The sequence below is a fragment of the Gopherus flavomarginatus genome, chromosome 23, assembly GCF_025201925.1.
Source record: "Gopherus flavomarginatus isolate rGopFla2 chromosome 23, rGopFla2.mat.asm, whole genome shotgun sequence".
NCBI lineage: Eukaryota > Metazoa > Chordata > Testudines > Testudinidae > Gopherus > Gopherus flavomarginatus.
In genome coordinates, this window is record NC_066639.1 from 14813436 (window position 1) to 14873420 (window position 59985).

The following is a 59985-nucleotide window of genomic DNA, read 5'->3' on the forward strand; positions in this document are numbered from 1 at the left end:
CTTGGTTGCCCGATTGTCTACGTCGGCCATTTCTACTTCATCGTCTGGCGAAGTCTTGCCTCTGCTGGGGTTGGGGGTAGGGCCAGCGTTGTTGTTGAGGCCGGAAGGGTCTGCGCTGGGTGACGGCTGTATGCATCCCCAGTGAGCGTGTAATGACCCTATTGTCTTTGAGGCTTTGTAGCCTGGGGTCAGTCTTGTCCGAGAACAGGCCCTGGCCTTCAAACGGGAGATCCTGGATGGTATACTGGAGCTCCGGAGGGAGGCCAGAGACCTGTAGCCAGGAAATGCGGCGCATGGTAACGCCAGAAGCTAGAGTCCTGGCGGCCGAATCTGCGGCGTCCAGAGATGCTTGTAGGGAAGTTCTCGCTACCTTCTTGCCCTCGTCAAGGATCACAGCGAATTCCTGACGCGCATTTGCGGAAGCAGCTCCTTAAATTTGTCCGCTGCCGCCCAGGTGTTATAAGTGTAGCGGCTAAGGAGAGCCCGTTGATTGGACACCCGAAGCTGGAGGGCGCCCGCAGAATAGACCTGTCGGCCGGGCAGGTCCATGCGCCTCGCTTCCTTAGACTTTGGTGCCGGGGCCTGTTGGCCATGGCGCTCCCTCTCGTTCACTGATTGTATGACGAGGGAGCACGGGGGCGGCTGAACATATAGATACTCATATCCCTTCGAGGGCACCATGTATTTGAGCTCCACTCCGCGTGCAGCGGGGGGAACGGACGCCGGTGATTGCCAGATGGTATATTGGCATTGGCCTGAATGGTCCGGATGAAAGGAAGGGCGACTCGAGTGGGTGTATCGGCAGATAATATGCTCACCACCGGATCCTCAATTTCTGAGACCTCCTCGGCCTGTAAGTTCATGTTCTGCACCACACGCCTGGGGAGGTCCTGATGCGCCCTGAGGTCCAGCGGAGGAGGGCTGGTGGATGTCATTCCAGCCACTGCTTCATCCGGGGAGGATGATGAGGAGACACCCGGCAGGAGTGGATCTGCAGGAGGCTCTGCCTGGAGCACTGCATCTGACTCTGGAGGGAGATGAGGGTCCTGATGGTGAGACAACCTCTCCTCTGCAGGGGAAGGGGAAGGACGAGACAATGTGGCCTCCGGAGCCCTGTGTTCAGATGCCGTCGAACGCGGGGGAACCTGCTGAGGGCCTTGGGCTTGATGATACGCCCAGGGAGTCCAGAAGCCCCACTGTTGTGGTTCCTGAGGGGGGGATCATGGAAAAGAGCAGCAGGCCTGTCAGTGTCCATGGCGTACGCGCTGTCTGTTTGAGAGGAGACAGACGGCTGTCGGGACGGCCAGGGAGGAGCCGAACGGGACTGATATGGGTCCCTCGCTCTAGACGGCGGAGACCTCCTTGGTGCCGGGCGTCATAGCGGTGCCGGGATCAAGACCGGGCCCTGCCACCAGCGCGGTGCCGGGAGGTCGACCGGCATCTAGAACGCCAACGTTGGGAACAGCTTCTCGAATCTCAGCGCCGGTAGCGATGGCTCGAGCCAGAGCGGTGCCGGGAGTATCGGGACCATCGTGAAGAGGACCGGCGCCGCGAGTACGACCGGTACCGCCGCGGAGAGTGGTGCCGGGACTGCGAGCGGCACCTTGATCGAGACCGCCCACAGTGCCGGGACCGTGATGGGGATTGGTGCCAGCTCGGTGAATCCAGAGACGGTGCTCGCATAGCCACAGGCTTGCCTTTAGATTGTAGAACCCGCACCGGAGGCACCGGGGGTTGAGGCAGCGTAAACCCAGTTAGTGCTATCAGGTCCCTAGCCGAGGAAAATGTCTCAGGCGTCCAGGGGACCATTAGCTCAACCCTGGATCTTATGGGGGAGCTGTGAGGGACCGGACTTGACGGAATCCCTGGTAATGGTGCTGCGGCAGTAGTTGGTGCCGGGCGCTCCGTTTGAGTCTGCTTGGCCGGAGTGGTGGACGTCAAAGGTCTTGCGTTGGGGCCCGGTGCAGGGGAAGGTCGGTTCCGAGGCGTTTTCCCGGGCCCGGTGTGGTCCGGTGGCGGAGCAGAGCCAGCACTCGGTGTCGAGGATGGAGGGTTAAGCGCTGCTTCCATGAGGAGAGTCTTTAAGCGCTGATCTCTCTCCTTCTTGGTCCTTGGCTTAAATGCCTTACAAATGCGGCACTTCTCGGAAATATGCGATTCCCCAAGGCACTTCAAGCAGGAGTCATGGGGATCGCTCATGGGCATCGGCTTCTTGCAGGCTGAGCACTGTTTGAACCCTGGCAAACCGGGCATGAGCCTGGCGCCGGGCACTGGGGAGGGCTAGAGCTCAAGCCCGCTAACTATATACAATAAGTAAATACAACTATCAACTAATATTCTGTTCTCTAACTACAACTACAACTAAATACAACTAGTAGAACAACGATACAATGGAGAGCTAGGGACGTGGAGGACAGCTATGCCGCGCTCCACAGTTCCAACGACCGACACGGCGGTAAGAAAGAACTGAGGAGCGGACGGGCCGGCAGGGGTATATAGCAGGCGCCATGGCGGTGCCACTCTGGGGGGGGGGGAAACCTGCCAGCCCGCCGGAGTTGCTAGGGCAAAAATCTTCCGACAAACGTGCACGCGCAGCGCGCACACCTAACTGGAATGGATATGAGCAATCACTCGAAGAAGAACTGGGATTGTTTAGTCTGCAGAAGAGAAGAGCGAGGGGGGATTTGATAGCTGCTTTCAACTACCTGAAGGGGGATCCAAAGAGGATGGATCTAGACTGTTCTCGGTGGTAGCAGATGACAGAACAAGGAGCAATGGTCTCACGTTGCACTGGGGGAGGTCTAGGTTGGATATTAGGAAACACTATTTCATTAGGAGGGTGAGTTCCCTAGGGAGGTGGTGGAATCTCCTTCCTTAGAGGTTTTTAAGGCCCAGCTTGACAAAGCCCTGGCTGGGATGATTTAGTTGGGGACTGGTCCTGCTTTGAGCTGGGGGTTGGACTAGATACCTCCTGAGGTCCCTTCCAACCCTGATATTCTGTGATTCAGTTATATGACAATGCAGGTGGGTGCTGACTGCCGTCAGGGGGTCAGTTGTGTGTACTGCATGTGCATGAGATTTTTGTGTGTTTTTTTAACCTGTGAAACACCAGGTGGGCAAAGAAAGGTCCAGTTGGGGCTGGGACCACATCCCCCAGGAGAGCCGTTCTGCCATGATCCCCCTACTTTCCTCTTGGGCACTGTTTGCATGTTGCATGAGGAGACAATCCTGGGTGGGTCCGATGGGCACGTCCTGGAGCAAGGTCTGTGGTTTTAACCCCCTGCCGGGGGAGGAGCGCTGCCCAGGTCCACTCTGGTGACCGAAACTCAATCCACAAGGAGACGGTAGAATTCAGTGTTAATGGATGGATCCAGCCCTGGCTCCAGACAGATTCACTCCCAGCCCACTTGTCTCAATCACCTTCTCCTACCCTGAGCCAGCCAGTCCCCGCCCTGGGGCCGGAGGGGAGCCGGCGCCCCCTAGAGGGGACAGGCCCCTGCCCCCCTGAGCCAGCCAGTCCCCGCCCTGAGGCCAAGTGGGAGCCGGCGCCCCCCAGAGGGGACAGGCCCCTGCCCTCCTGAGCCAGCCAGGACCTCCAGCCCCGCCAAAATATCTGTTAGCGGGGAGGGAGCTCCCCTCACTGCTCCTAGAGGGAGCTAATCCCCCAGCACTCTGCCAGCAAACTGCGGTAACCCCACGGGGGCATCGCTCCATTCCCCCCTCTTGTCTGGCCGGGGTTCTCTGCAGAAAGCAATTAGGGTATGAACAAATCACTACCCATCCCCATCTCTTCACAATGGTACAGTCTGAATCCCTGAAGAAAGGGGGGAGAACGGCAGGTCCCAGGGGATGCTGCCCATTACCGAATGAACATGAATTCCCAGGTTGACTGAAGTCCCATGATGCACCTGGGGTCCCTGGTTGGAGATGAACGGCAGATCCCAGGTTGGCCAAAGTCCCATAATGCACCTGGATTTGTAGTAGGAGGTGCATGGAAATTCCAGGTGGGCCGAAGTCCCATAATGCGCCTGGATCTTGAGCTACAAAGCCAACAGTCCCACGATGCACCTGGGGAGGTGGGACCAGCGCACGAAAAGATGAGTCCATTTCTGGTGACCGGCACGAGTTGCCCACCCGGCCCGACCCATCGTCCTTCCACAGGGCGTGGCGGGGGAGCAATTTGAGTCTGCCCCACAGGGACTGGCCGGGAAGTGTTAGGTGGTGTTGCCCACAGATCTGGATGCGGGGGGAAGGGAAGGAAGAATCAGTCACATCAGAGCCACTTGGTTTCCCGCAGCTCCCCCCAACCCGATCCTACTTTTATTGGGGAGGCACTCTAGGCCACATCTCTATGGCGAGGGAGAGCTGGAGGACTCTCAGTGCAATAGAACCCTAGAGTAACCATTGGGCCCGCCCGCAGCCATAGAGGTTGGGCCAGAGCAATGGGCAGTAGGGTGGGCAGAGCAGCTCGAGGCAGGTGGCTGCTCTGGGCCCCCTCTTTATGGTTAGGGAGAGGTGGAGGACCCTAAGTGGAATAGAGCATTGGGGTGACCTCGGTGTGGGCAACCCGTAGGCCACCCACAACCATAGAGCTTGGGCCAGGGCAATGGGCAGTAGGGTGGGCAGAGTAGCTCGAGGCAGGTGGCTGCTCTGGGCCCCCTCTCTATGGTTAAGGAGAGTTGGAGGACTCTAACTGGAATAGAGCATTGGGGTGACCTCGGTGGGGGAACCCATAGGCCACCCACAACCATAGAGCAGAGCAGCTCATGGACAGAGTTGTGCTACCGTCTTGGGCATTCTAACCCCGTCTCTATGGTCCTTGGGAGAGGGGCTCTGTGATCAGGGCAGGATGGGGGGTTGATGGAGGGGAACTTCGGAGGGAGGGTGAAGGGGAACAATATGGTGGAGTTATATAAACGATCCGGTGCATATTGATCAAATATGTAAATGAGAGCAGTGTTTATTTGCATAGACCTGTGGTTTCCAGACCTGGCTGAGGTGTGGGTCAGGGGTTAGGGATTTGCTCCTGGGGAAAGAGGAGACGGGGAAAGGGAGAGGAGCCCAGCGTAGCCCCACCTTTCCGGAGGTGGGGTCAGGAGGGGCATGGCAGATGCCTCTGGCTCCCAGCATGGCTTGGCCTTGCCGAGGTGCTTCTGGGGATGACTTTATCCATGGGCAGGGGCAGTTCAGAGTCTTATCGCAGCTCCCCTGTCCCCCAGCACTGGCCTTACCTCCGCCTAGCCCGGCCTCCCGCTCGCTGGCCTCCCTCGCTACTTGTTCTGCCGGGCTTTCTCCAGCTTCTTCCGTCGGTCTGCGGGGATCTCATCCATGCTGATGCCGTGGTTACTCGCCCTGAAGGAGGGGGGCAGAGTGAGTCCTGGCTCCCAGCCCCCCCTGCTCTAACCACTAGCCCCCACTCCTCTCCCAGAGCTGAGGAGAGAACCCAGGAGTCCTGGCTCCCAGCCCTCCCTCTTCTAACCCACCAGCCCCCACTCCCCTCCCAGAGCCGGAGAAAGAACCCAGGAGTCCTGGCTCCCAGCCCTCTCTGCTCTAACCCATCAGCCCCTACTGCCCTCCCAGAGCTGGGGAGAGAACCCAGGAGTCCTAGCTCCCAGCCCCCTCTCCATTTCTTTCCAGGAGTCCCCTCCCATCTCCCTCAAGGCCCTGGCTGCCCCACCCCTCTACCCTCAGGTCCCCTCTCAGGGTGGCCTCAGGGCCCAGGCATGGATGGTGGTCACCCACCCTATCCCATCCTTCCCCTCCCATCCCCCCATGGAGATCAGAGGGGGCTCCAGACCCATGAAGTTCTTACCCCGGCTGCAGGTCGGGGGGCGTGGGGATGGGTTTGTTGAATCCGTCTCGTCCCACCAGCCAGTATGTGTCTTCCACGCCTTTGCCCTACGGCAAAGCAGAGAGAGAGAGACTGTGAGCCCAGAGCTGGAGTGGAGGGGTCTGCGGGTCGGGAGTGAGGGGCATTGGCAGGCAGCAGAGCTTGGGGGGTCAGGGCTGGGCTAGCAGGGGCTGTGGGTTGAGAGTGAGAAGCACCAGCAGAGCTGGGGGTGGGGAGCCCAGGGCTGGGCTAGCAGGGGCTGTGGGTCTGGAGTGAGGGGCACCGGCAGAGCTGGGGGACAGGACTGGGCTAGCAGGGGCTGTGGGTCAGGAGTGAGGGGCACTGGCAGAGCTGTGGGGGGGCAGGGCTGGGCTAGCAGGGGCTGTGGGTCGGGAGTGAGAGGCACCATTACCTTGAGCTCTGTCTTGCCCCGAATGTCCAGTTTGAATCCCTCCTTCAGCGAATGCAGGATGGTGACCGTGCGGATGTTCACATGGATCCGGTAAGCTGCGGGGAGCACCGGGGACATGAGGGGTGAGCATCCCTAATCCCCAAACAAAATCCCCACCCTCTGCTCTGTCCACACATCCCCTGCCCCCCTCATCCAAACACCCCTGGGTGCCACCCCAGCAGATTCTCTCCCGCTCTCTCTAGCACTGCCCCGGGCCCTGCCGGGGGACAACGGGGGGGACTCACGCAAGCCGGTGGACTCCATGCGGGAGGCGGTGTTGACAGTGTCCCCGAAGAGGCAGTACCGGGGCATAGTGAGCCCTACCACACCAGCCACGCAGGGCCCTGTGGGGAGACAGGCCGGGAGATGGGTTACGGTGGGATGGATGGCTGAACAGGGCTACAGGGTGCTGGCCTGGGCGTGACTGAGCCAGCAACGCTGCCTGAGATTGCAGAGAGCCTGAACCCATTGCTCTGACAAGGGGAGGTGCCCCCTGCATCTCAGTGGGCAGTTATCTCCAAACCCCATTGCTCTAGGGGGGCCCAGCCAGTCCCAATCCAACTGGGAGGTTGTATGGGGCACCGCAGCTCCTCAGCCTTGATTCCCCACCACCACTCAGTCAAGTAAACTCTGGGGGAAGTCCTGGGATCCCACTACTCACACCAAAACCTCTCCACAGGTGGGGGTAGGGAAGGGTTCCTTGCGGGGGGGAATGAAGGACCCCATTATGCTACGACTCCAGACGGGGGCAAGCCGGGGCACGGGGGGGGCAGAGGAATAAGTGGCACAGCCATCATGAAGGGGCGGAGGCACACAGAGGTGGCATGGCCATGGCTGTGGGAGGAGGCATGGAGGAGGGGCGAGGCCATGGCTCAGGAGGTATGCAGAGGGGGTGTGGCCATGGAGGAGGGGGCGTGGCCAAGGCTCGGGGGCATGGGAGGGGGCGTGGCCAGGGCACTGTGCCCCCCCCCCCGCCCACGCCGTACCGGAGTGCAGCCCAATGCGGATGCGGACGGGCACTTCGGGCATGTGGCGCATACGGAAGGACCCGACGGCGCTCAGGATGTCCAGCGACATGTTGGCAATTTCGCCCGCGTGCCGGTTCCCGTTCCGATGGGGCAGCCCTGAGGCCACCATGTAGGCATCTCCGATGGTCTCCACCTGCCGGGGGGGCGGGGTCAGAGAGGGAGCCCTGTCCTCACCCTGTGGGGCACCCCACCCGGGAGCACCCAAACTCCCCAGTCCCTGCCCCCCAAATCTCCCAGTGTTGGGCTCCCCAAAACCCGCCCCTGACCTCCACCTGCCCCTGGCTGGGCCCCCCATCCTGGCCCCTTTGATCCTGCTCCCCTGTGCTGCCAGCCACTGCCCCCCATCTCAGGGGCCCCCAATCCTTGGTATCCCCAATTACAAACTCCATTCTGGGGCCCCCTGATCCCCCCTTCTATGACTAGACCCTAGATCCCTGCTCCCCCACAACCTCCACCTCCCTCAGGCTGCCTCCCCCTATCTTGGCCACCCCCAAGTCAGGGCCCCTGCCCCCCCCAACCACTGCCTGCCATCTCGGGAACCCGCAATTCCCCTGTGTCAAGATCTTCCCCATTGACAATTCTCCAGCTCCCCCCCAGGCCGGGCCTCGCCCCGCAGGCCAGGGGAAAGGGGGGGCACCTTGTAGACGTCGTGGGAGCCGATGATGGCATCGAAGAGGGTGTAGAGGTCATTGAGCAGGTCCACCACCTCGATGGGCTCGCTCATGGCCGAGATGGTGGTGAAGCCCACGATGTCGCTGAAGTAGAGTGTCACCTCCTCGAAGTACTCAGGTTCCACCGGCGTCCCCATCTTCAACGCCTGCGCCACCGACCTGCGTCACCAGGGGGCGTCAGCGGGGCTGGGATGGACCCCGACCCCCCCACTGGTCCCCCATCACCTCCCCAGAGCCTGCGCCACTGACCTGCATCACCAGGGGGTGTCAGTGGGGCTGGGACGGACCCCAACACGCCCCATCAGTCCCCCACCACCTCCCCAGAGCCTGCACCACCGACCTGCGTCACCAGGGGGTGTCAGCGGGGCTGGGATGAACCCCGACCCCCCCACTGGTACCCCATCACCTCCCCAGAGCCTGCGCCACCGACCTGCGTCACCAGGGGGTGTCAGCAGGGCTGGGACGGATCCCGACACCCCCCCCACCGGTCCCCCATCACCTCCCCCAGAGCCTGCAACACCAACCTGCATCACCAGGGGGCGTCAGCGGGGCTGGGACGGACCCCGACCCCCCCACCAGTCCCCCTCACCTCCCCCAGAGCCTGCACCACCGACCTGCGTCACCAGGGGGCGTCAGCGGGGCTGGGACGGACCCTGACCCCCCCCACCGGTCCCCCATCACCTCCCCAGAGCCTGCGCCACCGACCTGCATCACCAGGGGGCATCAGCGGGGCTGGGACATATCCCGACACCCCCAGAGCCTGCACCACCGACCTGCGTCACCAGGGGGCGTCAGCGGGGCTGGGATGGATCCCAACACCCCCCCACCGGTCCCCCATCACCTCCCCCAGAGCCTGCACCACCGACCTGCGTCACCAGGGGGCGTCAGCGGGGCTGGGATGGACCCCGACCCCCCCACCGGTCCCCCATCGCCTCCCCAGTGCCTGCACCACCAACCTGCGTCACCAGGGGGTGTCAGTGGGGCTGAGATGGACCCCGACCGCCCCACTGGTACCCCACCACCTCCCCAGAGCCTGCGCCACCAACCTGCATCACCAGGGGGTGTCAGTGGGGCTGTGATGGACCCCGACCGCCCCACTGGTACCCCACCACTTCTCCAGAGCCTGCGCCACCAACCTGCATCACCAGGGGGTGTCAGCAGGGCTGGGACGGATCCCGACACCCCCCCCACCGGTCCCCCATCACCTCCCCCAGAGCCTGCAACACCGACCTGCATCACCAGGGGGCGTCAGCGGGGCTGGGACGGACCCCGACCCCCCCACCACCTCCCCCAGAGCCTGCACCACCGACCTGCGTCACCAGGGGGCGTCAGCGGGGCTGGGACGGATCCCGACACCCCCCCACCGGTCCCCCACCACCTCCCCAGAGCCTGCGCCACCAACCTGCATCACCAGGGGGCGTCAGCAGGGCTAGGACAGACCCCGACCCCCCCACTGGTCCCCCACTGCCTCCCAAGAACCTGCGCCACTGACCTGCATCACCAGGGGGTGTCAGCGGGGCTGGGACGGACCCCGACACCCCCCATCGGTCCCCCATCACCTCTCCAGAGCCTACACCACCAACCTGCATCACCAGGGGGCATCAGCGGGGCTGGGATGGATCCCGACCCCCCCACCGGTCCCCCATCACCTCCCCCAGAGCCTGCACCACCAACCTGCATCACCAGGGGGCGTCAGCGGGGCTGGGACGGATCCCGACACCTCCACCGGTCCCCCATCACCTCCCCCAGAGCCTGCACCACCGACCTGCGTCACCAGGGGGCGTCAGCGGGGCTGGGACATATCCCGACACCCCCAGAGCCTGCACCACCGACCTGCATCACCAGGGGGCATCAGCGGGGCTGGGATGGACCCCCGACCCCCCCACCGGTCCCCCATCACCTCCCCCAGAGCCTGCACCGCCGACCTGCGTCACCAGGGGGCGTCAGCGGGGCTGGGATGGATCCCGACCCCCCCACCGGTCCCCCATCACCTCCCCCAGAGCCTGCACCGCCGACCTGCATCACCAGGGGGCATCAGCGGGGCTGGGATGGACCCCGACCCCCAGCTGGGACTCACGGTGGCAGCATCTGGGTGAGCAGTTTGTCCGTCTTCTGCTTCTCGATCTCCAGCTCCTCCGTCCGCTCCCGGATCAGGTCCTCCAGGTTGCTGGAGTACTGCTCCAGCATGCGCAGCATGGAGTCGATGATGTTGGTCTTCCGGCCTTTGTTGATGTTCTTGAACTGCGGGCGGGGGAGGCATGAGAGGGACGGCTCCCACCCGGCACTGGCACCCCTGCTCCCCATCACTGCTGGCTCCGGCACCCCCCCCATTGGCTCCGGCATCTCTGCTCCCTCTCCGGGCACCTGCTCCAGCATCCCCACTCCCTATTGACTCTGGCTCCAACATCCCTGCTCCCCATGGGCACTGGCTCCAACATCCCCACCCACTCTGGCACCCAAATGTCACCTGTTTCCAGCTCCCTGTTTGCTCATGTATCTATGCTTCCCCCCCCCGCCCCAATCAGCTCTGCCCCTGGTGGGCAGGGCCAGCTCCCGTACCCTCCTTTCTGCCCCTAACCTACTGGACTGGCTCATGCCCTGTGCCCCATCCTCCCCGGGGCCAGGCCGCCCACCCCGCTACCTGGTCAAAGATCTGGTTGATGGTCGGCCGCCGCTCGGGCTGCTCACTCCAGCACTGCTTCATCAGCTGGATGCATTCCAGCGGGGCCTGGTCCACTGAGACCGAGGGACGGCACAGCGGGGGCGGCTTCGCCACCTTCCGGATGATCTCTGCCCATGAGAGGAAACCCACAGTCACCGGCGCCCTGCTCTGCCTCCACCAATTGCCCTGCCAGAGCTCGGGGGCAGCCCGAAGCTTGGCTAGCAGGGGCTGCAGGTCAGGAGTGGGGGGCACCAGCAGAACTGGAGAGCAGGGCTGGGCTGGCAGGGGCTCTGGGTTGGGAGTTAGGGGCACTGGCAGGGCTGGGGGTGGGCAGGGCTGGGCTAGCAGGAGCTGTGGGTCGGGAGTTAGGGGTACTGGTAGAGCTGGGGGGACAGGGCTGGGCTAGCAGGGGCTGTGGGTCGGGAGTGAGGGGCACTGGCAGAGCTGGGGGAGCAGGGCTGGGATGGCAGGGGCTCTGGGTCGGGAGTGGAGGGGCACCGGCAGAGCTGGGGGGAGCACAGGGCTGGGCTAGCAGGGGCTGCTGGTCAGGAGTGAGGGGCACCGGCAGGGCTGGGGGGAGCGCAGGGCTGGGCTAGCAGGGGCTGGAGGTTGGGAGTGAGGGGCCCCAGCAGAGTGGGGAGGCAGGAGCCGGAGGAGATGGGGGCACAGTCCCTCCCCCCCCATACCATCGGCCGGCATGTCCAGCATGCAGTAGGGGGCACTGCGGCAGATCACCTCCTGCATGATGATGGAGATGCTGTAGATGTCCCCGCGGAAGGTGCCCTTGCGCTCCAGTGTCGGGTCCCGCAGCAGCTCTGGCGCCGTCCAGAACCGCTCTGGGGACAACAACAAGAAGGGCTGGCTCAGTCGCCTATAGCCCCTCCCCGACACGACAACCCCTCCAGCCTGCCCCCTCTCTGCCCACATGGGCCCCAGCTGTGCCCCCTTCCCCTGCCCAGACTCTCTCCTGGGGCGTCACCTTCAGGCCTGGGTGGCTCATGTGGGATCTTCTGGGCCTCCAGGAGCTCGTTGAAGCCGTGGTCTGTCACCTTCAGCACAAAGCGCCCATCGACCACGCAGTTCCGTGATTTCAGTCGCCCGTGGACCACATCCCGGTGATGGAGGTACTTCATCCCCTGCAGGGGGGTAGAGGGAGAGAGACTGGGGTGAGTACAACTTTCCCCACCCCTGGCTGGTCCCCGGGGCCGCCGACAGCACCAGGATCTGCTCTGATTGTGTGACAGCCCCAATTGGCCATGTGGGAAATCCAGTGGAACCCTCCAACGAAGCCAGGGAGTTTGCTTCTTGGTTTATTTGGATTGGTAGATCCCAGGGGATCTCTGGTCCTGATGCCAGGTTGAGCGAGTGGATCCCTCTGGCTGACCCAGGATTGAATGGCTCTTACGTTCTTTGTGGGTGATTGGCTCTGGTGCCTAAGTGATCCAGTGGATCCACCAGCTCGATCGATTAATTACTCCAGTGGGTTTCCTCTCTGATCAATTAATTGAATCAGTAGGTCCAACTGGATGCCAAATCTGCCTCCAGATTGGTCCGATAAATCCATCTGCCCCAGCCAGCTGATCTATCCAGTGGATCCCCTGACCAGTTTTTTTTTGGCCAGTGTATCCTAGTGGGTCCTTGACCAGCACCTGGCTGAACCAGTAGATTCTTGTCATCACTAGATCTAGTGACTGGGTTCCCTGAGTGTGTCTAACCAATCGATCCCAATGGATTCCCTAATCAGCTGTGTGAATGATTCAGTGAGTCACTCTGGCCATGCCAACTGATCTATCAAGTTGACCTCTTTCCCAGTGTGTTGTGCCAGTGGATCACAGATTAACTCTGTTTTGATCCAGTGGATTCCTCCACTCCAATCAGTTCAACTATCCATTGGAATCCCTAACCAGTGTGTTGTACCAGTGGATCCCGAGTCAGGAGATCAATCAACTGGATCCCTTTGATCCTCTCACTGAGTAGACCTCTCTGGCCAGTGATTGGTTTGCCCAGTGGATCCCCCAGCCATACCAATGAACATGGTCTGGGAGTGGATCCTATCCAGCCTCCCAGCCCCTGGAGTAGATCCCCTTTCCCTGCTGTGAATGGATTCCCATGGACCTCCTAGAAGATCTCCTCCACCTGGTGCTTTGGGCATCAGGATCCCTTCCTGAAGACGGGGCTGCATGTGAAAGGATCCCCTCTTCCAGGATCCTGCAAGATCCCAGAAGATCCCCTCTGCTTAGCACTCTGTGTGAGAGGGATCCCTTCCTGAAGCAGCAGCAGGCTCACTCTTCAAATGGATCTCCCTGCAACCTTCCCACCAGCATCACCTGAAAATAGATCCCCTCCAAACACAGCTGGACCCCGCCCTACCAGCAGACCTTCCCTGTGTGACGGGATCCACTTTGGCAGCTGATCTCCGGCAGTGGAACCCTGATATCACAGCAGATACTTGGCATCACAGGATCCCCATTGGCTAGCCATCTTGCAAGTGGATCCCCTCCCATGCCCAATGAACAGCAGATCCTGGCCAGCAATTCAAGCAGCTGGATTCCCCTGCCCCTCCACCAGGCTTGATTCCCGCCCCAGGCCCCAGGCCCCAGGCCCCAAAGCAGGATACCAGCCCTGTCCCGCCCCCTTCCTCCTGGCTGTACCTTGATGAGGTCGATGAGCAGGGAGGATTTGAACATCCAGTCGAGCTTCATGTCTTCGTTGCGGATGAGGTCCTCCAGGCTGCCGCGGGAGCAGTGCTCCGAGACAATGGCGAACACCCCGCAGTCGTAGAAGAATCCCAGGAACAGGTTCACGTTCTCGTGCCGCAGGTCCCGGAGCTGGAGGCGGGGGAGACAGAGGAAAGCCAATGGCCAGGGAGGGGAATTCACAGGGTGTATCCCAGCCCCCCCGGAGCAGCAGTGGCATCCAGTGGCCAGGCAGGGAATGGTCCCTGTGTCTCAGAGCAGCCATTGCAGTGATACGCCTATTGTGGTTCCCACTCACCTTGCAGAAGCTGGTTTTGGTGGCCGGCTTGATCTCCGTGTGCTTGTCCCCTGGGAACTTCTTCAGCCAAACCCAGTCACCCTAGGGGATGAGACAGAAGGGCAATCTGGTAACCCAGAGCTGGGCAAGCGGCGGATTCCCGCAGCCGGGCAGGGATCAGACCCAGCCAGATTTGCAACAAACAAATAGCAAGTTTAGAAGCCAGCGACACCCCGCCCCATCTCATGCCACCCAGCTGGCACCAGCATGCCCTCCAGGGGCACCCAGCGGGGAGGGCAGGGAAATCTGATCTTCCCAGTGGTGGAGAGAGGGCAGCAGAGAAGCTGCAAGCATGGGGGTGGGAAGGGGATCTGCCCCCTGCATTTTCAGCACCAGGTCCTTTGGTTCTTTATCCCTCACTGCATCAGGCTCTGGGGTCAGTCCCTGATGTCCAGCCCTCCCTGCTCTAACCACCAGCCCCCAATCCCCTCCCACAGCTGGAGAGAACCCAGGAGTCCTGGCTCGCAGTCTCCTCCGCTCTAACCCACCAGACCCCACTACCCTCCCAGAGCTGGGAAGAGAATCCAGGAGTCCTGGCTCCCAGCCCCCCCTGCTTTAACCACCAGGCACAAGGCTACTCAGTGTTTAGTGCCAAAGCTTTAAAAAAATGCATCCTCCTTTTTCACCCCCACCCCCTCCATCCCTGAGCAGAGATGGCACCTGGCCCGGGAGCCCTTGGGATGGAGATGGGGATGGCAGAAGGAGGTTGAGTTGCTAGTTGCCCCTCCCAGCTGGCTAAGACCCACCATCAAAATCTCTGTAGCCTGCATCTGTGGCCTCGTACCTTTGTCCTTGGCTGGGGAAAGCCAGGCCCACGATCGCCCACCCCAGCCAGAAAGAGAACAAACCTGGTGTGAGCAGGCAGCCACTCAGCCAGCTATGGCACCATCCCACCGGTCACTACAGGGGCTATGATTCATAAGGTGGCCAAGGTTTGCACCAGGCTAAAGTTTCCCTCTCACGTCCCCTCATTTCACAGGCCTTTGCTGATCTCCCCCCGGTAGAGGTGGTAGGAAAATTCTCAGCAAAAAAGTTTCTCATTGGAAGACACCGTTTGGGCCATGCCAAAATTTTTGGCATCAATTCTGACAAAATTTTTGTTTAAAAATTTGGGGAAGTGGTGAGGGGGAAAGGGGAGTTTCAAAAGGGTGAAAAATGTCCTATCTGGGAGTGCAATGTTTGGGTGGGTTCTTTTTCATTGTGAAATGACTTTTCATTACTCGATAGCCAAATAGAATTCAAACCAACCATGGAAAAATTCAGATTGAGCTGAACAAAATGTTGGCATTCCTCGAGATAAGAGACGTCTAGCCAAAGCAAAATCTATTTCAGAATTGGGTTTCGCACAAAAAAGACCCTGAAATTCTGAAATTGTGAAGGTTTAAAATGTCCCCTCTCCCCCCAAAAAAAATTTTGTTGGATTTTTTCCCCAAAAAAAAGTCTAAAAAAAAAATAAAATTGCAAGACAGAAAATCAATTTCTGACCAGCTTGATTCAAAACTCCCCAATTCACCAGAGCACTTTGGCACGGGCTCAACTCTGAAAGTCCCATTTGGATGGATGCATGGCCAGAATCGGAGCAGAAAACACCAATCCTACGTGGGACAGATCCATTGATAGGATTGGGGCCTCGGGACCTGAAAGATCAGTGCTGCTTTCGGGGTGGGGGGGGAGGGTGGACAGTAGTATATAACTCAATAGCATTCATCACCATGTATTTTTGACACGTTTCCACATCCCATTTAGGGCTTATAGCCCGCCCTCCGTCCCCGTTTCAGTTAGCATCAAAGTTAGGCACCGTCAGCCATTTTGGGGGGGAAATTGGTTCTTTTTTTAATCTTTAAGCTCTCTCATTCTATTCTTTCAACCTTTTTCTCTAAACAAACAATCAAATGTATCAAAGCACAAGCACGTAACATACCCCCTATTCAAACAAAAAATAATAATAAAAAAAAGTGTTCAAAATGGCCAATGATGCCAAACTTTGACACCAATGGTAAGAAAGCCCAAAATGTTAGAGCCAGGGTTCAAGAATCATGGGCCCTGATGGGGGCGGGTTACTAAACCCTCTCTTTCTTTATGGCTAAGTAACGGGTCATCGGGCTCAGCACAGGAAGAAATTGTGTTACATGCAGGAGGTCAAACACATCTAGCCTCCAACCCTCTGAAAGTGGGATGAGGTGTCCTCTTCCCGCAGAGTTTTTCTGCCAAGGATACCACATGGGGTTGATTTTAGGCCTTCAGTCGATACAAAACTCCAGCACTGTGCTGCTTGGTGTGGAAAGAGCAGGGCAATTTGGACAGTGGCAGTCAGAAATTCACCCATTGCCATACCCGGACTGGCCACTAGTGAGAAGCAAGGAGTCACCCCCAGTGTTTGGAGAGTCTCCTGTGGGGAATTGCAGCTGGGAATCCTGCTATTCCCATCTCGGTGCCGGGAAATCTCTGAGACATTTGCCAGAGGCTAAAAGTTCAGCTCCTGGAGGTGCGGGGAGGGGGGAGAAACTCCACATTGTCACTCCCCTGCCTGAACACCGCCACTTGGCGAAAGGAAATTGAGTCAGCATTGAGGAGACCCCATTGGCCGATGGGTCAGTAGCTGCTGAATGTGGGCTCACAAGGGTTACAATGTTGGTGGCGTGCAGCTCTTAGAGCTGGAAATCATTACGGGAGGATCACAGCCCAGATCTCAGATGGGATATGGGCAGCGCCTGGCATGATGGGCCCAGATCTCGGCTGGGATCCAGGCAGCGCCTGGAATGACAGGGCTTGGATCTGGGTCTGGGTCCGGGCAGCGGCTGGCATGACAGGGCCAGGTCCTCAATTGGGGTCTGGGCAGCGCCCAGCACAACAGGACCCCGGGGAGCAGTAGCTGGCTCCATAACACCAATAGTAAGAACCACTCCTCCTTCCCCATGGTGTCATCTACTGCGTGCCATGTGCATTGCAGGGAGAAATTCTCGCTTTTCGTGCCATTAAAAAAAATCAAAACACACTGCCCTGGCAAGGGGGACTCCCCCACGCTGTGACGGGTGGATCCAACAGGCAGGCAATGTGGCCAATGAGGGAATTGGACCCAGGCCCGGTGGTGGCATTACCAACTCGACGCCAGGTGGCGGGGAATGGAGGGCGGCTAATGGGTGCCATAGCTGCTGTTTTCCCTCCTGTCCTTGGGAAAGGAGTGAAACCCGGGCAGGAGGAAGGGAAGAAGCCGAGGGGGAGGACATGGGAGCCCAAAGGCAGCTCCTGGAGCCTTTGGTCGCTTACCTGCACGGCTGCCACTAGCCCTTGGTTGTTAAACAAAAGAAGGAGGAAGGGGATGTGGCTGTTGCATTTTTGCTTCTCATCTCCCTAGGGATGGCAGGAAGCAGCTGTCAATCACATGGCCTGGCAGGGCAGGGGGAGGGAGAGAGAAGCGGGAGCAGGGGGGCACCCCGAATGCCGGTGGGGCAGGGGAAGGGGTTGGAGCTAGGGGAGCAAGGGGGGATCCCACTGGGCACGATAAAGGAGGGGGTGACTAGCACTGGGGGTGTGTGACGTTATTGATATAAACTGGGACCATATAGAACATGGGTTGCAACCAAGGTCCTGTAGTGGCACCAGATCTTATGTAAAGGGGGTCATGTAAGGTGTTTAAGACCAGGGTATGGGTCACTGATTATGATTATGCTGTCTGTATCATTTTGTAGTTGAAGTTATGAATATTGGCTGTATACTGTCTATATTTCAAACTTGTGCTGTGTTACTGGGAGAGATCCCAGACAAGTGGGTGTTAGCTCTGCTTAGCCTGCTTGATGGCCCATTAAGGACCATCAGCTACACAATTGACCCATTGAGAGGAGGCAGATACGCCTTGTGACTCAGCAGGGTGTGCAGAAACTGGCCCATGTGACTGCAAACTCCATTTTGCTGTAATTTTCCACAGTAAGAACAAAGAAGTGCTCTTACATCTGGAAGTGCCTATATAAGGCCGGTGCCTCATCTCCATCTGGTCTTCAATCCTGCTTCCTACCTCTGGAGGGACTTTGCTACAAACTGAAGCTCTGCACAAAGGACTGAATGACCCATCCCAGCGGGGGATGTTCTCCAGAGACTTGATTTGAACCTGCAGTTTACTCCATCACTGCTACAAGCCTGAACTAAGAACTTTGCCATTACTGGATGTAATTGATTCCATTTAACCAATTCTAGCTCTCATCTCTATCTTTTTCCTTTTATGAATAAACCTTTAGATTTTAGATTCTAAAGGATTGACAACAGCGTGATTTGTGGGTAAGATCTGATGTGTATATTGACCTGGGTCTGGGGCTTGGTCCTTTGGGATCGAGAGAACCTTTTTCTTTTACTGGGGTGTTGGTTTTCATAACCATTCATCCCCAGGACGGGTGGCACAGGTGGTGATACTGGGAGACTGGAGTGTCTAAGGAAATTGCTTGTGTGACTTGTGGTTAGCTAGTGGAGTGAAACCGAAATCATTTTTGTCGGGCTGGTTTGGTTTGCCTCAGAGGTGGAAAAAACCCAGCCTAGGGCTGTAACTGCCCTGTTTAAGCAATTGGTCCTGAATTGGCACTCTCAGTTGGGTCCCGCCAGAACCGCATCGTCATGGGGGGGGAAGGGTTTGCATGCCAGCAGGGCACCGGGAGGCAGTGGAGATGTGCTGGGAGGATGGCAGCTGGGGGGTGGGAAGCACAGGTGTCCCAGAGGGGCTTGCATGGCCAGAGTCAGTGAGCAGAGCCATCCCCAGGAGGCCTGGAGGGAGTGAAGCCCAGTCGGATACTTACCCAGGGGACATTTACCCAGCAATGGGTATTTACCCAGGAAGGGGTATTTACCTGGGTACTGGGGTATTTACCCAGTGGGGTGTGCCCCCACCAGGGGATATTTACCTGGTGGGGGTTCTGTGCCCTGGGGGCAGTGCCCAGGGGGTATTTACCCAGTGGAGGGGTCTGTGCCCTGGGGGCAGTGCCCAGGGGGTATTTACCCAGTGGAGGGGTCTGTGCCCCGGGGGCAGTGCCCAGGGGGTATTTATCTGGGGGGGTCTATGCTCTAGAGCCAGCGCAGAGGGAGGGGGCACTGGGGGTCTGGGGGAAGGTTACCTCAGCGACAGCCACGTTGGTGTTGTCGGGGGCGGCTGCCAGGCTTCTGAAGCTCCTCATGTCGGAGACGCTCTTCCCCGCCAGGCTCGTGCGGCTATCGTCCATCTTCTGAAGGGACAAGGGCTAGTCTGGCTCCAGGGCTGGAGGAGGGCTCTGACCCCAGATCCCATCCGCCCACTGAACTCCCATTGGCATCTCTGACCTCTAGGGTGTGCCCCAGTGACCCCCTCCCGGGAGGGTCTCTAACCCCAGTCCTGAGGATGTCTCTCCCTCTGACACTGGGGGCCCCACTATCCAATGTCCCTGGTCCCCGAGGCATGTGTGTGACCCCAGGAAGCAAGTCTGATCCCCCCCGGCCCCTCTACCCCACCAAGGCCATCCAACCTGACATCCAACCCTCCTCGTCAGCCTCCTTTCGCTTCACTCCACCATCCTGAACCCCTTCCTAAGACCCACTTCCCCCACACATCACCCTGGATGGCCCCTGCCCCCTTGGCCCCAGTGGGGTTCCCCCCTGACTGTCCTTTGCCCCCCTGATCTGCCTCTTACTTTGTTGCTGCTCTGGGTGTGGATGAACGTCAAGTCGTCCATGGTCAGAATGATCTTGTTGGGCCCCTTCATCAGCTGGGCATGCAGGATCCGGCGCCTGCGAAGCGTAGAAGCACAGAGACATGGGGCACGATGCCCCAAAGTGTAGGGGGGACACTGCACCTTCCCACCCGACTGCTGCGAAAGGATGGGGGGAGCCCACCTTGGGAAATAGGGGGGTCGCTTGGGCTACCTCCTGTGCTGGGCACTGGGGTACAGATACACCATGGGGGAGGGATAGTTCAGTGGTTTGAGCATTGGCCTACTAAACCCAGGGTTGTGAGTTCAATCCTTGAGGGGGCCACTTAGGGATCGGAGGCCTCCCCCCAGCCACTCTGCCTGTCAGTTCCAAGAAAAGCCAGGAGACTGCATGGTTGTCAATACGGTTGTTAGCCCACAGTTAGTGATGAGCAACGAGAAGCCAATGCAGCTACCAATTAAGTCATCAGACCATGGCAGGATGGGCCAGGGTCCAACATGGCCATCAATGATGCTATTAGTCCATAGCAAGAAGTTGCCCGCTCCGGGTGAGCCTTTCCCAGGGTAGGGGGTCCCCGGCACTCACCTGATGTAGTAAGCAAGAACCGTTCCCGCAAGGATCAAACTGGAAACCAGGATGAACAGGAGCAGGATGAAGCTGGGGTCCACCCCTACAGGGGAGCGAGAATAGGGTGGGGTTAGTGATGGAGGGTGGGGGAGACTCCAGCTCCCCCAGCCCCACTCAGGATCAGCCCTCCCTCTCCCCCTGAAACCCACACAGGTTTCCCCTGCCAATCCCCTACAAGGGGTTTCCTGTGTCCCAGCCCTCTTTTTCTCCTAGTTCCAATACCCCCAAAAGGATTCCCCTTGTCTCCCTCAATCTCACCCATGTGGATCCCTCCCCTTTCCCCTCAGCAGAACTCCTCCTCTGTCCCAAAAGGACACCTCCCCACCACCCCCACAAATGGAAGGAGGGAAGGGGATTCTCTGACTATCGGCCACAGGCTCACGTGGTCATGGGATAATTAACTGAGCAAGGACGTGCCAGGGCAACCATCAAGCATCAAACTGGACAAATCCATGGCCAGCTGAGGAATTCCCTGCTGGTGCAGAGCCATGAGTCACCTGCTCCAAAAACACAGGCTCCAGCCAAAGGAAACTCTCCAGGAATAGGAGCAGTATAGGGTCTATGACACACAGAGGAGGGGGAATCTGTGCCCAGCCCATAAAGGTCAGCTCAAAGGAAAAGAGCCAGTCCATTGCATTCTTAGTGGGAAGTGCCAGGATCCAAGATGGCGCCAATAAACTCCTTCATCACGAACAGGAATTGGACAGACAGTTCGACGCGTGTATGGAAATGGATGGATGTGTGTAGGGATGCGTGATTGGACGGAGAGGTGGGTGGATGGACGAACAGATGGGTGGATGTGGGGAGGGCAGGACAGACCAATGGATTGATGAACAGATGGATGGGTGGGTGTGTGAATGGATGGACAGATAGGTGGGTGCATGTGGGGATGGGTGGATGGATGAACAGATGGGTTGACGTGCATGGGACAGACGGATGGATGGATGCGTAGGTGGACAGACAGATGGGAGTGTGTGCATGTGGATGGATGGATGAGTAGTTGTGAGGGGATGGATGGGTGGACAGACAGATGGGGGAGTGTGCATGGGGATGGATGGATGGATGGACAGATGGATGGATGGGTGTGTATGCAGAGGGATGGATGGATGGACAGACAGACAGATGGGAGGGTGCATGTGGGGAGGGAGGTGGATGGACAGGTGGGTGCATGGGAGATGTATGGAAGGCTGTCGGGAGGATGCACATGGGGATAGATGGATAGACGAGTGGCTGGACAGACAGACGGGTGAGTGGCTATATGTGAGGATGGATGGGTGGCTGTGTGTGGGGATGGGTGGATGGACAGTTGGATGTGTGTGAAGAGAGCCGGGTGGATGAGTGTGCATGCAGAGGGATGGATGGACAGACAGATGGGTGGATGCACTTGAGAATGGATGGATAAAAGGACAGGTGGGTGCAAAGGTGATTGGGAAGGCGCACATGGGGACAGATGGCTGGACAGATGGGGGATGGGTGCACGTGGGGACAGATGGCTGGATGGACGGACAGATGGGTGCATGTGGGTACAGACAGGTGGCTGGACAGATGAATGGGTGGGTGGGTGGCGCATGGGGACAAATGGCCGGACGGACAGGCTCAGGGGGGGAAAGGGGGAATAGATGGACGGGCATATGAGTGCATGTGAGGACATACTGTTGGATGAATAGGCAGAAGGGGCAGTGAGACATTATTGACATAGCCTGTGACCGGGTAGATCATTGTTGCAACCACTTATGTATTTTCAGCAAATATTGTACAAAGTTTGTCGTGTAAGGTGTCTATGGAAAGGTTATAATTTGCTGATTATGATTATGCTGTCTGCATGTGTGTATCATTTTTGTAGTTAAAGTTATGAATATTGGCTCTGTACTTGTATCTCAATGTGTTTGATTCTAAGTACCCTCAGTGAAGCATTTGGTCAGCTTCTTGAGATGGGACTGTTCTCAGTAAGTGCCCAGTGAAGAAACACTTAATGGACAATGGACTTTGGAAGACGTCAGTCCACGTCTGAGCCTTCCTAGGAACATTCAAACTAACATGTAAACAATGTCAGCCTGCAAATGGAGTCATGCATGGACAGTTGACGTGCCCATGTGACTCCAGGTGCCATCTTGCAGCTGTGATTGTCCACAGGGCAGAGGATATAAAAGGCAGCTGCATCTCCTCCATCTTGTCTTCAACCTTACTGATAGCTGGATGGATGGGTGCGTGTGTGGACAGATGGCTGGACAGATGGCCATACAGGTGTGCGTGGGGACAGACAGCTGGACAGATGGGCATACGGGTGTGAGTGGGGATGGATGGCAGGGCAGATGGGCAGACAGGTGTGTAGGGGGGACAGATGGAAAGATGAATAGGTGGATGGGTGGGTAGGGATGGATGGTTGGATTGGTGACCAGAGGGGTGCTTGTGGTGATGGATGGCTGGATAGATGGGCTGATGAGTGTGAGTGGGAATGGATGGCTGGACAGATGGGTGGATGGGTGCTCATGCGGACAGATGGATAAATGGATGGGTGCACATGGGGATGGAGGGATGGATGGGCAGATGGGTGCACATGGGGATGGATGGGTGCACATAGGGACGGATGACTGGACAGATGAGTGGATAGGTGCACATGGGGATGGACGGCTGGACGAATGGGTGCAAGCAGAGACGGATGGCTGGATGGACAGGCAGATGGGTGTTCATCGGGATGGATGGATAGATGGACAGGCGGATGTGTGAGTATGGGGACAGACGGCTGGGTGGAGGGGTGGATAGGTGCATATGGGGATGGATGGATGGATGGACGGCTGGGCGGATGGGTGCACATGGGGATGGATAGATAAACTGACAGGTGGATGGGTCACTGTGGGTACGGATGACCGGATGGACAGGTGGACGGGTGTACGTGGGGATAGATGGCTGAATGGACGAGAGGGTGATGCGCATAGGAACAGATAGACGGGTGGGTGGGGGCTCGTGGGGGCAGATGAATAGATGGACAGGTGGATGGGTGCACGTGGGGATGGATGGACAGATGGGTGGATAGGTGCACATGGGGACTGATGAATGGACAGATGGGTGGGTGAGTGTGTGAGGGGACAGATGAATAAATGGACAAAGTGATGGATACACATGGGAATGGATGTGTGGACGGATGGATGGACAGGTGCGCGTGTGGACAGATGGATGGATGGACGAGTGGAATGGTGCATGTAGGGAAGATTGGCTGGATGGACGGTGGGTTGACACGCATGGGAACAGATGGCTGCATGTACAGGAGGACGGGTGCATAGGGGGATGGATGGATGGATGGACAGACAGATGGATAGGTGCATGTGGTGATGGATGGATGGATGGGCAGATGGGTGCACATGGGGATAGATGGATGGGTGGATGCATGCATGTGGGGATGGATGGCTGGATGAGGGGGCGGATGTGTATGCATGGGGACAGATAGATGGGCAGACGGAAGGTTGGGTATGCATGGGGACGGATGAATAGATGGGCAGGTAGGTGGATACACATTGGGACAGATGGCTGGACAGACAGATGGATGGGTGCATGTGGGGACAGAGAGCTGGACGGAAGGGCAGATGGGTACACATGAGGACGGATCGCTAGTTGGACGAACAGAGGGGTGCTTGCGAGAAAAGATGACTGGACATACAGGCAGGTAGGTGATCAAAGGAATGGACAGCACCACAGACAGACGGGTGGTTGCTTATAAATGGCTGAATGGATAGGTAGATGGGTGCATGTGGGGATGGATGGCTGGACGGATGAGCGTATGGATGCACGTGGGGATGGATGGCTGGATGGACGGGCGGATGGGTGCATGTGGGGATGATGGCTGGACGGATGGGTGCATGTGGGGATGGATGGCTGGGCGGATGGGTGCACATGGGGACAGATGGATAGACGGACAGGAGGACGGGTGCACGTTGGGATGGATAAACAGATGGGTGGATGGGTGCACGTGGGGATGGATGCCTGGATGGACTGGCAGATGCTTGTGGGTGGGGACAGATGGCTGGATGGACAGACAGATGTGTGTTCGTGGGGACAGATGGCTGGATGGATGGATGGATGGGTGCTCATGTGGACGGATGGCTGGATGGATGCACGGATGGGTGCTCATGGGGACGGATGGCTGGATGGATGCACGGATGTGTGCTCATGGGGATGGATGGCTGGACAGAAGGATGGATGGGTGTACGTAGGGAAGGATTGCTGGATGGACAGATGGATGGTTGCACATGAGGATGGACAGACGGGTGGATGGATGCGTGTGGGGATGAATAGATGGATGGATGGGTGCACATGGGGACAGATGGCTGGATGGAAGGATGGATAGGTGCGCATGGGGATGGACGGATGGGCAGATGGGTGCGCACGGGGATGGGCAGATGGGTGTGCGGGGATGGATGGAGAAACAGACAGGTGGATGGGTGCACATGGCGATGGATGGAAGGGCAGATGGGTGCACATGGGGATGGACAGATGGATGGATGGGTGCGCATGGGGACAGATGGCTGGATGGAAGGATGGATGGGTGCATGTAGGGAAAGATGGCTGGATGGACAGGGGGATAGGTGCGCATGGGGATGGACGGATAAACGGACGGGTGGATGGCTGTGCGTGGGAATGGACGGATAAACGGATGGGTGGATGGCTGTGCATGGGAATGGACAGATAAACGGATGCGTGGATGGGTGCACATGGGGATGGACGGATAGGCGCGCACGGGGACGGACAGACGGGTGGATGGGTGCACGTGTGGACAGATGGCTAGACAGACAGACAGATGGGTGGGGGTGCACGGGGGCAGATGTCTCGCTAAACAGAAAGACAGACCAGATGCGTACAGGAAGAGACACATGGGGAGGCTGGAGGACAGACGGCCAGACAGCAAGCACTCACCCCCGGAACAGACGGACATTGGGTCGAACCAGCATCTCGAGTCAGTGGTGGGGCTGGCGCTGTGGGGCCAGTGGATGGCGTGCCCCACGTAGCGCAGCCCCTCGGGCCCCATGGCCACGCTGTAGGTGGGCCAGAGACGGTTCCCTTTGCCATCTGTGTCGAGGATAATGTAAGTTACCAGGGGGTCGCCGTCCTCGGCAGCCGTTAGCGGCTGGCAGAAGCCATCCAGTTGGAAGTCCCGGGCATGCTCAGCAACGCTGGAGCCCATCACCCAGCGGCCGGCCTGCCGAGTGCGCTCCACCGCCTTGGCCAGGTAGTAGATGGAGTTGTAGATGGTGCCAAAGAGTGGGTGCACCTGCGGGTAGAGGGGGAGCGGGGTCAAGAGGAGGGAGGGAGGGTTGCGGGTCTTGGCACACACCCTCCAGCATCCCAACAGTGCGGTATCCTCATTGGCCAGAGCTGGGCGTCAGTTGAGTCCACTCCTTTCTACCTCCCTATTGGCCATGGCTGCACATCAGCCAACTTTCCTGCTTTCATTTTCCTGCTGTCTCTCCATTGGCCACATGTGCGCACCACCATCCCACCTCCCCACTGGCCACCCCTGCGCACCTCCATCCCACCTCCCCAATGGCCACCCCTGCGCACCTCCATCCCACCTCCCCATTGCCCACCCCGTGCACCTCCATCCCACCTCCCCAATGGCCACCCCTGAGCACCTCCATCCCACCTCCCCAATGGCCACCCCTGCGCACCTCCATCCCACCTCCCCATTGCCCACCCCGTGCACCACCATCCCACCTCCCCACTGGCCACCCCTGCGCACCTCCATCCCACCTCCCCAATGGCCACCCCTGCGCACCTCCATCCCACCTCCCCATTGCCCACCCCTGGGCTCCTCCATCCCACCTCCCCATTGCCCACCCCTGCGCACCTCCATCCCACCTCCCCATTGCCCACCCCTGCGCACCTCCATCCCACCTCCCCAATGGCCACCCCGTGCACCTCCATCCCACCTCCCCATTGCCCACCCCTGGGCTCCTCCATCCCACCTCCCCATTGCCCACCCCTGCGCACCTCCATCCCACCTCCCCATTGCCCACCCCTGCGCACCTCCATCCCACCTCCCCATTGCCCACCCCTGTGCACCTCCATCCCACCTCCCCATTTCCCACCCCTGTGCACCTCCATCCCACTTCCCCAATGGCCGCCCGTGTGCACTTTCCAACTCTGCACTAGCCACAGCCATCTCTTTCTGTCTTGCCATTGGCCACAGCTGTATCCCAATCCTCCCCTTTTCTCATTGGCTCAAGGCCATATCCATCTCATGTCTCCGTTGGCTCAACCCTCCTGCCGACCCATTGGCCATGGTCCCAACACCTCTCCGCCCATCCCAGGGTCGTGCCCAGCACCCTACGGCCTGTGCCCTCTGTGTCCGGTGCCCACCTGCATGGGGTCCAGGTGAGCCGGCAGCTCGTGCGCCTGCTGGGCGTCCTGGAAAGCCTCGCGGAAGCCACGCTCAGGGGCGTCGATGGTAACGGTGAGCACGGCATCATAGGCCAGCCGCAGCTTGGTGTTGTTACCCAGCACGGGGTAGGGAGTCCGACGGTAGGGCAGGCTGTACGTTAGCGCGTCATAAGGGATGAAGACGAAGGTGCCGTCTGTCATGCGCAGGTCCTCGGCCTTCTCCAGCAGGAGGCGCTGCTCCTCCCCGCCCAGCAGCACCGAATGCATACACATCACCACCACTGGGGGGGCAGAGGGCATGGGGGGCAAGAGGACATCGGGGGAGGGGAGGAAGACACAACGGAAGGCTGAAAAGCACCCAACAAGTGAGAGTGATGGGCGAGGCTGGTCCCTCTCTGCCCCCCAGCCCTCCTCAGCTTGGGATTCGGCTTCCCCCTTGCACCAGGACATTGGGGTTCCATCCATCACCCCACAGGGTCCTCTGACCACTCATCTCCGCACACCCCTCAATTCCCCTCATGCCTCTGTCTCTCCATCCCCGCACACGTCTTCATGTGTCCATCCATGCCCCACCAGTCCCATGCATCCATCCACCCCACACACCTCTCCATCTCCCTAACCCTAACCCTATCCATCTACCCCTCACACACACCGCTCCATGTGTTCATCCATCCCCCACAGGCCCCATCCATCCATGCACCCCACACACCTCTCCATCTATCCATCCATCCATCTACCCTAAATACCTCTCTGTCTATCCATCCATCCATCTACCCCACACACACACCTCTCTGTGTGTCCATCCATGCCCCACAGGCCCCATCCATCCATCCACCCACACATCTCTCCATCTCCCTAACCCTAACCCTATCCATCTACCCCTCACACACACCGCTCCATGTATCCATCCATCCCCCACAGGCCCCATCCATCCATCCATCCACCCACACACCTCTCTGTCTGTCCATCCATCCATCTACCCCACACACCTCACCTCTCCATGTGTCCATCCATGCCCCACAGGCCTTATGCTTCCTCCACCCCACACATCTCTTTGTCTGTCCATCCATTCATCCATCTACCCCACACACACACCTCTCCATGTGTCCATCCATGCCCCACCGGTCCCATGCATCCATCCACCCACACACCTCTCCGTCTATCCATCCATCCATCTACCCTACACACACCTCTCTGTCTGTCCATCCATCCATCCCCCCACACCTGTCAGTCCCTCCATCCATCCATCCCTGCCACACCTCTCCATGTGTCCATCCATCCATTCCCACATGCCTCTCCGTCTGTCTATCCATCCATCCCCCGCACACCTTTTCGTCTGTCCATCCATACATTCCCCACGCACCTCTCCATGTGTCCATCTGTCCCCCACAGGTCCCATCCATCCATCCACCCCACACACCTCTCCATCTGTCCGTCCATCCATTCCCACATATGCTTCTCCATCTGTCCGTTCATCCATCCATCCATCCATCCTCCACACATACCTCTCTGTCTGTCTGTACATCCATTCCCACGCACATCTCTCCGTCTGTCCATCCATCCACCCCACACGCCTCTCCATCTGTCCATCCATCCATCCCCCCCACATCTTTTTGTCTGTCCATGCATCCATCCCCACACACTCCACTCTCCATCCATCCCTCCCCATGCCTCTCTATCCACCCATCCCCATACAAACGTTCTTATGAATGTATCTATCCATCGCCCCTGCATCTCTCTGTCCGTCCATCCGCCTACACTCACATCCATCTTCTCTCTCTATCTAGGCACCCAGCCCCTGGTAAATTCACACATCCCCAGGCCAGCAGGGCCAGCAGGACTGGCCAGAGCCCAGGGGACCTCACCAAGCCCTCCTGTTGAACTCGCAGCTTTCAGCTCAGCCAGTGTGTCCCCTCGGCCTTGAAAATCTCCCAGCAATGGGGCATGTTCCCTCTTTGCGGGCCCATTCCCAACAGCTGATCCCCCTTCCAGAGCAACGCGGTCCCCTTAGTTCTTGTCTGAATTCCTCCAGTTTCAGCTCCCAGCCATCCTGGCTCCTCTGCTCTAAACACTAGACCCCCCAGGCCCCTCCCAGAGCCAGGTAGAGAACCCAGGAGTCCTGCCCCTCCCTTGCCAATGTACCTCTGATGTTGTCGGCCCTCTGCACCTTCCGCAAGGCATTCTGGGCCCCATCGGCCCCGGGCTCCATGGTGGTCACCACGCCCACGGGCAAGCCGAACTCACGCAGGGAGCTGGCCAGGCCCTGCCCCATCTCCACCCACAGGTCCTGCCGGGAGGTGACCACAGCCACGTGGGCCCAGCGGAAGAATTTGAAGACAGCGTAGAGGACGGACGAGGCCCGGGGCAGGGGCCGGGCAAAGGTGCCCCACCGCTCCACCTCGGCGTCCCCGTTCAGGCAGGCCCAGGAGAAGATAGGCTTGTTCCAGGCCCGGCCCAGGGGCCCAGCGGCCCCGCAGACCCCCGGGTTGAGCGGCCCCACGAAGCCGGAGGCGTAACGCTCGGCGTTGACCAAGGCCACCAGCGCCTGGCTGGTCTGGCACTCCTCGTTCAGCAGCACATAGTCGAACCAGTAGCCCTGGTTCATGGTGGGGTCTCTGTTGAGCCGCCCAACGGCCAGCTGGGCAGCCACCTCGGGCAAGGCCTGGGCGAACATGGGGTCGCAGGTCCAGGGCCCCATCACCCCCACCTTGAAGGTGGCTGGCTGGACCCAGGCAGGCCAGCCCAGGAGCAGGAGCCAGAGCAGGGGAGCCTGGGGCAACCGCCGTCCCCACCTGGGATGGTTGGAGAGGTGCAGCAGGGACCTGTGGAAGCCAATCCAGGTGGGAGCCATGGCTCCAGGGAGCCGGGGGATGGCCAGTGTGAGGAAAGGGCACCGGGCTATTTAGCCCCTTGGGGGCCAGGCCCTGGAGACCTGGCTGGAAAAGGGTCCGGCCGCTGCACCCGACATCATGGGAGGAGAAGTCGCTGTCACCGGAGCTACAGGGAACAGTGCACCTGGAAGAGAGAAAAGACAGGTGTTAGAATGAGAAATAGAAAGTGGGGGAGCTAGGACTCCTGGGTTCTGTCCCCGGCTGTATTGTCAACAATGGCAGCCATGTTATTAATGACGGTGGTCACCAGCCATATTGCTAACAATGGTGGCCATATTCTTAACTTCGGCAGCCAATTGCCAATGGGCCGTGCATAAACGACACAACATTTAGTGGTGGGGGTCCTGACTTTTGCAGGTTTGTTTCAGCATTGCAAAGCGTTACAAGGGGTGGGCGGCTCTTGAAAATCACCAGAAAAGCATGTTGCAGCATTCATGGCCAGCCCTGCCCCCCCGACCCCCAGTGATGGCCAAGATTGTGACCATGCCAGCAATATGGTCATTAATGACGACCCTGTTGCCAACAATGGCCCTCATATTGCAAACGATGGCGGCCATATTGCGAATGACAATGGCCATATTGCGAATGACAATGGCCATATTGCAAACAGCAGTGGCCATATTGTTAAGAACTGCGGCCAGATTGTGAACAGTAGACATATTGTTAACAACGGCCATACTGCCAATATGCTAGCCATATTGTCACTAACGGCGGCTAACAATGCCGGCCATATTGTAACTGTAGAGATACTGTTAACAACGGCGGCCATATTTGGGACTAGCAGCAACTATATTCCAGACCTGCCAGCAATATGGCACCATAATGCCAACAACGGCAACCGTCTTTCCAGCGCGCAGGTCCCACAGCCCATACCAACCCGCCATGACCTTCAAAGAGGTGCCCCTTGCCCTGACAGCAGGCAGCCCCGTCCCCCCTATCCCTCCTGCCCCATATGCATGGGGCCTTGCATGGCACATTTCCATGACAGGCCAAGGCAAAAGGTCACAGCAGGCGAGGACAGCTGTTCTGGCCTAAATCCACCTGATCTCATCAGCCTCGGCTGGTATTAGCCAAATGATGGCAACACGTGCCCACCCAGCGCTTCCATAAATCTGTCCGCTCCCCTCCCCCGCCCCCAATCCTAATCCCCCAGATGAACTAAACTGGGATTAACCCTTTGGCCCCAGCTGCCCGGTCGCATTAGGTGTGAAGCAGCCCAGTGGCCTAGGCAGCCACGTGTGAGCTCATCTCCAGCAGCCCCAGCCTGAATGTCGCCTGCCCCACGTGGATGGGCTGGGGCGGGAGAAGCCACGGGCAAGGTGAGGAAGGATGGAGGGAATGGATGGGTCACCAGGGGAGGTCAGTGGTGACCTTGGTCCTCAGTCAGCTCTTGGGCAAAGCAGGGAAGAGAGCCAGGGAATGGGGTGGGGGGCTCAGAAGGGGGCGGTCTCCCCTGGCAGGCAGGGCTGGCCCCAAGGCAGCCCTTCTAGGGGGTGCTGTGGGGCAGGGAGCGGGGCAGGGGGCTCAGCAGGGGGTTCTGGGTTGCAGGGAGCGGGGCAGGGGGCTCAACAGGGGGTGCTGGGTTGCAGGGCGGGGGCAGCAGTGGGTGCTGGGTTGCAGGGAGCGGGGCAGGGGGCTCAACAGGGGGTGCTGGGTTGCAGGGCGGGGGCAGCAGGGGGTGCTGGGTTGCAGGGAGCTCAGCAGGGGGTGCTGGGTTGCAGGGAGCGGGGCAGGGGGCTCAGCAGGGGGTGCTGGGTTGCAGGGAGCAAGGTGCGGGCAGAAGGGGGTGCTGGGCTGCAGGAATCAGGGTGGAGGACTCAGCAGGGGGGCCGCGCCCCTGGCATTGAGAGTTTGAGGCTGGAGGAAACCATATGATCGTCTAGGGTGACCTCCTGCATAGCACTAACGAACTAACACACCCCACCTCCGACATTAAACCGCGGTATCCCAGCCCTCCGGTGTCTCAACTGGCTGAGAACAGGCGAGCCCAAGGTGCCCTCTGTGCCTGAGACCCTGTCACAGCAGGGAACTGACTATGTGAGACGTGCCCAGATGAGCCCCACGAGAGATCACTGTCCTATGCTACAGGGGAAGGTGTAACCACACACCCACAAGGTCCCTGCCACTCTCACCCGGGAGGGGAAATTCCTTCCCGGCCCAAATCAGGTGATTGGCTGGATCCTGAACCCGTGAGCAAGACCCAGCAGCCAGGCTGCTGGCGTGAGGGTTTTCCGAAACCTTTCCCATGTCCCATCTGCCTCAGAGGAAGCAAGCACGCAGATGCATGAACAGCGCCAGGCAGGGCCGGCTTTATGAACTGCGGGACCCAGTTCTAATACCTGGCAGCGGTCCGGGGCTTCGGCTGCAGTGGGGGAGATCCACTATGGGTCTTTGGTGGCACTTCGGGGGCGGGGGGCCACTCCAGGTCTTCCGCAGCACCAAAAGGACCCGCTGCCATCAAAATGCAGCCGAAGACCCGGAGTGGACCACCCCGCCTCGCTGCCAAAATGCTGCCGAAGACCCAGACACCCCCACACACATGGGTGCCGGGTGAGTAAAATAATTTTAAAAAATTAAAAAGGAGCCTAAGGAGTGGGGCCCTCTTAGGAGTGGGGCCTGATTCCCGGGAATCAGGGAAATCAGCCCAAAGCCGGCCCTGGCGTCAGGAGACACCAGGGTAAGTACCCTTCTTGACCCTTGCAGGTGCCCGGCTGAGGCCCTGAAGCATGAGCATTACGAACACGAGACCTAAACCAGGAGGAGAACGGGGGTCCCAGAGGCTGGCGAGCGCTGCTTCTGATCTTCATCAACAACCCCCTCACCCAACCCCCCCTCAGATATTTCTCCAGCTCTTTCACAAAATGAATTAAGTCATTTGGCCCCCACAGCACCTCGTGGGAGGCTGGTCCAGGCTCTCCCATTTCCAGTGGATAGAAACTCTCTGCTCTCTGGCCTCCACTAATCCCTAGCCCATTTAGCTCCATTCATTCTGGTGCCAACATTACCCTAGGAAAGGCCCCCCCGTGCTGCCCACGTGTCACCTCTGTCTTTGGGGACAGGGGTTCAAATCTCCCTCAAGGCTCCGTGTTTCCCAGCATCCACCATTCAAGACAGATGTTGACAAATCACCAAGGATCCAGCGTGCTTCTGTTCCTGGTGCCACCACTGCTGGAATCCTGTGCCCAGTTCTGGTACTCATGGTTCCAGGAGGAGGCAGGTCAATTGGAGATGGTGTGATGGGTTGGGTCACAGAGACTCCCCCTTGGGGACTGCCACCTGATGTGATAAGACTACCTCTGAGACTGTTTTCCCTGCCAGCCTGGGACTTCAGTACCCTGCCTTCATGAACCAGACACGCCAGCCTGCTGCAACCCAGACCCAGGTCTGAACCACATCCCCCAAAAGCTGCAGACTTAACTGAAAACAGCTTAGAAAGTGCTCCTGTCTCCAGCACCCAGCTCCCAATGGGATCCAAACCCCAAATAAATCCGCTTTACTCTGTATAAAGCTTATGCAGGGGAAACTCATGAGTTGTCCACTCTCTATGAGAGAGATGCACAGCTGTTTGCTTCCCCCAGGAATTAATTACTTACCCTGAGTTAGTTAATAAACAAAAGTGATTTTATTAAGTATAAAAAGTAGGATTTAAGTGGTTCCAAGTAATAACAGCCAGAACAAAGCAAGTTACCAAACAAAATAAAACAAAACACGCAAGTCTAAGCCTAATACAGTAGGAAACTAAATGCAGGTAGAAGCTCATTGGAAGATCTCTGAGGGTGAGATTTGTCATAGACTAGACTCCTTCCTAGTCTGGGCCCAATCCTGTCCCCTGGCACAGTCCTTGTTCCAGCTCAGGTGGTAGCTCGGGGATTTCTCATGACTGGCAACCACCTTTGTTCTCTTCCACCCCTTTTTATGGCTTTGGCCCAAGCTGGGAATCCTTTGTCTCTCTGGGTCTCCACCCCTCCTTCTCAATGGAAAAGCACCAGGTTTAAGATGGATTCCAGTCACAGGTGACATGCTCACATGTCCTGGGATACCGCCCCCCTCAAGCCTCCATTCTTCCCGGCCTGACTCACAGGAAGGCTTGCAAGTAGACAGAGCCAATTGTCCTGGTCAATGGGAGGCATCAAGATTCCAAGCCACCATTAATGGTCCACCACTTCGCATAATTACAAAAGGCCCTCAGAGTTACATTTTATAGTCCTTACATTCATACAGCTAGGATGAACACACTCAGTAGATTATAAGCTTTGTAATGATACCTTACAAGAGACCTTTTGCATGAAGCATATTCCAGTTACATTATATTCACGCTTCTTAGCATATTTTCATAAAATCACACGGAGTGCAACGTCACAGATGGGTCCTGGGAAGAGCCACAAGAACAATTAAAGAATGGGAAAACTCCCCCCGAGGGCGAGAGACTCCAGGAGAGCCAACGAGTTAGTTCAGGAAACACTTGGTCATGAGATGGGCCCCTGGGAAGGGATGGAGAAGGAGGGCGGTTGGGAGGGACGGGGGTGAAATGGATGGAATGACTGAGAGATTATGACCTGCAAAACCTACTTGGTGGATGAGGCTGGAATTGGAAGAGGTAACGTCCAAAGGCTTTGAGAGTACAGCAGCAGGTTCAGACTCCCAACCATGCCATCAGCACTGGCACGGAGGGGATGCAAACAGCTGGGACGAAGCAGCCGTGGCACTAAGCCAGCTGCTGCTTGGCATCCCTTGGTCGGAGGCTCAGGTGGGTCCATGGAAAGTAGCCGAGTGAGGTGGGTGAGGTCTTTGCCTGTGAATCCTTTGGCTCATGACGGGAATCGTCCGTAGCGTCTGAAGATCATTTGTGATCTCTACCGGAGACTTCAGCGAAGCCAGAGATCCGGAGTGAAGATACTCGTTCCATTACAATCATGGTGAAATTGGACCAGGCTGGAGTTACAGCAGCATCTAAAGAGCCCTGTGAAGATGTCTTTGCCAAGAATTGACCTTCACCCAGGATGGCCTTAAAATTGGGCCCAGTGCTTCGGTGGCAAATGGTCAGTAAAGATGTGAAATTCATTGAGTCGCATTTTGACACACGTGCCTGCCGATTCGCTCTCCTAGACGATAATGTCGCAGAGGAGTAGCTTTGGTGACCAACAGGATCAAGACACTTCTGATCCTTGGTATAGGGAGTAACCTTGGCATTGTGCCACCTCCCATGGTCATTAATGCCATCCACAACCAAGGAATTGGGAGTTGGGTGTGAGAATAAACATTCCAAATCCTTTTTGGGGGATCTAAGTATTTTTTGTTGGCTCATCAATAAATGCAAAGTAATGCACATCGGAAACGAGAATCACAACTGTGCATGCCAAGCGATGGGGTCTATATTAGCAGTTGTGACGAAGCAGGGTTTTTTGTTGTTGTTTTCAATGGTTTGCAAGCAGAGGGAGTGGGACTCATTTTCCCTGGTTTAACGAGATAGTGGGAGAGGGAGCTTGTGGTTACAGAGGGCCAGCAAACGGCCTGGAGAATGGATACCCCCGCGACTGGTGCCCTGGAAACCCAGCTTGGAAGTCACAGCCAGTTCTGGCCAGTGGGAGGATAATGGACTGCGGAGAAAGGACCCCGGTGACCTGACCTGCCGGTTCCAGCAAGAGGGGGACAAAGGACAGCTGAGAGGAGAGGAGGCCCAGGTGACCTGTTTACCTGGAGAGAAGACAAAGGACAGAGGCAGGGCTTGGGGGAGGGGATATCGAATGCCCATCTGTAAGGAGGAGATCTCTGGACTGGAGAGAGGGAGCAGCCAGAGACCACCTGGATGCAGGAGAGACCGGGATGTGCCGTGCTGAAGGAGGCCAGGCCTGAGGGCCCTGAGGGTTTCCTACGCTGTGTTCAACACTCAATAAACCCTTCTGTTTTACTCTGGCTGAGAGTCGCTCCGGACTAGGGAACAGGGAGGCATTATTCCTTCTGGGCATGGGGGCCCCGGAGGTCCAGAGCGAGTGGACACCCTAAGGGGGCCCATGACAGAGACAGGCGTGCTAAGGCTCAGAGAGGTGCGAGGGGATTAACCCTGGAGAGAGAGAGAGAGAGAGGACCCCTGAGAAGGGCTGTTGCACTGAAGGGGGTTCCCCCCTCCAGGGACAACACAGGGCCAAGAGTGGGCACAATCTGAGTCCATGACAACATAGTAGCAGAGGATGGTTGGTGGATGCACCCTGTAGATAGTTGGCTGCGAGCGCAGGAGCATTGCAGCGCCTGGCTGCCAGGAGAGCCGGGGAGTAGCCATGGGGGCAGTCCGCTCCCCAGTCAGCACAGGGGGACCCCAGTCAGGTTCCTCCCTGGAGGAGCTGTGGAGACTGGAGCTGGAGCTGGAGCGAGGAGCGGAGGAGGTGGACCGTGCAGAACAGCAGAAGCTGAGTTGGAGATGGAGGAGCAGCGGGCCAAGAAGGCCTGCCGGGAGGTAAGTGGGGAAGGGCCCCAAGTCGCCAGTGGTGTGGGGAATCTAGACACCAAACTGATGCCCCCGTTTAAGGATGGGGGGGGGATATTGATGCTTACCTCACAGCCTTTGAGAAGGCTTGTGATCTGAAAAAAGATTGACACTCCTTTGCTGTCGGACTCCCGTGCTGGGTCCCAAGGCCATAGAGGCGTTCAGCCAAATGGATGGTATTGAGATGGGGCACGATGACCTGTTCAAACAGGCTTTGCTGATGAAGTTTGAACTGATCCCCAGGGCGTATAGGAAACAATTCCGGGGTGTACACTAGACCACAAGTGTCACTTACAAGGAGGTTGCCAACTTGCTGGGGGAATATCTCCGCAACTGGGGGAAGGGTGCAGGGGCCACCACCACAGAGGACGTGTATAACCTGGTGGGGTTGGAGCATCTGCATGATATCTGCCCTCCAGAGCTTAAGATGTGGTTAGTGGACCAGAAGTCTAAAGATCTGGCCAGTGGCGGATGAGTTTGCGGACATCAGATCGGGGGGAGGAGGGAGACCCACATCGGGGACTCAGAAGGGGAGTCACCCAGAGACCTCTCCAAGGTGGGACTCCAGGAAGCTCAGCTCAGGGGTGCCCATGAAGGCCATGGGACCTGAAGGACCTGAAATGTCAGCACATCAGCTTTGATGTACCCTTGGGAAGTGACTGTTTCTTTAAGACAGGATCCAGACCCGGTGCCAGTAACGGCCAAAGAGCTGAACCCAGAGATTGTGAGGCGGAGAAGGCAGAAGCCAGCATGCATGTGAATGGCCCATAAATAGCCCGGCCTGCAGGACCGGGGGGTACATTCCCCTTTGGCTAGTAGGAGCTGAGTGGGACAACAGCCCTGCCCAGGAGAGAGGTGGCTCCCACTGGCTCTGATGCAGCCACCAAAGCAGTGGGTTTGCTCCCTACCCTCACTGGGACACGGGCGCTGGGGGTGGTCGGACCCCCAGTTAAGGTCCTGTAGTGAGGTGCCCCAAAGAGGCTGGGGTGCAGGATCAGCTCCCTGCAGAGGTGCTGATGGGGGTTGGACTGAAGAACTGGCCAGACGGTGCCCAGGTCGTTGCCTGTGGCTGAGATCAGGGAGGGCCCATGGCCTGGCACTGGCAATCCACCCAGCATGGGGGCATGGACCTCCAATGGGGGGAAGTGAGTTGCCTGAGACAGGGCTTAATAGGACTGAGACTGAGATCTTGTCCTGAGATGGAGAAACTGAGACACACCCATGCAGGCTGGTCCCCGAACCCAGCAGCTGAATTCGAGACCCAACCATAGAAGAATCCCTCCTGGAAGAAGCAGTGGGCCCTGCGAGGTGTTGCAAGATCCTGGGGAAGGATCCAGGTGAAAGGAGTGACCCGGTACCAGGAAAGGGCTTCCTGAATGAAAACTGAACTTGGGGGATCAGAAGGTGTCTGGTGGTCCCCCAGAAGTACCACCAGGGCATGTCCCTTCTGCTAAACATGGGGGGGTTCGGTGCAACCGAGAGCTACTGCAGAACGTTTACTGCCCCAGAAATTCACAGGGGTCCACCCTTTTGAGTTGGTGCGTGGAAGGAGAAGGAGGGGAACAGTAAAAGGGCTGGTACGACGACGGGCCGGATCGGGGGCCAGCAGAAGGGTCTCAGCTCAGCGTGACGAGCATCTGGGAAGAGCCCTGTGGCACCACCAACCAGCTGATGGAGATGAGTCAGGTGCTGGAGCTGCCCGGTTGTACTTCGACAGGGAGCGTGGTGGTGCGGCCGTATGTGTCAGCAGGGGAAGGAGTAGGGGAAAGGAAATCTCTCTCCTGAACCGGGAGCCGACCTCCTGCTGGAATAACTTCCCCTCTGTGACCAGCTAACCCGTCCGCTGGCTGAGATCCCAGGGGCTGCATTCGTCCCCACAGCCCCGTGCCAGCTGACCCGGGTTCGCCAATCGAGCCGTGCATGGAGGGGAGGGGAGGTGGTCCCCATTCACAGTCGCCGGGGACCAGGAAAGAAAGGGCAGTGATGTACTGGTGTTAGGGGTGATCCAGCCATCCCCCAGGCCCTGGGACTCGCCCATGGGGGCCAGACCCCAAGTAAGATGAGTCAATCAGACCCAGTGGGCGTGATGGACAAGTGGGGTGGAGGGAGTGAATCTCACATGGGGCTACTGGCACATGCCTTTGGACCCAGTTGCAGGGTTGAAATCTGCTCCCAAGGGCCTGAGTTCCTGGTTCTACCTTTTGGTCTCAAAGGGGTGCCTGCCACCACCACCCCCAGTGCCGGAGGATCAGTGACTGAGGGTGGTGGAGGACTGTGCCTGGTTACCTTCATGATAGCTGTGTCTTCAGCCCGGCCTGGGAGAACCGTGTGTCCCAATGAAGAGGGACTGGGAAGCCTCCAGGATGGGATGATAGAGGCATCCTGCATCCTGGTGAGACGAGTGTGGCAGAGGTGTCGAACCCAGGCCACATGGTGGAAAGCGGCTGCCTAAAGCCAGAGGCAGCCAAGGTGAAGGCAACCAGAGATCGGCCCATTCCTCAACCCAAGACACAGGTCTCTAATGGGACGGCTGGGTACCACTGAAGGTTTGTTCTCCACTTTCGCTCCCATTACCAAGATTGGGAAGTTGGTGGGGCACACCAGACGAGGTGGCCTGGCCCGAGCTGAGCCAGCGGGATGCTCTGTACCCTGAAGACGACTTTCACCCGGCAAACCCAGACTTGGACAAACCCCTGGGTGAGGTGCTGACACAGGCCAAGAAGCTGCTCCTCCGGGAGCAGAACGACACGGCCACAGAGAAGGAATGTCTGGCCCTGGGATGGGCTCTTAAAAAGCTGTAGCCGGATCTGTCTGGGCGGCGCTTTGTGGTGTACACTCACCCCTGACCACTCGCCCTTCCGTGGCTGCACCAGATGAAAGAGGCCAATGCCAAACTCCTACGGTGGAGTCTGATCTGCCAGGTTGATCACATGGGAGTGGTCCGTGTTAAGGAGTGCAGATGTTATAGCTGATGCGTTGTCCCGGAGATGCGGGGGCCTGAATGTCCCCGGGTCACTAGCTGGAGTGACTCCGCTCAGTTCAGTCTCGAAAGGGGGAGAGATGTGAGGAAGTGGGGGATTTGTGTAGCGTTTTACATGAATAGTGTGTGCATGCCTCAGTTTCCCCGTGTGCTGCATGTTTAACAAGGTGGTGGGAGAGGGTTTGTTGGTGCAGAGGACCAGGTGTGACCTCGCCTAGCAGCCGGGATCCCCGGACAATGGCCTGGAGATGGGGAACCCTGGTGACTAAGAGGCCCTCCCCAGTTTGGCAGTCAGCCGGTTCTGGCCAGCGGGAGGACAAAGGGCTGAGGAGAGAGGACCCCGGTGACCTGATGATCTGGTTCCAGCCAAAGGGGAACAAAGGATGGAAAAGAGAGGGCCCAGTGACCTGTTTCCCTGGAGAGAAGACAATGGACAGAGGGGGCTTGGGGCTGGTGATATCAGATGCCCAGCTGGGAAGCAGGGGGCTCTGAGCTGGAGAGGGGGAGCAGGCAGAGCCCACCTGGGTGGATGGGGACTGGGATGGGCTGGGTTGAGGGAGGCCAGGCCTGAGGCCCAGAGAGTTTCCTATGCTGTGTTCAAATGCTCAATAAACCCTCCTGTTTTACACTGGCTGAGAGTCGCTCCAAGCTAGAGAACAGGGCAGGGGATGGGGGGGCATTATTCTCTCTGGGTGTGAAGGCCCCGGGGGTCCAGAGTGAGGGGACTCCCTTAGGGGGCCCACGGCAAGAGACAGACGTGCTAAGGCTCAGAGAGGTGCGGCTCCAGGAGGTGGAGGGGCCTGACCCCAAGAGAGAGCGGACCCCCGAGAAGGGCTGTCGCACTGAAGGGGGTTCCCCCCATGGACCACAGGGGGCCAAGAGTGGGCACAACCTGTGTGAGTCCATGACAGGGGGACGGATGGACAGAGAAATAGGAGTGAGGGGCATGGATAGACCGAGAAGGGGGAGGGAGGGGGACGGATGGACAGACGGAGAAAGGAGAGTGATGGGGATAGATGGACGGACAGAGAAAGGTGAGTGAGGAGGATGGATGGATGGACAGAGAAACGGGAGTGGAGGGGATGGACAGACAGATAGAGAAAAGGGAGGGGGAATGAACAGATGGATGGAGAAAGGAGAGAGAAGGGGATGAACAGACAGAGAGGGGGATGGATGAATGGAGAGAGGAGAGTTACAGGGAGGAGGGTACAGGGAAGGCCTCCTGATTCATCCTGAGAAAGCAGGGCAATCAGCTAGTTATCTTAGGCGCCTGTACACGAACGCAAGAGGCCTGGGAAACAGGCAGGAAGAATTGGACGTCCCGGCACAGTCAAGGAACTCTGATGTGACTGGAATAACAGACTTGGTGGGGTAACTCACATGACTGGAGCACTGTCATGGATGGGTATGAACTGTTCAGGAAGGACGGGCGAGGGAGAAAAGGTGGAGGAGTTGCACTGTATGATTACTCAGAGCTCCAGTGTGAAACTGGAGAAAAACCTGTTGAGAGTCTTTGGGTTCAGTTTGGAGGCGAGCGCAACAAGGGTGATGTCCTGGCGGGCGTCTGCTATAGACCACCTGACCAGGAGGAGGAGGAGGACCAGGCTTTCTTCAGACAACCAACTGAAGTTTCCAGATCACAGGCCCTGGTTTTCACGGGGGACTTCAATCCCCCTGACATCTGCTGGGAGAACAATACAGCGGTGCACAGACAATCCAGGAAGTTTTTGGAGAGTCCTGCTGCAGCTACTCTATTTCTCTCACTCCCCCTGCCCCCCCCACTTCCCTGCCAGGGAGGGTTTCAAAAGGACCCCAGCAACTGGGGCCAGCTGAAGCTAATTAGTTCCCTGGTAACCCCTGTTCCAGCTGAACCTTATTTCTCCATGGCTATCTCCCCTCTATGGATAGGGAGAGGCCTTTTAACCCTTCTGGGACTAATTACTACTCATCTCCTGGTAGCTAATTGTCCCGAGTTTGCCACAGGGGGTAATGGATCACCTCCTATTCGACCTGCTTCTCGATAATGATTTTTTCCGTGTAACTCAGGTTAAAATATTTGCCTGCAGCAGAAGGGTGTATTATGCCTGGACCCCTGAGGGAAAGGGTCAGGTCTCAGGAACTACTGAGAGAATGGGAGAGAGTCTCCTTGATTCTTCTGCAGCAGGGCGAAGCCACGTGCTTCCAGATGGGAGGGTGGTTGAGACCAGCTCCTGCACGGCAGCTGGAGACACCACCACATCAGGAAGGAATGGGGGTGGGATGCCTGCCAGGGAGACAACTGTCCAGGTTATTAGCTGCCAGCAGGTCACAGCTGAACCAGAGGCAAAATCGACTCTAGGGAGCAGAGAGAAACGTGTCCCAGTGGAGAGTCCAGAGAAAGGTGATGGGATCTCAGAAACCACTGAGGTGGGTGAGGATTCCTGTGACTCTAACACAGGGAAGCAGGGTGCTTCCACTTATCGGAGGGGCTGAGACTGCCTCCTTTGCAGCAGAAGGCAACATGCCCTCAGGCACGGGGGCAGGAGTGATTAAGGAAACTTTCCCAGTTAGCTGGCAGAGCGTTGCAGATAAACAAGGGATAGAGCCCTTTCTAGGGAGCTCAGAGAAACGTGTCTTTGGAGAGGGCCCAGAGGAGGAAACTGGGGAAGGAATAGCGGGGATATAGGGATGTCTCCTCGCTGGGTATTTGGGAGAGGATGCCCAGGACAGAACGGCTGAGTCAGCATCTGTGCACTCAGCCTGTGACTCAGGTTTTGAGAGGGAACTGGGTGGCCGATCTCCTGGAGGGGAGCAGTCACACAGCTGACTTCTCGGGGACAGAGAAATGGGTGGCGGAGGGTGCCCCGATCCAGATCGCGGTTTTCCAGGATGCTATGTCTGAAAAGTTTTTGGAAAGTAACTGTGTCTCTTTTTCACCAAGATGCAGCTCCAACGCCTGGGATAGCAGAGGAGTTGAGACCAAGAAATTGCCAAGTGTTAGCTTGTGAGAACAGAAATGGCCCAACTGACAGAGAAGGAGGTGAGACCCAGGGAGCAGTTATGGGAGAGCTGCTGGGAAAAGGTGCATCTGATCGAAGGCTAAAGACACCCGGCCCACAGAGCACAGATCATAGTCCGCTAGGAAAAGGGGGCAAGGAAGGACTCAGTGCTGGGAGGGGGAAACAACGGGTAACCCCAAAAAAGGAGCTGGATTTTCTGCACATGTACAGTCCTGGGGTTGGGAGACCGCTCCCCCAAGGACCAGCCAATGTGCAGAATCCCCCTGAACCCCTATCTTGCCAGACCGAGGCATCAAAATGCCAGAAACACGATTAAATTAAGAGCCCACACAGACGGGAACACTGGAGGGAAGGAAAAGCCAGTGATTGATTACACAGGAGAGAGTCAAAGGACACCACAGGTAATGAACAAACTAACCTCCAACTACCCTATCTGAACAGAGGGCGTGGTATCATAGAGATACTTACAAACATTGGTATCACAGATGGGTGTTTACATTAATGTTAAGTTGTGGGGATAAGAATTTTGACAGGGATGTTAAACCTTATGATAATGCTACTCTTCAATTAATACCTGTAAACAGACTTGAAGCTTACCACAGCGGAGAAACCATAACAAACCTGGTTTGCTGGGCGAGGGGGAAACTGAGGCACGCTGTCTCATGGCCTTAATGGCTGGATGCCAAGAGAACTATAACACAAACTGTCTTCGAGCTAGTCAGTGACTAACCCTCTTGCAGTCAACTAAGGGGGCAGGTGTGACACTCTGTACCTCACTGGAACACTGTACCCCTGTGTACATTGATTGTGTGGTATCCAGTGCAAAGTCTGTCACGTCACGTGTCTCCGGAAGGCTCATGATGCACTCAGCACTGTTGTTATAGTGATGTTATAAGTTGCAATTTCATATATATAGTTACGAGGCTGAAAATGTGTCCTCGTGGCTTAAAACAGGCCCAGGCAAAACTCTCCCAGAACAGAGGAGCAGTTCACACCTCACCAAGGCAGGTATGGGACAAACCCAGCCCAGCCTCACAGGAACAAAGGACGCTGGCCTAGTCAGTAACAACGGATCTGTTGGACTCCGAGTGAATCACCCCCCTTCCCTGCGTCAGTTTGGCACTACAATGAGGTGATGCTCACCTGATCCTGAAGCAGGGGACAAAGCCATGAGAGGGAAGAAAAGAACATGATAAAAGGGAGAGACATTTACCATGCTCTTCCTCTCTCTTCCACCTACATCTACAGACACCACCATGACGCAACCGAAGTGCCGATCAAAGGGGACAGCCTGGCTGAAGGGCAGCCAGCCAGCCTGCGGTGAGAAGCATCTACGTTTGTAAGGGCACTGAAAGTGTTAAGATCAGCTTAGAATGCATTTTGCTCGTATTTCATTTGACCAAATCTGACTTCTTGTGCTTTGACTTATAATCACTTAAAATCTGTCTTTGCAGTTAATAAATCTGTTTGTTTATTCTACCTGAAGCAGTGTGTTTCGTTTAAAGCATGTCAGAGACTCCCCTCGGGATAACAAGCCTGGTACCTATCAATTTCTTTGTTAAACTGATGAACTCATATAAACTTGCGGCGTCCAACGGGCATAACTGGCCACTGCAAGAGAGAGGTTCCCAGGGTTGTGTCTGTGACCGGAGATATTGGCTAGTGTCAGTCGGTTACACAATCCAAGGAGCAGCTTACATGCCAGATGCTGTGCGTGAACAGCCCAGGAGTGGGGGTTCTCACAGCAAAGCAGGGTGAGCCTGGCTCCCAGAGTCGAGGATTGCAGAGGCCTAGCAGATCAGCAGTCCCGATAACACAGAAGGGAACATCACAGGGGGGACGGATGGACGGAGAAAGGGGAGTGAAAGGGACGGACAGAGAAAGAGGAGTGAGGGGGATTGTTACCTAGCAGCTCTGCGTTCTTGAGGAACCAGGGTGCAGTACCCAGCCGGTCTGACTCATCAAAGACCTTTCCCAACCCCACCCCAGCCTCGGTTTGAACCAAAACCGATCAGAAGAAAGATTTACAAAAAACAACGAAAAGGTGGCGGGAGACACACCCAACTCCCTCCGGAAAAGGGTGACAGGAGTAAGGCCACTCCCCTGGCTTCATTTCCATCGAAGATAGGACAAGGAGGCATCTCCATTAGCCAGAGATTCCAAGGCAAGAACTGGACTGAAGTCTGGGACCAGAAAAGCAGGGAAGCACTGCATGATGGGAGATCTCTGCTCCAGATATTAATGAACCCGCCGGCACACACCCAGCTCAGACCAATTCCAGTAATGAATCCTTGATTGGTATCCAAAATACTGAAGCTGCCTAACTGCATTGTGTGCTCCCTCGAAGGAACATCGTCCACAGCCAGGAATGATCGGCTCTTTGGTATACTCCCTTGAGCCAACAGTTTATCCATAAACAAAGCTAGCGTTCTCCCTTGAACCGTTGTTGTTTCTCTACAAAAACCCCAATCCACGCTCAAGTAAGAGTTCTGATGCCTGAATCCAAAAACTGCATCAGTTCTGTTGGGACTTCCATCGTCTCCTGACTGATCGTGCTGGGGGCTCTGTCTGTCTCCAGCACCCCAGACCCTCAGCTACCACCACCACCTGGGGCCCCCGATCGATTCAAGCTTCATGGAGTGGTGAAAACCCAGCTCTTGCTCTCTCTCGGTAAAGCCTCCTGACCCTGACTTGTGTGATTCTCATAGACTCATAGATTCTAGGGTCAGAAGGGACCAATGTGATCATCTAGTCCGACCCCCTGCACAATGCAGGCCACAGAACCCTACCCATCCACTTCTATAACAAACCCCTAACCTATGTCTGAGTTATTGAAGTCTTCAAATTGTGGTTTGAAGACCTCAAGCTGCAGAGAATCCACCAGCAAGTGACCCATGTCCCACGCTGCAGAGGAAGGCGAAAAACCTCCAGGGCCTCTGCCAATCTGCCCCAGAGGAAAATTCCTTCCTGACCTCAAATATGGCGATCAGCTAAACCCTGAGCATGTGGGCAAGACTCACCAGCCAGCACTCAGGAAAGAATTCTCTGCAGTAACTCAGATCCCATCCCATCCAACATCCCATCACCGACCACGGCATACGTATCTGCTGATAATCAAAGATCAATTGCCAAAATTAGATTATCCCATCATACCATCCCTTCCATAAACTTATCAAGCTTAATCTTAAATCCAGATATGTCTTTTGCCCCCACTACTCCCCTTGGATCACTGGTAGTTTTCTAACCTTGACTTTTATAATCAAGTTTAAGTTAGATTTAATATTATAACCCTCTGGTTGTTACCCAGCAATAAATAAATTTCATGATTAAGCTGGTTGCGTCTCTCGCTTTTTTCCCCGCGAGGGTGTTTTTTGGTTTCCTCATTCGCTCTGCAGCAACGCTCCTCCTACCTAAGCAGCGCTCAAAAATCCGGTGGGGTTTGCTCATTGAGTGGGTCACTACCATAGCGTGAAAGTGGAGATAGGGACGTGCTGAACCGGGGACACATGAGGGTGGCAGTTTGGAAGTGCTGCTCAACCCAGCCTGCTCAAACATGCACTATTGCAGTGCGGTGCCCATGGCATAGGAAGGTGAGAGCTTGGAGGTGCTGTTCGACCCAACCTACAGAGTCCAGGAACATATAAGGGATCAGCTTGGAAGCGCTGATTAACCCGGTCCTTTCTGTTAATGCGTGTGGGTGTCCGTCTGGTTCTGGGGCTCGAAGAACCCAGCCCTGGGGAACCTCGGTTCTGCAGGATAGCTCCATTGGGAGGGGGCATGCAGAAGGGAAAAGTAGAAATCCTTATGAAAACACACGTGACACAAGCAGCCCATTGATAGGCTTACAGAACCATCCTCCCCCCCAGCATCAAAGGCTCGTTCACCTGCACATCTACCAATGTGATATATGCCATCATGTGCCAGCAATGCCCCTCTGCCATGGACGTTGGCCAAACCGGACAGTCTCTACGCAAAAGAATAAATGAACACAAATCAGAAGTCAAGAATTATAACATTCAAAAACCAGTCGGAGAACACTTCAGCCTCGCTGGTCACTCGATTACTAAAAGTCACAATACTCCAACAAAAAAAAATGTCAAAACCAGACTCCAACGAGCAACTGCAGAATTGGAATTAATTTGCAAAGTGGACACCATTAAATTAGGCTTGAACAAAAACTGGGAGTGGATGGGTCATTACACAAAGTAAAAACTATTTCCCCGTGCTAATTTTTTCCTCTTACTGTTACTCACACCTTCTTGCCATCTGTTGGAAATGGGCCATCCTGATTATCACTACGAAAGTTTTTTTTTTCTCCTGCTGATAATAGCTCACCTTAGTTGATGAATCTCATTATACTTGGCATGGCAACATCCATTTTTTCCATGTTGTCTGTGTGTATATATCTTCCTACTGTATTTTCCACTGCATGCATCTGATGAAGCAGATTTTAGTCCACGAAAGCTTATGCCCAAATAAATTTGTTAGTCTCTAAGGTGCCATAAGTACTCCTCATTCTTTTTCCTAATAAATGAGCATACCTCAAAGTAAGGGGCAAAGCTGGTAACAAATTGGTGGAGAACGCGGGCAGCACGTGACCCTAATCACGTGGTACTTGCTGAGTAGTTGCTGCGGAGTGGGGAAACAGGGGCACAGACCTGAGCAAACTGCCTCTTCCTTTTTCAGACTAAGGTCCTTTAGTGAGGTCTCAGAATATTTGGTAACATTCTGTAACTTTTAAGTTAGGAACCGTGCTGAGAACAACAGTAGGACCCTGCCATAAGGAGCTAAAGAGTCGTGCTTTAAAAGTAAAGATTTTAGAGCAATACTGTGGCTGCGTGAAAGGGCTTTTGATGCAGATCATCAGTGAGATAAGGGAAGTAGAGATGGCTGGGGAAAAAACCTTGACTGCTCGCTTGAGAAGAAAACCAACAGATTAGCGAGATGGGTAATGAAGAAGGGGAAATGTCCCTGGAAAAGCAGGTACTTTAAGGGTGACAATCCCCTGATTGAAGTGCGTCTGAGCTTTGAACAATATTGAACAACTTTTAAGGCACAGGGTAGCGCAAAGGATGCAGCTGCTGCTTGGGCATTATTTTATGCATGTCCAGACATGGCTGAAATGGTAAAGGGAAGGCAGGAACTGGAGCTGGAGAAAAAGCAGTTACAATGGCATTTGAACAAATGTGAGGCCGACGGGTGTGAATTATTAGCAGAAAAGCTTCAAATGGTGACTGAACTTAGAAATATGCAAGAGGAGAGAGACACGGCCAGCGGGGATGCAGAACGGTATAGGAAAGAGTGAACAAAAAAATTGTTAGAAGAAGCAAGAACAGCAACTCGCTTCCTTGCGGATGAGAATAAGGCAACAGCAGGCCATCAGAAGTGCCAGGCAGAGATTAGTAAATTGCGTGCCCAATTTAGCGCCCATAAGGGGGTGGTAGCGGCTGCAAGGTTGAGAGAGGATTGCAGTTTGGAGCCCCCTGGGAAATAGAGATACCCCCTGATGCTGACCCCAAAAACCCATTCAACCCTGATTTGCCACACAGGCATAACGTTGCCCCTGTTTCCACAAGGGAGGTTAAACACAGTTTCAGGAGCTGATCTTCCCACAACGGAGCTGGTTATGGATGTAGTAAGGTGGTCTTCTAGTCAGCTCAAGGCTATTGCCGAGAGACTGGGGCCACTGAGCCGTGACCCAGCCGTTGTATGGCTGGCCCGTGTTTGGCAAATGCACCCCTCTGCTAATGGCATGGGCTTAACCCAACTGGCTCAGTCATGCACTTCTCCTTGTGCTGCAGATGCTCCGGAGCTCTTGGGAGCGAGCGGACAGCCGCTCGACCCCGGGAATGGATGAGAAGTGCCCTGAAAATATTCCTGCCCACTTCTCCCCTCAGGAATCTACAGATAATGGAAAAGCAGAAACCAGGCCAGGCCCCCAAACCTTACCTACTTCAAAAAAAGACGCTGGTAGCTCTCTCTGGTTCGTTGCTCCAGCCAGAAGAGAATGGGATTATCATTTCCCATTAATCGGGGACCCGAATGGACTGAATTCTCAGACAAAAATGACCCTGGGGGCTGTGGGTATAGAACATCTAACCTGGAATGAACTAGCTACAAAACCCCAATAATTAGGGGATTTGCCGCGAGAGGCAGGCATCTTAAAAAGATAAATCGGCAAAAAGACTATCTCAGAGCCCGTACAGGCTATCACATCTGTGAATGATGGTCCTCACCCTGCCAGTCACTCTCCCAATTATAACCCCCCTCCTTCCCACAACCCTGGGCAGCGCCGACCCAAGGAGATTCTGAGGAAGGAGCTGGTGTATTTAGGGGAGGATATGGGAAAAGATGATCGCCAGCCCCTCAGCATCCTGGTTAATGCTTTGTCTCAGGTCACTCAGAGGACAGAGTTAATGCAAGGAACCACCCCCCTCGGCCCACTGCCCCGGTACCGAGCACGTCCCCCACGCCCACTCCCTGTCGAAACCAGATCCCTGCCCCCTCTTCCGAGTGGAGGCTCTCGAGGGAGTCGACCGAGCAGTAAGGGTGCCCGGTCCCCATGGGCCTCCCCAGCTGATCGCAAGACTTCAGTGCGACGTATTGGGGAGACCCACTGTGAGGGCTATAGGGATATTTGCCCAATTGCGCGTGGACAGCGGAGCATCGGTAAACGTTCAAAGCCCCTGGTGGCTCTCCGGGTTATCAAGGAAAGAACTGCAGACACCTGGGTGACCCAAGGACATCAGAAAAAATCACTCAGAAGACGCAAACTGGGACAACAGAGCTGATGCCTTATCCAAAGCTGCTGCTCCTGGTTACCACACTAGAGATGCAGGCCAAGTAGAACAAACAGAGGCGGTAACTATCTGGGGAAAAACTTTAGGTAAAGGAAGAGATCCCTTGGGCTTAAGATACAGAAATCTGGTCCTTAGGCAGGACAGAGAATGATCCCACAGGAAACGACAGGATTGAGCAGGTTGGAGATGTCTGGTAGGCAGCGGATGCAGGTGGGCAAAGGCCCTGGATAGTCTCCAGCCAGGTATAGGGGGGACCTGATTCAGTTAGTGCATGAACAAGGGCATAGAGGAAACCAGGATACTTTAAATAGGGTTAAATATACAGGGTGGGGGCCACGCATGAAAGCGGATATAGATCCGTGGTGTGATAATTGTCTGCAGTGCGCCATGGTTAATGCTGAGCGCTAGGTTTGAAAAAATGGATTGAGGCACCAAAGAATAGAGGGTCTCTGGTCCCGGATTCAGACAGATTACAAAGGCCCTTTACCCACCACCAGTAGAGGGAATAAATATGGCCTGGTAAGATAGATTCCTTCTCCAAATAGGTGGAAACCACCCCTGCTAAAACCAACATGGCCTAGGTCACTGCTACGCAGCTCTTTAGCGTGGTTTTCTCAAGGATGGGAATTCCCAGAGCCATTGATTCAGATTTGGGATCCTATTTTGGGGAAGATGTTATGCAAAGAGCTAGGTATGGCTTTCGGCATTAAGCCCCGTCCCCAGGAAGCTGGACACCTGGAGTCCTCTGGCCAAGTTGAATGAACCAATTGCTCGCTAAAGGAGGCTTTGAAACAACAAGTAAGAACTCAGGGAGGGATGGGAAGCTACCGATAATCTTAATGGCTTGAAGGTTGATCCAGGCTACACTCCCTTTGAAGCTCCAAATGGCCCACTCAAGGATTGAACTCACAACCCTAGATTTAGCAGGCCAATGTGCAAACCAGTGAGCTATCCCTCCTCCAGAAAGCCAAATGGCCATGCCTGGAAGTTGGTGGTCGGGAGTGGAACTGCCCATCGGCTGGGAAGGGAAGGCGTGAATGGGTACAAACCTTAGCGGAGACGACAGTTGCGTTACACAAGCGAGTGAGTACACAACTAGGCAAGGTACAGCAAAACACGGAGGAAAAAAAAAGGCTGGGAAAAACCTTCTTTCATACGGGAATTAGGCCAAGCAGTGATGCCTGGAAGGTTTTCAGCAGAGGAGCACTCGGACGCACACCTGGGATGGCCCCTGCTTCATTGAGAATTGGGCCAGCCCCCGGGTTTATCAGGTAGAAATCCTGAATGGAAACAATGGGAAACCCTGGTGGAAATGGTTTCATTCCTCACAGCTCAACGAGTGGAAGGGTAAAACATCTGACCCTCAAGGAGGAGTATAACTGTTTCCCCCATCCTGCCAGCCACCTTTCTTGGCTAGCAAGAAGGAATGGCTTGAGGTCATTGGAAACTATGCGTTGAGTGGGTTTGTCAGTGCCAAACCCGCTGTGAAGTCAGGAACGGCCAGAGAGTGTGGGAGTTTGTTCTTTCTTCTCTGCCCCCTCACAGGAACACAAGCCATGACATCCCATGGCTGTCCCAGCCCCTCGCTGTTCAGAAATGTCTGGAGTCTGATGGTGTCCCGGCTCTCTGCTGAACCTGTGATCCTTCTGAATCCCTGGAGGCGCATGCCAGCTGGAGCCCAGGAAGTAAAATTGCTGGGCCACACGTATGGATTCTACGGGCATGGGAGCAACCCCCTGGCCCTGCAGCGTCACTACCAGTTCTACGCTGTCAGCAACTCCTCGGGTCGCCCCTGGGAAAGCATTGCCAATTGCACGCACAGTGCCACCGGGGAGTCACTCATGTTTTGTTATGAAACTAAGACCACCCCAGACTCCGTCCCATTCTTCTGCAAGCCAGTGTGGTCTCGAAAGGGACGTACACCGTCAAACACAACCCGTGACAGCCTCCCAGGTGGTGGAAGGTGCAGGATAGTCCTGGTTTCCTCCGCTGTTTGGGGAGCTGTGATGGGTTCAGTCACAGAGCCAGCCTTCGGACTGTCATCTGATGTGCTGGAATAACCTTTTAGCCCATTTTCCCTGCCAGCTTGGGACTCCAGAACCCTGCCTTGTTGAGCCAGACACACGAGCCTGCTGCAACACAGAAGCGGGTCTGGTCTACACCCCCAAGGCTGAAGACTATAACCAAAAACTGCTCAGCAGTTCACCTATCTCCAGCACCCAGACACCCAGCTCCCAATGGGATCCAAACCCCAAATAAATCTGTTTTACTCTGTATAAAGCTCGTGCAGGGTAAACTCGTAAATTGTCTGCCCTCTATAACACTGATAGAGAGAGATCCACAGCTGCTTGCTTCCCCAGGTATTAATCACTTACTGTGGGTTCATTAATAAACAAAAGTGATTTTATTAAGCATAAAATGTAGGATTTAAGTGGTTTCAAGTACTAACAGAACAAAGTAAGTTACCCAGCAAAATAAAGCAAAAACACAGAAGTCTATGCCCAATACATTAAGAAACTGAATACAGGTAAAATCTCACGCTCAGAGATGGCCCAATAAGCTTCTTTCATAGACTAGACTCTTTCCTAGTCTGGGCCCAATTTTTCCCCTTGGTACAGTCCTTGTTAGTTCCAGCAGGCAACAGTCAGCAGTGAACGAGCTGAGCGGCGAACAGCGGAGGCTAAAAGAGGGAGTTTGCCTGGGAATTCGCCTGGGGAGAGCCCACTGAGGCTTTTATCCTGCGGGCTTCTCTGAGTAGTTGCTGCAACAGCTGAGGAAGTTCTTGGAAGGAAGGAAATATGGAAGGTGAGCGTTCAGCTGTTGTGATCTGCACAGGATGTGCCAGGTTTGCCTTTCTTCCACAGGACAGAAGCGACTTTGGCCATACAAAGTGCAAGCTGGTCTCCATATTGGAAGAGAAGGTTCGAGGTCTGGAGAAACAAGTATCGATCCTGTGTAGCATAAGAGAAAATGAAGATTTCCTGGACAGATGTCAGGATATGCTTCTATGGGTACAACATTCTGAAGAATCAGAGCAAGCTGTGCAGCGGGGACTGAGGGACGGTGAAGAAATTTGGCAGCATGTGACCTCCAGAACAAGAAAGAGGCGTGTCCATGGACCAGCAATGGAGATACAGGTGAGCAATGTTTTCATGTCCTCTCCACAGATACTAATGCGGAGAGCGGAGTAGATGGTACGTCTGAGAGAAGGGAGCAGAAGGAGACTCCACCGATTGGAAGGCACGAGATGCACTCTCCTAGGATGGGGGTTCCACGACCACCGCTCCCAAGAGAAGGAAGTAGGTGGTGGTGGTTGGGGACTCCCTTCTCAGGGAGACTGAATCATCTATCTGCCGCCCCGACCGAGAAAACCGAGAGGTCTGCTGCTTACCAGGAGCTAGGATTCACGATATGACGGAGAGACTGCCGAAACTCATCAAGCCCTCAGATCGCTACCCCTTCCTGCTTCTCCACGTGGGCACCAATGATACTGCCAAGAATGACCTTGAGCGGATCACTGCAGACTACGTGGCTCTGGGAAGAAGGATAAAGGAGTTTGAGGTGCACGTGGTGTTCTCGTCCATCCTCCCTGTGCAGGGAAAAGGCCTGGGTAGGGAGCGTCAAATTGTGGAAGTCAACGAATGGCTACGCAGGTGGTGTCAGAGACAAGGCTTTGGATTCTTCGACCATGGGATGGTGTTCCATGAAGGAGGAATGCTAGGCAGAGACGGGCTCCACCTAACGAAGGGGTGGAGCCATCTTCACAAGCAGGCTGGCTCACCTAGTGAGGAGGGCTTTGAACTAGGTTCACCGGGGGAAGGAGACCAAAGCCCTGAGGTAAGTGGGGAAATGGGATACCGGGAGGAAGCAGGAGCAGGAGAGTGCAAGAGGGGAGGACTTCTGTCTCAGACCGAGAAAGCAGGACAATCAGCGCGTTATCTTAAGTGCCTAGACACAAACGCAAGAAGCCTGGGAAACAAGCAGGGAGATCTGGAAGTCCTGGCACAGTCAAAGAACTATGACGTGATTGGAATAACACAGACTTGGTGAGATAACTCACATGACTGGAGTACAGTCATGGATGGATATAAACTGTTCAGGAAGGACGGGCGGGGAAGAAAAGGTGGAGGAGTTGCACTGTATGATTGCTCAGAGCTCCAGAATGAAACTGGAGAAAAACCTGTTGAGTCTTCGGGTTCAGTTTAGAGGCGAGAGCAACAAGTTACAAACACAGGCCATCACACCTGGTGGGAGACTTTGCTTGGGTGGAGCCCCAAGTGCACCAGGGTCTTTTAAATATCCTGCTTCACCCCATTGTGGACGGACGGAGAAAGGGGAGTCGGGGGACGGGCGGACAGAGAAAGGGGGATGGATGGATGGATGAGCGGGCAGAGAAAGGGGCATGGGGGGGAGGAATGAATGGAGAAAGGACAGCTGGATGGCTACACGGTGATGGATGGGGATAGACGGGACCTACTGGGGCACGGCTCATGCTGTTCTGACACCCACAGCCTCTCGCGTCACCCCCACCCCAGCTCCTTCTATCTGACCCCTGCTCACAGCTGGGCCTGTGCAGAACCAGCCCCTAGGGTGCTCCCTGCCACAGGCGGAGAGGAGAGCCCCCTTCCAAGCCCCACCGCCCCATTCAGCTGCCGTGCCCATCCCCAGTTTGGGGCAGCACCGAGCGCAGGCCCCCTCACTCCCCCAGGGTGCCCCATGGCAGGGTCCTGTGGGTTGAGGGGGCTGCCCAGAATTACCCTGGAGCGCATAGGGGCTGGGCTCCCCCTACTCTGCAGTGGGGCAATGGGGGGCAGCCCCAGAGGTAAAGGGAGAGAGATTGCAGCTGTGGAGTCCACATGCACCTGCCCAGTGTGCACACCCCCTATAGAGCCATTGGGGGCCCCCACACACACCCCTATGGAGCCAGCAGGGGGTCCCCCACACATACCCTATGGAGCCCAGGGGCACAAATGTACCTCCTATAGAGCTGGGGGGGCCACACATGTACTCCATTAAAGCCAAGGGGCCCCCATACTCCCTATAGATCCAGGGTCCCCCATGCACCCCTAAATAGGTAGGGCCCCCCACCTCTACAGAGCCAGAGGCCCAACACACACACCCCAATAGAGCCAGAAGGGGCCCCCACACACACCCTTATAGAGCCAAGGCCCCTCACACACAGAGAGCCGGGGCTGTGCACACCTCCACTATGGATCCAGGGAACACACAAACTCCCCTCTAGCACCAGCAAACAGACAGACGCCTGCACACACCCGTATAGAGCCAGGAGACACACACTGTACATCAAGCTATTCATAAGCCGAGTGGGAGGAGACCGTCTCAACCCACCAAGAAAAAGTGTCCTACACGAAAGCAGCTCAGCGTAACTCAGTGGTTCCCAGACTGGGGTTCGTGAACCCCTGGGGATTCATGAAATGTTACAGGGGGTTCTCGGGAAAAAAAATCCCTAATGGTGGACAGAGCTGTCCCTAGGGACCCCAGGCAGCATGGGGCCGGCAGCCTGGACTTCCAAGAGTGAAGCAGATCAAAGCAAGCATCTCTATCCCACTGAGGAGATTTAAACTTCAGGGACTTATATGAAACGGAAAGGGAGGTGGGTATTTTTTGCTGTTTTTAAAATGAAATAAGCAGCTAGTCTTGTTTTTAAAATGATTATGAAGAACAAATTTAAGCTTTGTTGTAACGTGCGTTGTTTGCCTGGACTGCTCAAGACCCGAATGCCTGTGTGGGAGGAATTCTTTGAGCTGGCTTCTTAAATACCTTCCTGCTGTTTCACATCTGTTACTCCTTGATGAAACCTAGGAGCCTTGTCTTATAAACAGGCTTATTCGAAGTGATACAAGCTACGACAGTGAGATCTTGGAAGAGTTTTCATAATATAATAAAAATACCGTAATGATAAATAATCATCATAAATAATGTGTAATAAGCATGTCATAAAAACAAATTTGATAGTTCTAAGATCACTGCTTTTATAATTTATACTCAGGTAAAGGAGAAAACCCCTGGAAATGTTCATTTTTAGGAGGGGGTTCGCGAGACTTGCCATTTTAGTGAAAGGGGTTCCTGGGTTGTTAAAGTTTGGGAACCACAGGTGTAACTACATCTAGGAACAGAGAACGCAGGCCAGACCTCCAGGCTGGGGAGCAGGGACTCGGGAAAAGATTCAGGGGTTGGTGGCAGAGAATTGGCTGAACACAAGCTCCCAGAGCAACGCTGCAGCCCAAAGAGCTAACGCGACCTTGGGGTGTATAAACGGGGGAATCTGGAGTAGAAGCAGTGAGGTGATTTTACATCTGGATTTGGCCCTGGTGCGGCAGCCGCTGGGATCCTGTGTCCAGTTCTGGTGGCCCCAATTCAAGGTGGCCCCAATTCAATGCAGAGGGGATCAACGAAGAGCCACGAGAATGATTCAAGGGTTATAAAACCGGCCTTATTCATGATAAACTCCAGGAGTTCCAGCTATTTAGCTGAGAGAGACTTTTCAGGGTGACTTGACCCCACTTTGTGGGGGACAAATATTTAATCTAGCCGAGAAAGGTGGGTAGATCATGACCCAACAGCTAGAAGATGAAGCTAGACATATTCAGACAGGAAATAAGGTGGAAATTTTTAACCATGATAGAGTAATTAACTACGGGGGAGAATTTGCCAAGGGTCACCGTGGATTCTCCGTGATTGGCAATTGTTTTGAATCCAGATTGGCTGTTTTTTCTAGACGATCCGATAATTCCCAGAGCAGAAGGCCGTTCTCCGGCCTGGCCTTGAAGTCAATGAGCGACGGGTCTCTCCTCTGCCAATGAGGCCAAGTATCCGGAGAAGCCGATTGACCAGCGTGTTGCTACGCTGCTGAGGTGTCTGACTCAAGCATCTTGGGTTAACCACGGGCCTTGCGCTCAACAGGACAGCATTTCTCCATTGGGGGTGGGATGCGACCACTTCTGAATGCCACCCCAACCTGTTCAAAAATTTCAAGGACTACTCCAGGCATCCCTGGGCAGAATTAATGTTGATCAATGGAAAGCAGCACACACTGGAAAACATAATCCCAACTATATGTATAAATTAGCTGTTACCACTCAAGAAAGAGATCTTGGCGTCATTGTGGATAGTTCACTGAAAACATCCGCTCAAGGCGCAGTGACAGTCAAAAAAGCCAACAGAGCATTGGGAATCAGTAAGAAAGAGATAGATAATAAGACAGAAAATATCCTATTGACTCTATATAAATCCATGGTACACCCATATCTTGAATACTGCATGCAGATGTGGTTGCCCCATCTTAAAAAAAGAGATATTGGAATTGGAAAAGATTCAGAAAAGGGCAACAAAATGATTCGGGGTCTGGAACGGCTTCCGTATGAGGAGAGATTAATAAGACTGGGACTTTTCAGCTTGGAAAAGAGGCGACTAAGGGGGGATATGAGAGAGATTTATAAAATCATGACTGGTGTTTAAGTAGATAAGGAAGTGTTACTTACTGCTTCTCATAACAGAAGAACTAGGGGTCACCCAATGAAATGAATAGGCAGCAGGTTTAAAACAAACCAAAGGATGTATTTCTTCACACAACGCTCAGTCAACCTGTGGAACTCCTCGCCAGAGGATGTTGTGAAGGCCAAGGCTATAACAAGGGGTCAAAAAAAACCTAGATAAGTTCATGGAGGATGGGTCCATCAATGGCTATTAGCCAGGATGGGCAGGGAGGGTGTCCCCAGGCTCTGTTTGCCAGAGGCTGGGAGTGGGCAGCAGGGGACGGAGCACTTGGCGACTGCCCGTTCTGTTCATTCCCGCTGGGACACCTGGCATTGGCCACTGTCGGCAGACAGGACACTGGGCGAGACGGACCTTTGGTCTGACCCAATGTGGCCGTTCTTATGTTCTTAATCCTACTCCTTTTGGGGGGGGGGAATTGGAAGGGGGAAAGGTGGGAAAACAGGGGACACACCAAGCCGCTGGCATCCAGTTAGGGTGGCCCCAGCTTCCAGCATCTCTACAGTTGTCTACGGCTCAAAGCACCGGTCAATGGCCGCCATTAACACCTCCCACCACCAATTCACCCTCCAAGCTTGGCTCCACCCGGCCTTCCCGAATGACTCTTCTCCCAGAGAGGAGCCCAAGCCCCCATCAATCTGGCACAAAGGGCGGGTGCCCCCAGCGACGCCGAGGCTGAGCTTTGGCGGACGGGTGATATTTATGCAGCGAAAAGAAATGCTCAGGCTACCCCGGGGGCCGAGACAAGACAGATACTCAGAACCCAACAGCGACTGCCTGATGCGTCGCTATCTATTGGGCATTCGGGGCATGGGACCCGGCAGCCACGGTAGGGCTGAACACATCACCGCATAGTTTTTGTGAAGCACGGGAAGTCCTGCCTCAGAAGGCCAGACTGACAGCTTCCCTCATAGCCCCCGGATTGATCCCAGCCCCCTCTCCGAACCCAGGCGGAGTGTCCCAGCCCGGAGCACCCAGGCCCCAGCCGTGACAGGAGGTTGCAAGGACTCCCTCGGCTTTACGCACGGGGAGAAAGCAAAATCTCAACCCAAACGAAATGAAAACCGAACGTTGCGACAGTGCAGATTGCATGGAAACATATCCCAGCTGAAACTGCCGACAGCACAGACACCGCTGCTCGCAGCTCCTGGCACGACACCCGGGCCAAACGATTCACACAACAGACCCACCAGCGAGACCAAAAGACACCTCCAGAGCTGACGAGGCACCGTGGCCTCCTGCCGCAAAGCGGCCAAAAGATCACCCCCACTCAATCGAAGGACTGAGGTGTATGATCCGTCGGGAAATAGATCAAAGGGGTCAGCCAGGGTGGCACCTAGCAATTACGAGCCAGGGAGCCTAATTTCAGTCCCAGGGAAATTCGTATAACGCTAGTAAAGAGCAGAATGATCAGACGCAGAAATGAACACGATTTGTTGGGGGGAGTGTCAAAGGGAAAATCACGCCTCGCCAATCTACTAGAATACTTTGAAAAAAATAATCTACCCAGTTCCAGTTCACAGGGTTAGAGACTGGTACCACACTGGCCCTGGGGACGGACACACACACACACACTGCAACCTACATCCCATGCAGGGGACCATCCCTCCTTCCCCTGGCAAAAAACCCCCACAGTGCTCCGGTACCAATTGGCTGATGCTCCCCCCCCACACACACACACACCGTTGCTCTGAAAGCCAATGGGAGCGTGGGATACACAGGGGGCATCTCTGATCTGGGACCCATGGCTAGCACATGCTCCCCCCCACCCCAAAGGCCAGAGCAATGCAGGCTTGTGGGGTACAACTCATATCAAGGGGACCAGCGCCCCCAGAGACCCCACAATAACACACCCACACACACAGCCCCAGTGCCTCCAGAGACCCTACAATAACAGCCTCAGCACCCCCAGAGACCCCACAATAACACACCCACACACACAGCCCCAACGCCCCTAGACACCCACAATAACACACCCGCACACACAGCCCCAGTGCCTCCAGGGACCCCACAATAACACATCCACACACGAAGCCCCAGTGCCCCCAGAGACCCTACAATAACAGCCCGAGTGCCCCCAGAGACCCTACAATAACACACCCGCACACGCAGCCCCAGTGCCTCCAGAGATCCTACAATAGCAGCCCCAGCGCCCCCAGGGACCCTACAATAACAGCCCCCATACATCCCCCACCCCACCCCTCCCTCCAGCCCAGACCGGGGCAGGCCCCCAGCTCTCTCCACCAGTGGGGCAGGCTGGCTGTGTTAATTGGCTTTAGCGTTTAACCCTGCACTCCCCAGGCCGCACTCTCCCCCCCTCCCCAGGACACGGCAGAGCCGCTTATCGAGACGGACAGGTGTGAGCCAGCCTAATCCCCCAGCACACCACCGGCAGCCAGCTCCCTCCACCCACTGGCAGAGCAGGATCGGCCCCTGCCCTCTATTCCCCCCCCCGGTTGCTCTGCGCCCTCCCCCCAGAGCAGACAGCTTCCCCCACTGACTCCCCTGTCTCCTGGCCCCAAGCCCCTTCTCCGCTCCCCCCCGCAACCGGGGAGTTAGACTGTTCCCTCCCCAGGGTGTGTTGGGGGGCCTCTCCGCCCAGGCGGGTACCAAGAGCACTCGACAGGTACAAGGAGCAGGGACACGCCCTCCCCGCAAAAAAACCCAAAACTTGTTTTCTACTGGGGAAAACTGGCAAAACCAGTGAACAACCAGAAATCACCTAGCATGTCAATGAAAAGGACCCAGGAGTCCTGGCTCACAGCTCCCTAACCACCAGACCCCACTCCCCTTTCAAAGTTGGGGAGAGAACCCAGGCGTCCTTGCTCCCAGCCCCCGCTGCTCTAACCCACCAGTCCCCACTCCCCTCCCAGTGCCGGGGAGAGAACCCAGGAATCCTGGCTCCCAGCCCCTTGCTCTAACCCACTAGCCCCCACTCCCCTTTCAGAGCCAGGGAGAGAACCCAGGAGTCCTGGCTCCCAGCCCCTCACCCCCGCTCTAACCTCTAGACCCCACTCCCCTTTCAGAGCCGGGGAGAGAACCCAGGAGTCCTGGCTCCCAGCCCCACCTCGCTCCAACCCAACACACCCCAGAGTCCTTGCCCCAATCCCTTACCTGGCTCTGTGGTCCGGGCGACCCACGGACACTGTCTAAAATATTCCAGGCCCCAGATGGGGCTGTGGGGGGAGGAAATCCCAAAAAAGGAGGCGAGTGAAGAAATAGCAGTTGGGGGGAGCAGAAATCCTAGTCCAATCTTAGGGGGCAGTGCTGGTCCTTGGGAGGTGCCCAGGGTAAAGGGGGTGCCCATGCAGCAGAGCTCCAGGTCCTGCAGGGCTGGCCTCTGGCCGTGGGGTCCCCCTGCGCTGGCCGGGCCCCCCAAGAGCGGCAGGTCGGCGTGGTGTGTGTGGACAGGGCTGTCAGCACCTGGGGATGGGGCTGGAGGTGCGGGGGGGGGGGGGTTAACACCCATAATCCTCACCCTGTGTCTTTGCTGAGCTAATCAGCTTATGGGGCATGGGGGTGGGGGGAGCTGGGACAGGCTGGGGGGGGGGGCAGGAGCACGGGGGTGGCCGGTTCCCAGCCGAGCCAGGCAGACGGTGCCAGGGGAGCGGCGCGAGTAGACAGGGGTGCCTGGGGGGGTGGATGGGGTGCTGGGGAGGAGATGGTGCAGGAGGGAGATGGGGCACTGAGGGTATGTGGGGGTGCCCGCGTCTATGGGGGTGAGTTGGGGCAATGGGGGCTGTAGGCGGGAATGGGGGGTGCCAGGCGCAGTGGGGCTGAGATGAGGGTGCCCGGGAAGATGGAGGATCAGTGGAGGCACACACAGAGGGTGCTGGCGGGGAGCCGTGGAGCCAGCTGGGCTTGCAGGTTGTGGGGGACGTGGGGCTGCGCGCACTGGGCAGGTTGGGTGTGGAGCTGTGTGTGGGGAGACCAGGTTGTGTGTTGGTGTGTGTTAGAGCAAGCTGTGTATGGGGGGGTGGA

General features: G+C 56.2%; 1 protein-coding gene across 2 annotated transcripts; it reads right to left on the minus strand.

The window, feature by feature from the left end:
- Positions 1–3651: 3651 nt before the first annotated feature.
- GUCY2D (guanylate cyclase 2D, retinal) lies at positions 3652–59186 on the minus strand. 2 transcript variants are annotated; one of them, XM_050932740.1, is made up of 21 exons: positions 59119–59186; positions 28481–29353; positions 26318–26619; positions 24875–25229; positions 19925–20009; positions 19321–19417; positions 18772–18879; positions 16943–17026; positions 13637–13717; positions 13294–13470; positions 11622–11778; positions 11329–11478; positions 10622–10770; positions 10058–10221; positions 7947–8139; positions 7268–7442; positions 6527–6625; positions 6243–6337; positions 5813–5898; positions 5232–5352; positions 3652–4236 (listed from the first exon to the last, which is right to left on the minus strand). In XM_050932740.1, the coding sequence occupies exons 2-20, from the start codon at positions 29187–29189 to the stop codon at positions 5271–5273; spliced, it is 3348 nt and encodes a 1115-aa protein (XP_050788697.1). In that variant the 5' UTR covers positions 29190–29353; positions 59119–59186; the 3' UTR covers positions 3652–4236; positions 5232–5270. The 2 variants fall into 2 exon arrangements, with proteins under 2 accessions (XP_050788697.1, XP_050788698.1); XM_050932741.1 differs by lacking the exon at positions 16943–17026.
- Positions 59187–59985: the final 799 nt, after the last annotated feature.

What these genes read in the sequence shown, in the direction of transcription:
- GUCY2D (XM_050932740.1), bottom strand. Translation starts at nt 29,189, where the DNA reads ATGGCTCCCACCTGGATTGGCTTCCACAGGTCCCTGCTGCACCTCTCC. An exon ending in GTTCTTGCTTACTACATCAG is followed by an intron (nt 19,418 to 19,924) that starts GTGAGTGCCGGG and finishes TACGCTTCGCAG; the next exon opens with GCGCCGGATCCTGCATGCCC. An exon ending in GGGGCAAGACAGAGCTCAAG is followed by an intron (nt 5,899 to 6,242) that starts GTAATGGTGCCT and finishes GCTTTGCCGTAG; the next exon opens with GGCAAAGGCGTGGAAGACAC.